General features: G+C 57.7%; 1 protein-coding gene across 3 annotated transcripts; it reads left to right on the top strand.

Moving 5' to 3' along the window:
• The first annotated feature begins 16,631 nt into the window (after nt 1-16,631).
• Nucleotides 16,632-63,225, top strand: JADE2 (jade family PHD finger 2). Of its 3 annotated transcripts, none has more exons than XM_012651342.1 (12): nt 16,632-16,974; nt 26,337-26,394; nt 28,513-28,610; nt 39,263-39,420; nt 43,679-43,839; nt 44,560-44,771; nt 45,971-46,138; nt 47,596-47,712; nt 48,858-49,322; nt 57,986-58,103; nt 60,855-60,983; nt 62,233-63,225. In XM_012651342.1, the coding sequence occupies exons 2-12, from the start codon at nt 26,337-26,339 to the stop codon at nt 63,066-63,068; spliced, it is 2,520 nt and encodes an 839-aa protein (XP_012506796.1). In that variant the 5' UTR covers nt 16,632-16,974; the 3' UTR covers nt 63,069-63,225. The 3 variants fall into 3 exon arrangements, with proteins under 3 accessions (XP_012506796.1, XP_012506799.1, XP_012506797.1); XM_012651345.1 differs by lacking the exon at nt 16,632-16,974 and adding an exon at nt 17,234-17,250; XM_012651343.1 differs by lacking the exon at nt 16,632-16,974 and adding an exon at nt 24,453-25,694.
• The last annotated feature ends 5,667 nt before the right edge of the window (nt 63,226-68,892 follow it).

Below are 68,892 nucleotides of genomic sequence, written 5' to 3'. Positions count from 1 at the left end.
AGATTACCTGCCGCAGCTCCTCAGCTCTGCCTTGTCGCGTGAAAGTAGCCAGAGACGATGTGTAAGCGAACGGGCACGGCTGTGTTCCTTTACTTACGGGCACCGAAATTTGAATTTCATGTAATTTTTACATGTCATGAAGCATTATTCTCCTTTAATTTTGTTTTCAACCATTAAAAATGAAAAAACTATTCTTAGCTCACAGGCTTCGCAAAAACGGGCAGCGAGCCAGAGCTGGCCTTCAGGCCGGAGTTGGCCGATTCTCTGTTCTAGAATGTGCCGTCCTGGGGCTCAGACTCCCCAGAGTCACTGAGGCTGTAAGTCATGTCCTACCATATGTGTGGTGACAGAGTGACCAACTGTTCTGGTTTGCCCAGAACTGGGGGTTTTCTGGGATTTAGGACTTTCGGTGCTAAAACAAGGACCGTCCCAGGCAAACCAGGATGCTCGGTCACCCTGGGCAGTAATCATTAACCCAGAGAGGGACAGTCTTCAGGGACAGCTGGCGGGGAAGGCCCCATGCACCGCCTTGTTTTTGCGGCTTGTGGTGGGGCCTTGTCCCTCGGGGCTGGCCCTCCGCAGGGAGATGCCCCCTCCTCTGAGCAAGAAAACCTCTGTGGTCTGGGCGCTCTCAAAAGGCAGGAAGTTGAATCATCAGCTCCGGTAACGTCTCGTCATCCTGCGGGTCTGCCCAGGGGCTCGGGCTCAGCCGGGGCTGGCTCCACGCTTTGTTCGCCGCTTTCTCTGAACAGGAAGGCTCCGAGCCGGGCTTCCAGTGAGGCTTCTGAGCAAATGCGGCTGTTGAGTCAGGCGGGGGAGAGCTGGATGGCAGGTTGACCTAGGCCCTCACCCAGCTGTGACCTGCACTTGCTGTGTGGCCTGCAGTGACTCCCTCACCCTGCTGTTTCTTGGCTTCTGTTTCTACCACAGAAATGCTGGTTCTTGAAATCCCCTCGGATTAAGGGAACGAATGATGACCAAAGTGAGAGCAGCCGGGTTCCAGAGGACTCGGCTTGGTTACTGGGATGCAGGATGCTCAGACCACGTCCCTGCCTTCCCCTTGCCCGGGAGCAGGACCGGACCAGCCACCCCAGTTGTGGCTACAGAGGCTTTAGGACAATGACAAGTCTGGATTTAGGGGGATGGAGGAGAAGGGCAGAAGACGAGGACCAGGCTACACAGGGATCCCACGGCCGCGATGATAATCACACAACCCGCTGTTCATTAACCGCTTGCTGCGTGCCAGCTCCAGGATGATCTCATTTGATCCTCCCACTGACTCTTTAAGATAAGGATTATCATCATTCCATTTTATAAGTAAGGCAAATGAGGCCTAGAGAGGTTAAGTTAAGTACTTTGCCCAGGGCCAGACAGCTACCAAGTGGTAGAACTGGCATTAACTCCTGGTCGACTGTAGCTTTGAGGGGTGAGGGCTCAGGAGGCCCACGGTGGCAGCGGGAGGAGGAGCGTTCCATAGGAGTCAAGGGTGGGGGGGTGAGCAAAGTGTCCTTCCTCCCTGGTGCTGCACAACGACACCCAGAGAACACTACGAAGTCTGGGGTTTGCTGGGCTTGGGGACCATGTCCCCAGACAGGGGACCATGCTCAACACATTCTCCAGGTGCCTCCAAGGGCCTGAGGAGGAAACCGGACAGAGCGCAGGATTTTGCTGCAGAGCAGGACTGAGCAACGGCAGCCAGCCCTGCTCCAAGGTGCCCCCTGGGTGTCTCTGTGCGTCCCTCCCCACCCCAGCACGGTGCCACGCTCAGGGTTCGGGCCGTGGGCCACAAGTCCCATGCTGCGCCACGCGTGGTCTCCTGTTCTCCCCTTGAGGGAGGGGACAATAAGAGCTTGGCAGGGAATGACTGCCCTTAGCAGAGGACAAGCCCATGAGGGGCCAGCAGGGCCACGGACAGGCTGTGTTTCTTGGGGTGGGGCCTCCCCGACTCGCTGTCCTCGGTAACATAGCTGCAGACAGTTCTGGGGAAAGAGGCCAACCCAGCCACCCACGCCACTGGCAGGACCCCCAGCTAGGCTCAGGCCGAGCCTAGAAGGGCCTTCTCTCGTGTGAGCAGCAGGTTCAAAGCCAGCCTTAGCCAAACTCCTGGACTTTCTTTGCCGTCTCTGGGCACCGTCCAATTCTCCAGGAAGCCCTTCATTTTAAAAGCACCTTATTCCTGTCTGCTGTGTGGCACTGACCGGGACTGGTGAGGGTGGGGGCTTCAGAGGCTTCATCAGCCTGAGGACCTGCCAGAGGCAGGCACGGACCGCTGCCTTGGGGTGAAGGTGGGGCCTGAGGCCGCCTCCTGACCCCCACCCAGGTCCGCACCGGACAGCTGGGCCGTCGGAGCCACGACACCCTTGCAGACATTTGGTTCCAGTATCTGGGTATTTGGGGCAGCCCCGGGCTAGATTTGACTATTGCGACTCCGAAATAGTTCCTTTGTAGACATGGCTGACTCACCCTCCTAAACGAGTCTTTTTGGGACCCTCAGGGTCTTGTGGTGAGCACACCTCCCATCCTACCCCCCAGGCCCTCTGGCAGGAAAGGAGGAGCAGCTCTGTGCACAGCTCCCTGGGCACAGTGGGGTCAGGCAAGTGGCCGCTCGCTCTGCCAGGTCTGGCCCTGTCCTCTTCCCTGCCCCCAGCTCCAGCCTGGCCCAGTCCCCAGCTCCTCCCCGCAGGAGAGAGGGCAGAACAGGACTGGCTGGTCAGGACACTGTGGGACTGCTCCTGCCCAGGAGTGACAGCTCTGGGCCTCTCCCTGCCCCCTATGAGTGCCCGCCTGGGTGTGGGTCCAGGAGGCCCCAGAGCTTCCCTGGTCCAAAGGTCACTAACAGCCCAGCGGCTAGGAGTGTGTGGAGAGGCCGGTTTTCCAGCCAGGGAAGCCGCAGGACTGAGGGGGGCGGGAGGGAGAGGGAGAGGCTGGGCTTAGTGCATGTTCTGGGGCAGGGCCGGGCCAGCAGGGCCCCTTCATTTTCCCCCCACCTCTCGGCCTGCTGCCTCCACACAGAGTTCTGCAGAATAGCCCTGTCTTCTTCAGCCCTGCCTGTCCTTGGGTTGCAAGTCTCCTGGAGGACTTGAGTGGGATGTCCCGAGGCTGCCAGGCTCTCAGAAGCAAGTCTGTGCCCAGCTACTGGTGGCAGAGAGTCTTCCCTTGGGGCATTTGCCCTTATCTGGGGTGGATATGGACTTGGACTTGCTAATGGTGGAATTTCTGGCATGTGGCCAGTGGGTAAGAGAGATGTCAGGTCAGCGAGCCTTTTGCCGGTCCCTCAAATGGCCTCAGGTGGGTCCTGCTCCACGGCAGCCCTAGTCACTGGTAGGGCCAAGTGGGCTCCACGGGGCTCAAAGCGGCAGGAGGGGACTCCTGAGAGATGCAATGTGGCCCGCAGCAAGAAAGCTCCTCCAGCTGTCAGGGCTGCTGTTGGATGGCCGTGCGTCTGAGCGCCCTGTCACGGGGACAGCCAAGCGCAGGGAGAAGCCTGGCAGGGGCGGTGCAGAGGGAATTCGGAAATGGCGGAGGGGGCTGGACTCAGGCCTGTCACTCCCTGATCCTGGGCTTGGCATGGGGCAGGGATGAGGCGGAAGGGGACAGCTAAAAATATGGCCACCTGGCACAGGTGTGGTTGGTGTCATCCTGAGTCTGACTGGAGCCCTCCGGAACTGTTTCTGTCACTTCACAAGCCCCGCAGAAGGAGTGCACGGCCAGGACTATGCCTCAGTGTATTCGTTATTTTGAAATAAAATAAAAATTTCAACCTGTTCCAAAAAAAAGAAAAAGCTGCCCACCTGGGCACCGTGCTGTAGACCAACTGGCCTCAGACCTCGAAAGTCTCAGAAAGCAGAAGGCGGCAGTGGGACTTCCCAATCAGAGAGGGCTTCCCGCAGCGCGCTGAGAAAACAGGCTGCTGAGACGCGGCCGTGGGAGCGCGAGTCTGGAGGGGGCAGGGTGCCAGGCAGGTGTACGGACCGGTGAGTCACCACTGGAAGCGTGTGGAGAGGGGGTGGGCGGTGACATGGCAAATGGCGGGGAGCTCTGGCCCTGAGCGCCACGCCTTTGCCCACTGTTACTGTTGAGCTGTGTCCCCGCCCCAGGCACACAAAAACATATGTCGACGTCCTAACCCCAGTACCTGAAATGTGACCTTAACTGGAAACAGGGTCTTTGCAGATTTAATGATGTTAAAATGAGGTCACTAGAGTGGGCCCTGATCCAACATGACTGGTGTCCTTACAAGAAGAGGGCAATTTGGTGATGTGGTGACTATCCCAGTTACCCTGATTCAATCGTTGCACATTGTGTACATGTAGCAAAATATTACATCCATCCCCCAAATCTGTACAACTGCTACATATCAATAAAAATATCGCTTTAAAAGAAGAAGAGGCAAATTGGACAGAGAAACAGATAGAGACACACACAGAGAGCAGGTGGCCACGTGAAGACGGTGGCAGAGCCCAGAGCTGAGCTGTCACGAGCTAAGGGCTGCCTGGAGTTACCAGGAGCTGGCAGAGGCAAAAAGGATCCTCATTCGAAGCGGTGGCGGGAGCGTGGCCTTGTGAATACCGCGGTGTCGGACGTCTGGCCTCCCCGGCGGTGAGAATAAACCCTGCTGTTGTAAGCCACCTCGTCTGTGGCACTTTGTGACAGCAGCCCTGGGAAACTAACACAGCCAGGCTGGCTCTGCTGCCCAGGACACCCTTCCCTCTGTCCCTTCAGCCAGTCATCCCCTGCCTTCAAGCTCCACCGGCCACCTCCGTGCACCCCGGACTCCGAGCCCTTATTCGATAGACCTGGAAAGTCTGCTGGCCGGCCTGTCGCCCTGCCCTGTCGCCCTGCCTGTGGGAGGGCAGCGTGATGCCTGGTGCAGAGCGGATGCTCCTTAAATGTGACGTGAATAAAGGAGGCCTCAAGGGTGACGAGCCCCCGGGAAACGGGGATGCGCCATCTACTCCCCCACAGCACGGCCTAGCTTGGGCTGGGGACATTGTAGTCCTCGGGGAGGTGACAGCACCATCCACACAGGCCATCCCAGCTCCTCATTCTCCAGTTCTCTCTTGGTCCTGTGTCAGTCTGAAGAACTTGGGGACATTTCTAACCTCTTTCAGTGGAGCCATTGGCCCTCGGAGTTGGCCACGATGTAACTGCTCAGGTCCCTCAAACAAGGGGACCATGTCTGTGGTTTGATGACTCATGCACACTGCTCCGTCCCACAACCTTGGGAGGAACCTGGGGCTGGGGACAGTGCCAGCCAGCACACTTGAAGCCAGACACCCCATTGCCTCAACCCAGTCCCCAGGGACAGGGTGTACTCTAGGCTTCGGGACAAAAACCTGGAAGCAAGGAGGCAACTCTCATCTGAACTGAGATCTGAGTGATGAAAAAAAGCAGACAGAGGAAATGGCAAGGACAAAGGCCCTGGGGTAGGAGTGAACTTGGCGTGATCAAGGACTGACAAGAACAAAGGGGAGGCTGGGGCAGAGAGAAAGAGAGGTCAGTGATAGGACACACGATTAGGTCGGGCCCAGCTGGAGGAAGCAGGATAATCTCCCCATCTCAAGGTCCTTAATTTAATCGTATCTGCAAAGTACCTTTTGCCAGGTAAGGGAACATAGTCACATGTTCCAGGGAGTACAACACAGACATCTTTGGGGATGGGCATTATGCTGCCTACACATCACCCCTCTCATCCTCTTGTCTGTCCCTCCTGCTCTAGCGCGACATTCCTGTTTACCTGTCCACCTACCTATTTGGATCTGACCAGGGATCTACTGACCACGAGTTCTCTCTTCCTACCCCCTTGTCAAGCATCACCGAGTTATTTACCAATCTAGCATTCCTCCGAGGCCTTGATCTTTCACTCTGATGATGGCACCACCCTCAGCCTCTATCTAATAAACTTTCAAACTCTGTCATTTAGTTGTCCTCTGTCCGGGATGAATTATCGATCACCTAACTCCACTTTTCCATATGTGTTATTATGTAGACATTCTTTCTCAAAGTCTACGAATAAGTTCAACAAATATTCGCTGAGTGCCAGCCATGTGCCCACTGCTATATCATGTGTGGGTAAAATGAGGGGCTAATGACGCCCCACAGTAGCCACACAGGGTCCCTTTTCATCATATCATCACCTTCAGTGCCACCACCGGCAATCCATGCACACTGTCCAATTTCGTCATCCACGTGGGGACCATGTTTATGCGGACTTCCAAGCCAAGCCCAGGCTGCTCTAGCCTGTCTGTCGCTCACCGGCCACCCTATGTATGCATAAATAATGCAGACTCGTTTTAACTCGATGTTGATCTTACATAAAGTGTGGGTAGGAAAGTATATCTGCTGGGCAAGCATCTTGTGCATCAAATAACAAATCCTAAAGTTAAATGGAAATTATTTTTAGGTTGTCTGGGCAAATAGCACAGAAAATTGGGACTCCAGAGATGCGGCCTCAGGCATGTGTGGGCACATGCAGACACACACACACACACACACACTGGCACACACAAATGCACACGTGCACTCTCTCTCTTCTGCCCCCACACTAGCAGCTCCTTCCTGGCTTCCCCCTCCCCCACTCACACAAAGGGCCAAAGCAGGCACTTCAGCACTGACTCATGTCCTACCTCATCCTGTTTCCAGCCTGGGAATCTCACCTCCCCACCTGGGCTGTGAGGTCTTCTGGGGCGAGGACGTCGCCTGCTTCTCCTTAGGCCAGAGGGCTGGACACCGGGAGCCGCTTGCCTTTCCTTGCGCCCTGAAGGCAGTGGGGAGCAGGAGGTAAGGGAGCTAAAAGGCGGCGGTGGAGGCTCTCCAGCCCGACACAGTCCTCTCTGCTCCCCGAGAATCTGCCGCTCCTGCCCAGCCTGGATGCCAGGGTAATGCAGGGCTTCCTTCTTCCGCAGAACTCTCCTGGGGGAGCTGCGTTAGGAAGATCATCTGCCTGGAGCTGGCCAGGCTGGGGGTCAGCTCGACTAGAATTCCTTGTTTCCAAGCCTCTCCCTTGCACAGGCATCCAGTGCCAATTGGTGTCCAGGCCGCCCCCAGTGCCCCGGCTGGAGTCCCAGCTCACGTGGAGGCAGCTCACCAGGACTTCTGTCCTGGATATCCAGCAGTCACAGTGCCCAGGGCCACCCTCTGAAGTCACTTTGTCCAGGGCCCCGAGGGAGGAACGGCTTGCGCACTGGGGCCTGAAGGAGGCTCCCAAGGCAGCCACCTGGCACCCTGGAGAACTTCCCAGTAGTGGGCGGCTGGTCAAGGCCAGGACACCATTAATGAAGCTTTGACGGGGGTGAGGCATCTCAGGGCCAGCTGGCCTTGCTGCTTCTGGCCCCGCATGGAGCCTTGATCCTGTTCAAATCCAGTGTCTGCCACTTCCCCATCCTGTGGTCTCCTGGGGGAGGGCCTCACCTAACACATTCCTGGAGCCTGAAGCCAGCTCGGTGCCCTGGGAAGCTCTGCAGCCACCTGCCCGGAGCACAGCTGGGCCAGCGACCAGCTTCCCCAGGGCCGGAGCCTCAGGCCGTCTCCACTCGCCTTGAGGCCAGCCCACAGCCCAACTCGGTGAGTTCTCAAGAACTGTTTAGGGTTCACCAGATAATGAGTTCTCCCCCTCTGCTGCCTCAGGAGCCAGGCTGGCTAGGTTTCTCCAGCTAAATGTGTTGGGAGGAAAGGGCGCTTCGCCTGCCGGAGGAGGGAGTGCCTCCTCCAGGCCATGCTGCTCAGAAGCAGCCCCAGGCAGCCCACCCAAATCTCAGCAGGCCAGGGCTAAGTAGGGCTTTTCCGTGCCCCTGCTGGAGCCCATCCTCCAAGAGAAGGCTCTGAAATGCACTTAGGATCTGACGCTGGTCCAGCTGGAGCAGCCCCAAAAGACCCTGATCCTGGGGCCCAGAGAGGGCCAGACAGGCCCCATGCCACACAGGGGCAGCACCGAGGCTAGCCCAGAGGGCAGGCTTCTTGCCCCTGTCTGCCAGGAGAAGCCTCTCTCCCCATGCCAAGACGTTCTGCCCCTGGGAGGATTCCAGGCACCTGCCGGGCAACCGACACTGCCCAAATGCAGAGGGCTTTGGGGGCTCCCCCAGCAACCACAGGGAGACTCCGACTCCTCTTCTCCATCTCCACAGCCCCTTCCCCCTTCCCAGTGTCACTCTGCACTCCAATGCAGGCAACAGTCCGCAATTCGGTATGTCTCTTTCCAGACCTTTCTCCCCCTACAAAAGCGTGTCTGTTTGTGTTCAGATAAAAACGTAGGTAGACTTCCACTGTGTCGGTATTTTGTTACAGTGAGTGGGGTCGCATTGTACGTATTACCCTGAACGTTGCTGGTCACTTGGCACCCCCTTAGGGCTCCTTCCACGTCAGGCACACAAACGGCACGGTGCCACCTCTTCCTTGGCTGCCTCGTTCTGTTTGCACTGTGCTTTATTTAGTTAGTCCTCTAGCGATGGACACTCAAGCCGTTTCCAGTTTTTCACTGGTACAAACAATGTTGCAATGACCGTTTTAAACAGGTCTCCTTGTGCCCACACCAGAGGCCTCCCCGAGGGATGCCCCGGAAGTGGCTCCGCACACTCTCGTCTCCTCCTTCCAACCTGGGGCGACTGCAGGTCTCCCCTTCGAGCAGTTCACTAATGCAGGGTCCTGAACAAAGGGCAGTTCCCTCCTCAGGAGGGTCCCCAGGGATGAACGTCATGCTCTATGCCCCGCTGACTGCTGTGAACCAGGCAGACACCATTCATCTTTCTGGAACATCCTTCACCCTCCCTGTGTCATCTGAATCACCCACTACCTATAGGCAGGTCCATGTCCAGCCCTTCCTCAAGAAACTCTCTTGACCATTTCAACCTTCAGGCAACCTTGACCATCCTGCATATGCTTAAGGACCTGTCTTGCTTAATGGGCCTCAGTCCCATGAAGACAGGATTTGGACCTGAGTTTCGCTGCCCGAGCACAGAGCCCTGTTTGTGTAGGCGCTCGTAAATGCGTGCCGTTTCTAATGAAGCCAGGTTACCTCCGGTGTGGCTGAGCTTACCAGTAAACACATGGGAAGGGTCTTTATAAGACTGTCAGACGGGAGGAGGTTTGCTTTGATTTATCGGAAAGCCTGGGAAAGGTGAAGGGGTTTTGCTTATACTGCTCAACTTGACTGGGAGCCAGTGCCTTTGGTCCTTGGGGGTTCTTGGCCTGGGCTGGGCCTCTCAGATCCGAGTGGGGCGTCTCACACCTTGACTCTGGTTTGGCTGGCCCCTCACTTGGCTGCAGTTACTAGCTGCTGCCAGTTTCTGGGGAGGTGTTTGGAGGCCCCAGGGATCTTCATTTCCTTCTGCCATCTGTGGCCACTGGGCTGGGTCTGAGAGCTGAGAGGGACAGGTGGCCTGGCTGGCACATTATCCAGACATCTCCTGGGACTGGTCAGTCCATCTCTGAACCGACTGGCTAAGGCTCTAGAAGGGCGCCCTTCCCAGGCCTGCATTTGTCGTACACCCCAGTAAGCACCAAGCCTGGATCTTGCCAGGCAGAGTCTTCAGCCACAGACACACCCTGGGTTGCTTTTCCCTCTGTTGCAAAGCCCAGCTGCAGTGTCTGCCTGGAGCTCAGGAGGCAGAAGCTGCTGTTTTTGTCCTCTCCTGAATGCCAAAGTGTGTGTCTTGCACAGGGCTTGGCACACAGTAGGCACTCCGGAAATATTTACTGAGTGACTAACAGAATAAATGTTCATCCTCCTTTAGTGGAAACCGCCTCATGCCACTGCCTCTATGTGGGAGGGCCAAGATTGGAGTCCAGAAACAGAGGAGACGGGAGGAAGTGTGAGCAAACCTTCTCTGCATCCTTACTCGCAATCAGCAAGTCTTCCCAGAGTCTGCTCTCCCCCTTCAGGATCCCCGGGAATTCTCCAGGAACCCTAAGGTTATAGGGCAGGTGTTGTAACCCAACGTTCCTAACCTCCAAAGCCGTGCCACTTCAAGTGTGATCCGTGCACTAGCGGCACAAGCATCATCTGCAGACTCGTTAGAAATGCAGACTCTCGGGCTGCACCCCAGGCTTGATGACCGGAATCTGCACCTGGAGAAGATCCCAGGGATGCGTGTGCACGCTGTATTCGGACAAGCCTTGCCCCAGGCAGCGAGGGAGTGAACACAGGTCTGGAACCCAGATGGAGACTTCTCACCTGGCACAGAGATGGGCTGCAGGGGAGTGTGGCTAACGACATCCGGGGCTTCTGCCCACCTCGATGACTCAGCCAAATTACGGAGCCCAGATATTTTCTGTCTCTCTGGCCATCGAATACTGCCTGGAAGACAGCAGGCACTCAATAAATATTCAATGAATGAATGTTGAACAAATCTTATGCTGTTTTCTCAATTTAGGTGCTTAGGGTATGCTAGACCTCTGCATCTAGACATTTAAACTGGAAGTTATGTAAAAGGACTTTTGTTCCCAGTAAGGACCCCCGGAAGAACAGCTATTATCTAACGAGCATTACTGAGTGCCAGGCCAGTGCTTAGAACCATGCGGACATGCTCTCGGTGTTTCACAAAGTGAAGTTCAAGGCCAAGGGCATCAAGAACGACCATATGCTTGTTAAACGTTGCCGATCCCTGGGCCTTGCCCTAGAACTGCCCATTGAGAAGCTCTAGGGGTAAGGCCTAGAAATCTGCACTGTTAGCAAACATCCCAGGCACACTAAAGCTTGGAAAAGATTGTATCCCTAGTTTACAGAAGAGGAAGCTAGGCACAGAGAGCTTAACCGACTTGTGCAAAGTCACAGAGCTGGTATTCGAATGGTGGAGACAGGACTCAAACCCAGGAATGCCTGACTCTGAAATCCACAGTTTTAACCATGTAGTCTGTTACACTGGAAAAAATGATGTCCAGGCTGACTGTGTGTGTTCAGCCACACACATTGCTTTGTGCGTATTTCACGTGTCGGCAAAGCTTGCTAGACTGGGACCTCTTGGAAAGCAGTCAGTGTGTTGGATTTCTCTCAGTGTCTGCAGCAGCCATCCCGTGCCTAACCCATAGGAGATCCTCAGCAAATGTTGTTGGAATTGAGTTCTACAGATACATGTTTACCCATCTCTACACACAATCACAGGTAAACATACACAGAGGACATCTCATTTTCAGGCAGCATCTTGGGACAAGTTGTGACAACTATAAACTTTCCCACTCGCTCCTGGCACCGCTCCATTGACATGGCTCTTGTCAAGGTCACCAATGACCTCCATGCTGCTGAACCCAGTGATCAATTCTCAGTTTTCAGCTACCTGACCCTTCAGCAGCTGTGGACACAGGGCTTTCCTCCCTGCTAAAATTCTTCCTTCCTTTGGCTTCCAGGACATTCCTTCTATATCTCCAGATGCTTCTTTTTTAAAAGAACATCTTTGTTGATTCCTATGCATCTTCCGGACCTCTTAACCTTGTAGTGCCCAAGGGTGCCATCCTTGAGCTTCTCTTTCTACACTCACTTCTTTGATCACAAACTGCTCTAGAGGTTTAAATACCATCTATCTGCTGACCACTCTCAAATGACATCTTCAGCCCAGACCTCATCCCTGAGCTGAGGCTGTCATGTCTAGCTGTCTATGGGATGGCTGAACTTGGACGTCTCATAGGCATCTCAAGCTTAACATGTCCAACACCGAGCTCCTTATCCTCCCCCAAAACCCTACTCCTTCCAGTTTCCCCCCACTCAGTTAATGGCAACTCCATCTCTCCATTGGCTCAAGGAAAATCCTTATCAACGTCCTTGACTTCTTTCTTTCTCTCACATTCCATCAACAAATTCTGTCAGAGCTACTTTGGAAATATATGCACAATTTGACCACTGCTCACCACTTCCACTGCTACCGCTCTGGGCCAATCATCTCTCGCCTGGTTTGTTCTGGTGACCTCCTAAATGGTCTTCCTGCTTCAGCCTTGTCCCCTTCAACCTGTTCCCACATAACAGCTGAGTGACCTATAAAATCCAGTGTCAGATCATGTCACTCTTCTGCTCAAAACCCTCCATATCGGCGGGGCGTGGTGGCTCACACCTGTAATCCTAGCACGCTGGGAGGCCGAGACGGGCGGATTGTTTGAGCTCAGGAGTTCGAGACCAGCCTGAGCAAGAGCGAGACCCCGTCTCTACCAAAAATAGAAAGAAATTAATTGGACAGCTAAAAATATGTAGAAAAAAAAATTAGTTGGGCATGGTGGCGCATGCCTGTAGTCCCAGCTACTTGGGAGGCTGAGGCAGTAGGATTGCTTGAGCCCAGGAGTTTGAGGTTGCTGTGAGCTAGGCTGACGCCACGGCACTCACTCTAGCCAGGGCAACAGAGTGAGACTGTCTCAAAATAAATAAATAAATAAATAAACCCTCCATATCGCTCCAGCAAAAGCCAAATTCCTAACAATGACCCGCAAGGCCCTATATAATCTCTTCCGCTGACACATTAAGCATATTCCTGCCCCAGAGACTTTCCACTCGCCGGTCTCTGTAGGGACAGTGTCCTTAACTTCTGTGTGTGTGTCCCGGACCATTCTGGCAGTGAAGCCTATGGACGCCTTCTGAGGATAGTATCTTTAAATCTATACAAAAGGTTCCATAAATTATAAAGAAAACCAATGATAGTGAAATACAACTCTAAAAATATCTAAAAAATGTATAATATAGTAATATATGTGCTTCTTTATTAATTCATTAAATTACAAGAGCTAGCAGCATAATTTTGAAGTGGTGACGAGTGTTATGATATCTGAAGATACTTGCAACGACTGCAATATGATACGAAAATATCTGTGATTTCTACTAGCAGCAATGTCATCGGTGCTGTCAATATCACTGATTCGTTGCCTGTATTCATAATTGAAGAATACGTTAAATCTTAATTAGTGAAAATAAAGTTGTAATTTTGTTCCTCATCTAAGGTCAAGATGCCCTGAATTCCACGCACAGACCTATGGAGAAGGAAGTCTGTGGACTCCGGGCCAAGAAGCTCAGGCTTAGAACGTGCCTTCGCACACGCATAGATTCCTACATGCAGTTTGCTCCTTCACCTCCTTTTCTCACAAGCTACCTTCTCAGCGAGACCCTCCCTGACCGCTCCCCACTGCACCCCACACTATGTATCACCTCTCCCTACTTATTTTTCTCCATAGCACTTAATGACTGTCAACATCAAATACGTTTTGTTTATTTTTTAATTGTGTCTCTCCTTCCATAAGAAAGTAAGTTCCGCAAGACCAGGCATTTTTTCTGCTTGGTTTGTGCTGTGTCCCCAGCGCCTAGAATGGAGCGTGGCATACAGGAGGCACTCAATAAATACTTGTTGAAAAAAATGAATGATTAACATCTCCAAGAACTCTGCTGCTTCTCATTTTCTTCCTGTAAAAAGTTAATGAATGATTTGGGAGACTTTTAATAGATTAAAGAGTTATAATTAGCTTTATCGTTATCATTCTGTTAACGCTCCCAAGGTTAACCTTAAACAGTAGCAGAGAGCCGCGAGAATCCAGCGATTCCGACCGGGCTTCCAGTCCCAAACAAGAGGTCTTTTCAAGGACTAAGTAGACGGCCTGGGTCTCACCTCAAGTTCAGGCAACCATCTCAGAGGCAAAGTGCTGCTCGCAAAATTCTCTTCCTTGGTCCCCCATCCCCAATCAAACCAGTAATACTACTACTTTCCATTTGTGGCAGTGGGGTAAAATGACAACCACACAGGTCTCAAGGTCAGCTGGACCTAGGAACCAATTCTGCCACCACTTACCAGTTGTGTAACTGTTGGTAAGTTGCTAAACCTTTCTGAACAGGTAAGACAGGGCTGCTGTGAGCAGCTCACACAGTGCACGGCCCAGAGCAGATGCTCTTTAAAACGGTCATCCCTTCCCTCTTCCACCTCTAGAGATCGCTTTGTAACTGCTTGTCAAGGCATCTCCCCATTCTGGTTCCTGGGATCCTGAGGGCTAGCAGGAGTCTGTCCTGTCCTCTCCTGCATATAAACCCTTTGTGGCCAGACCCAACCAGAGCAGTCCCCTTAGACTGTGCCACTGTACACTGGTGCCTTCACTCCCACCCCAGACATGCGGCTGACACTGCTGTCTGGACCTCGCTACCCAAGCCTACCGTCAATCACAGTTTTCTCTCCTCCTTTTGCGTACACTGGGAGACCTTGTGTATGTCCTGACAGAGGGTAAGACAGAAATTACTGTCCCCCAGTTTTGCAGTGTTAAGAGCTTTCAGAGGGCACTTTCATCCTTCCAAAAAAACTTAGGTACCAGGCAAAGTACTGACGTGCACTGTGCACTCTGAGCCAGGCCCTACTTTACACATACAGCACATACACGTACAAATATACATATATGTATGTGTGCACACATGGCCTCAGGGACCCTCCAACTACCCCATTTTACAAGAGCAGAAAGAGACCCAGAGAGATGAATCCACTTGTCCATATCACACAGTTTCTGAACTGCGAAGCCAGAATTAGAACCCAGGTATTTAACCATCTCGTTACACACTCTCAGTCTGCGACACCTGTTTCCAGACGCTGAGCTTGGCTTGGAAAAAAAATTCTACTAACTGACCACTGAGAGCCAGAGCTAGGTTTAACCGGGAGGTGATACCCAGCCCCTCTTGCCAGACGGCTCTTCTCAGACTTTGTGAATGAAGGCCAAGGAAGAGAAATGTTGCAGTGATTCCCTTTGAGCTCATATTTCTTTCTTGTTGCAGAAAGTGCTTATTTCAGCATCCATCATCTCCTTCTTTGTTGGGCAGACAATCCACCCTGTCGGAGGATTTGTGCTGTTATTATGAGTTTGTTTATTATTAGATTTATTTCTCCTATAAGCAAATGTGTTCACAACATTCCATCGGGGAATCTTCTTAATTGTCACATAAATGTCATCTTATGTAAATTGAATATTTATCTTTCCATAGAAGGGGGTGGAGAGGAAAGGAAGAAAAAACAACCTTTAGTCTTGCTGAGGGAAGGCGACTCCTGTCCCCATTCACAACTCACCCACGTGCCTTCCAAGCCAAAGGTGAGCTTAAAAAAATTATTGGATCATCTCTGAGGGATAGCCGAGAGAGGGGGAAGAAAAAGTTGGCAACGATGCTTTGGGGAGGTAGGGCCAGGCTCCCAGATCTCCCCGAACCTGCGCCCGAAGCCAGACCACCCCCTCCCCAGCTAAGGGCATTCTGAGGAGGCTGAAGCTTGACCCCCACCCCTCCCCATCCGAGGCCAGCCCTTCCCCTTCCTCGAGAGAAGGTGAGCGCGGCGGGCGCAGCGGGTTGGGTGGGTGTGGCCCGCGGCTCTGGGAACAGACCCAAGGCCCCGCCACCGCCGGCGAGCAGCCCGACAGCCCGCCCGCCTGGCGAGCGCAGGCTCTTCTTCCAGAAACTGCGAGGATCCGAGCGCACTGTTTGTGCACCACAAGGTCAAGTCGGGAAGTGGAGCCGGAGGAGGAGGGGCGAGGAGGCGAAGGGTGGGGAGAGGGGCGCCCCGCTTCCTCGCCAAGTGCCCGCCCTTGGAAGTTGCCCCTCGTTCTTTAACCCTTTAGGGGGAACGGAGGGATTAGCAAGGGGGAAGGGGATGCCCCGGGGCAAAATCCTACCGAGGCCAGGACGTGCAGCCCAGCTACCCACCCACCCATCACTGCGTTCCCCAACCCCCGGAAATGCGGGGCAGCGTTAGGCGCCAGGAGGCAGGGGGAGGGGGGAGAGGGCGACGAGCCCACTAGGGACCCTCTCTACGGACCGCCCCTATTTTCTTGAGGTCGCCCACGATTTCAAGTTTCCCCCGCCCGGGATGTTAGTTTCCATTTTGGGGGGAGGGCCGCGTCCCCTCCCCCAGGCTCGCGCGCGCCCCTCCCCTCCTCTCCTGCCAGCACTTTCTGCTCACTTCTGGCGCTGCAAAACGCCACGCGATTTATTCGATTCGCATTCTAAAGCCAGCGATTCAGAAGCAGGGCCTAGGGCGAGGGTCTTCCAGAGCTGGAGCCCCGGGGGGCGGGGTGCTCGGTGCAAACCTCGTTCCCTCCGCGAGTGTCGCCTCCAGGCTGTTATTTGCAAAGAAACGTCTTTTTGACGCAGGGAGAAATGGCAAATTTTAAGTACGTCATTAATATGGCGCCAAAAGATTTTTTTAAGTATAAGCTTTCTTTCTTTTTTTTTTTTTTTTTTAAGGTTGCGGGGGGCGCCGCCCGGGTCTGGGGCGCGAAGGGGGCGGGGTGTGAGCGGAAAGTGCGAGTGCGCGAGTGGAGGGGCGGGGTGTGTGAGTGTGTGAAGTGTGAGCAGACCTGACGGGACTCGCTCGGGCGCAGCCGCCGCTCGGGCCCGGCCCTGGGGACAGGGCGGGCTGGGGGCGCCCCGGAGTCCATGGGGAGTCCGAGCCAAGGGCGCAGGCAGGCGGGCGGCCGGGCCGGGCACCCTCCCCCCGGGGCCCGCAGCGCTACCTGGACCTGCCGCGGGAGCCAAACAACTGGGCGGCGGTGGGGGGGGCGCCGGGGGGTGTCGGGAGCGGAGATCCGAGTGAATAAGAAAAAAGTAGCTACTCCCCCTCCCTTGCTCCTCCTGCCCGCCCCCACCCCACCCCCACCCCAACACATTTTTTTTTCTAAAGAGATCACAAGGAAGTCTTGGTTTAAAAAGAAACAGAAACATACACAGGGGGTTGGTGAATGGTGCCGACCGCGGCCATCGCAGTTGGAGGCTGTATTTTGGGGGGGTGAGTAGCGTCCATGGAGTTACTTTGCGCCCACTCCTAGCAGCACCGGCTCAGGTCCGGCTGGCTGACCGTCCCCGGCAGGGGCGTGGGGCCGGGGACGCCACGGGCCCGGCCGCCTCCTTCGCCGCGACCCCGGATGGATGCGCGCCCCCCGCCCTCCCGCGCCGGCCCCGGGAGCTCCTGGTTTCGGGAGCATCCTTCCCGCGCCGGTCCCCGCCGCGGCGCGTAGCCGAGGGCAGCGCCCCCCGGGAGGGCACCGCGGAGCAAGGTAAGATCCAGCCCCCGGCGGATGAGCCCTGCGCATCTCCACGGCGTTATTTGGTGTTTTTGCAACAGATCTGCCAGCGCTCCTCGCTCCCTCGCTCTCTCGCTTGCTCGCTCGCTCCCTCTCTCTCCTGCTGGCTGCCTGTTCTAGGAAGCCAGCGCGCGGGGGGTGGGGGGATGCACGGCACCGGGGAGAGATTGCGCATGTTGGTCAGTCGTGTTTAAAGAGTACAGTGCGGGGAGGCCGAGAGGGGCGCATGCAACAACAACTTTTGGAAGGGTGAGCTTGGCGACCTTCTTTATTAATGACTGCGGCAAAGCGCCCCCGGGCCGGCGAGGGGGCGCGGGCGGGCGGGGGCGCGCCGGGGCTGCAACTTGCCCCGCGGGCTCCAGCCCGGCGGCGGGGCCGCGACTGGAGATGGGTGCCGGTAGGAGTCGGGGGGTCGAGCGGCCGGGGGCGGGGGCTCAGAGAACGCGGAGCTTTCTGCCCCCCTGTCTCCCCGAGTTTCATTTTGTTGATACGCAGCACGTCCGGGCGCCGAACCGGGCTGAGCCGGTGCACATGACCTCGCGCTGGGCTCACGTGCAGCCGGTCCGGTCCCAGACACCTTCCGGGGGCCACCGCCTCCGCCCTGTCGCCCCCTCTCCGGGCCGGCTGCACGCGGGCGCTGCACGCGGGGGCAGCATGCTCGGCTTCTGGGCTCTGAGGCTCTGCACAAATTAGACACAGTTTTCCTGGAGGGGCGGGGGACACCTTTTCCAGGTGAGTGTGGAGGGTGCGGAGCCCCGGCGCCCGGGCGCGGGCTGGGGTCGCGGGCAGCACCCCCTCCGCGGCCGCGCGGGAGTCCGGCGGGGGAGAGGCGCGGGGAGAGTGGAAATGTACCGGCGGCGGCCGGAGCGGCGGGTGCGCGCCCGCGGGGCGACGGCAGGGGGCGTGGCCCTTGTTTACCTTCTCCCAACTCGGCCGGTTCGCGTCCCGCTCTGGGGACATAGCCGCAGTCCCCCTGCCCTCCGCCTCCGCCCCTGCGCCCTGGGTGGTACCGGGAATATGCAGGCGAAGGCCAGCGTTGGACCCTGTCTGGGACTCACACACCTGATTCCCAGATGAGTGACATTGCAGCCCCCGCCCCCACCGAGCACTGCTGCAGTCCCTTCGCCGGATCCGCGGCCCCGCCCCGCCCCCGGCAGTGGCATCTTCCCGGCCTCACCTCCTTCCTCCTCACCCTCCCTTCTTCCCACCCACTCGCCTGCGCCTGCGGAGCGGCTCCCGCCCGCCTCCTCCCCGCCTGGGTGCAGACTTGTGGCTCCCGCGGCTGCTTCCCGCCCATCCCTGGGTCCCGAAACACCCTCTTCCCCCGGCCGAGGGGTGAGGGGTCAACTTGGCGATTCGTGGCTGTGCTGCGGTGATGAGGACGTCCGCGAGGCAGCGGGCAGGCTTCTCTCCAGCCTCCGGAGGCCCAGCCCCGCACCCCGTCCCTTACTACGCGCCGCGGCCGCCTCCCCCGGGGCTCGGCCGCCCTTTCCGGCGGCTCCCAAACCCCTCCCCAAGCCGGGCGTCAAGCCCACCCACCGCCCGGCGCCGCCCCCGGCCCGAACCGCCTCTTGCCCTTCCTTCGCTGGGGCCGGAGCCCCCCGCAGCCACCTCCGGCTCCTCCTCCCGGCTCCCGCGGCAGGAATCACGCCGGCGCGCCTCCGGCCTGCGCTCCCGCGGGCCGCCTCCAGGGGCGGGCTGGAGGCGCGCACCCCCAGTCCCCTCCGCCGCCGCCGCTGGCCCGGGCACTTTTTTACCAGCTTGGCCCCTGGCCTCGTGCCGGGGGCTGGGGGAGGGGGAGGGGCGCCGCGTTTCTTTGCCTTGTGCCGAGGGCGGTCTTAACTGCAGAGTTGCAGACTTCGCCCCTGCGCCTGGCACCCCAGGCTCGTCTTCTGCAGGGTTGCGAGGCACAAAGTTTTACCCTGGGTCAGTTTGCAGGGGGTCATGCGGAGATGTCGTGGTTTGCATCCAGAGCAGTTCCAAAGGAGTTAGGACAGGCCAGAAAAGGCCCTGCTGCCCTGCCTTTGTTGGAAGGAGGAGGAGCCCCGAGTTCTGAGCCCACAGAAGCTGTCAGGAGGCTTCCTTATTAACATTTATGTTTGCAGACTGAGTCTTGGGCCTGGGAGGTGGTAGGGCCGCGTGGCCCCTCCTCCCAGAGTGGCATGAACTCCCTCCCTTAACTGGTAAAATTCCCAGTAGGACATTTGGCAAAAGGGCTGGGCAGGGAGCTGCCAACCGGGCCTGGCCCTGTTTCCTGGGTTCTCAGGGTGTTGGCTTCTCCCCTACCCTGCCTTCCTGTCTCACCTTAAGGCCCCGAATGAACACACCATCCCTCCTGTCCCGTCTTCCTCAGACGGGTTGGGACTCGCAGAGCGATCTAACAAGCAGAGGAGGAAAATAACAACAGAATAACTGTAAGAAGGAAGGAATGAGTAATAAAGCTGACCCAGGCAGGGAGGAGGGCTTTCATGTTTAAGAGATGCTATTTGCTTTTTAGGTCACAGGCTGCAAAAACAGGCTTTGATCCGAAGTGGGCGAATAATTTATTGAGAAAGTTTGCATGGTAGGAGAAAAAAGGGATGTTTGTTTGATCTGGAGCCTTCTCAGTTGTCCCAAGTGCTGTTGGCTGTTGTTTTGAGTGGAAGAGCATTTGGTTCTGCAGCAAATGCCTCTCAGAGGGAAGTCCTCACCCCAGGCAGCAGGACTTACAGTGAATGTTGGTTTTGAAACTGTTTGGCCAAGGGTCTTCCCAGCACTTTGGGAGATGAAGTGTTTAAGGATAGAGTTATTTGGGCTCAGGATGCAGCAAACGTTTCCAGAACATTTTCCCATCCAAAATGCTTTTCCTTTCCCTAAATTGCCTGGCCAAACAGCCAGTACCAGTGATCCAAGAGGCTGTCAGAAATCTCCACTTAGCTTTCATTGACAGGTGAGGTGGGACTGCTGGTCCCCGGGCCCCAGACACACCGCAGTCTTGCAGTTAGGCCTTTGACACTGACTCTCACATCCTTTTGGTTGGGGGCAGGGTGTTCTGGTTGTAACCAGTGCTCCTGCTCACAAGGAGGTGGTTGTCTTATGCTCAGCCTAGGGAAGAGGCTTCCAGTCCTGATTCTTCAGAGCACTTGCAGCAGGCTCTCTGGGACCTAAAAGTTCTCTCTTTGGGTTCTCTGAGGGGGAGGACAGGTGAGAGTTGGGGGGATTAGGATACCCCTGGCTTGCCGTGTCCTCCACAAAGGACCCATACCATGTGGCTCAAAAGCCACAGGTGCCAGCTCAAAGCTCCCCTTCAGACAGCCCATAGGAATTACCCCATCCACACCCAGGAACTTACAGGCCTGTACACTTTAGCCCCCCGGGGATGGGGTACACCCTCTGGAGTCAGCTTAGGTTTGAATCCTGCCTGTGCAGTTGCCAGCTGTGATAATGGCTCTGTGCCTCAGTTTCTTTATCTGCTTAATAACAGCACCTGCCTCATGGTGGGTGTGCAGAGTGAGCGACACATTGCCTAAGAAAGACTTAGGCCCAAAGCCGGGCATGTGGTAAGTACTTGATTGGCATTAGCCATTATTACTGTTTTTATTAATGACCTGGGGAGGGCCCCAATGCAGCTTTGACCTTTGATCTCTCACCTTTAGGCTAGGCCAGAGAGCCAACTCCCTTCTTTGAAGAAGGGGTCAGAGGATCCTGCCGAGGCCAATGGGCAGCCAGATGTGGGAGCGAGCGGCCTGAGCTTCACCCTCTCTGAGGCGAAGAAGAGGGTGAGGAAGGGCTAAAGGACAAAGTAGACCAAGCCCTCATTCTCCCAGCGCCCCTTGGTGTGTCCCCAGAAATGGCCCAGAGGGCGGGCGTGGGCAGCATGTGCTAGGGGAGCCGGGTGCCCTCTGGGACACTTGGAATGGCAGGTGGGCCGTGATGGGCGTCGAAGGAGGGTTCGGCTCCCCAAGGCTTGGAGAAGCAGTTGTGAAGCCGGGGAGAGGGCTCCAGGCAGCAGGCCTCTCCCCTGTGTGTGCAGAATCATTTTTGTAACTGCAATTGCTGTCCCCGAGAAGGCATTAAAGTTAATGAGAGATAGGGAAGAGTGGGGCTCTGACCCCCACTTAAAGCGGTTTAAGAGTGTGCAGCTCTTGTTTTCTGAATGTCTGGCCTTCCCGACACAAGGAGGCTCTGAGGACAGGTTTTCCAGCCGAAATATCATTAAATTGTATTAGCATCTTATTACACACACGCCTTAGCGGTCTGCCTCAGACAGGGAGAGTTTTTGTTTCTCTTTGAAAGATTGTGTCTGGAATGGTAAATTGCCTGCTTGAAAGCCCTTTTTCCCCCCCTTTTTTAAAGGAGGAGGACGAAATCCTGCTGTGTGTGGTGGCGGGCAGGGCAGGCCTGGTGGCCCCTGGAGAGGAGAAGCTGGAGGCCAGGTTGGGGTGTTTTAACTGCCCGGGGAGCGGCTGCAGTAGCCGGCCTGAAAGGCCCACTGTTCCCAGGGTCAGCTGGAAGGGCGTTAATGGAGGCCCGGGGTGTTTATTTGAGTTTGTTTGCAGAGAGGTCTTTAAAGGGGGCTGGCATTGGGCATTGGTGTTTCAGGTCCAGACCCGAGGCCCCCACCAAGACCCATGGCTAGTGCTGCCAAGAAAACATCTGCCACCAAATTGCTGCCCTATTACTGAGTTGACATTGATCATTAGCCAGGAGCCCAACCAAATAAAGCCTCTTGGAAAATGTGTGAGGTTAAGACGGGGAAGGCGGGCTGTGAAAACAGGGTGAAATCTTGGGCTGGGGTGTTTGTTCCTGCAAGCCACAGGCAGGCCAGCTGGGCTGTGTGGTCCCAGCACTTCTGGCGGGAGGGGACAAGAGCACACTCAGCACTCCCTATTATGTGCTGGGTGCAGTGCGAGGGGGTTGCTGAGGGATCTGGACAGAAAGCTCCCTACTCCTCGTGGAACGTACATAGCCAAGGAGAAGGACGTTCAACAAGTAGCCCGACAAACAGCAGCTGTGACGGGTGCTCTGAAGACACCGGGTGGTGCATGTCCTTAGATGGGTGATCGGCATAGACTGACATAGGCCACGTTTAAGCTCAGACCTGAAGGGGGAAGAGTCAGACGTGCACAGACCACATAAAAGAGCATTACAGGCAGTGAGCGCCCCTGAGCACAGGTCTCGCAGCGTGGACTCTGGCTCGTGCGAGGGAGTGAAAGAAGGCCAGCGTGGCTAGAAGGTGGTAAGGAAGGGGTGATACGAGCTTGTCGAGGTAGGCAGGGGCCGGATTGAGTGGGGTCTTGTGGTCAGGAGCTGGAGATTTGCCCTTTGGTCAGCAGGAAGCCTTTGAAAGATTTTTGATAGGGATGCAATGTGATCTGAATTTATGCTTTAATTTTTTTTTTTTTTTAGAGATGGGGTCTTGCTGTGTTACCCAGGCTGGACTTGAACTCCTGGGCTCAAGCAATCCTTCCACCTAACCTCCCAAGTAGCTGGGGCTATGGGGACAAGCCACCACGTCCAGCTAATTTTTTCTGTTTTTTAGAGACGCGGTCTTGCTGTGTTGCCCAGGCTGGTGTCAAACTGGCCGCAAGTGATCCTCCCACCTCAGCCCCCTGGGCAGCTGGCACTGGGCACCATCGCTCGGGGCCTCTGTTTTATGCTTCTAAAGATTGGCTCTGTGTGGAGTCTGGATGATGGGGGAGCGGTGCCGCGAGCTGGGAGATGAACAAGGGCTCCAGGCGAGGGATGAGGGTGGCTTGGATCAGCGAGGTGACAGCAGAGATGGAAAACGTGGCTGCGTTCTGGAGGCAGAGCCCAGTGGACTTGCCGAGCACTGGCTGTGGGACAGAGCGGCTCAGAGAGGCTGTGGGCGTCCTTTCCATTGAGGGGACTCTAGGGCACCCTCACCCTGAAGGAAAGCTCCCTCCAGGTGTCTATGTGCTGGGGTTGACATGACAGGTGCAGATGGCAGGAAAAGAGAGCCCTTCTTTCCTAGAGTCTCCTGTGTAGGTAGGATTTCAGGAGCACTTTCTGTCCCTAAAAGCAAGTGCCTTGTGACACTGAGATACTCTTCTCCCAGAGCAGACTTTGCTTTGAGGGAGACGGGAGGGGCCAGTGGAGAGGGAGAACCAGAGGCCAAGACCGAGTCCCAGTACCTCCTCCCAGCTCCGTTTGCAGTCCTGGATTTCAGCTTTGGCAAAGCGGCCCTCCGTGCCCGCTTACTGGGTTGGGGACCAGGGTGATTCACGGGAAAGAAGGTGTCTCATGGGGGCCCAGGCCTCACTTGGAGCTTCGTCAGCCACTCTGACAGGGAGGGCTCAACTTGGGGTAGGCAGGCCTTTGGGAAAGACCTGGTTCAAAGGAAAGAAGCTTCACTTACAAAACAGTGACTTCCCTCTGAAAACTAGTTATTACTCCAATTAAGCCGCCACACAATCCGCTCGCTTAATAACAGCCTGTCGTGGGGCAGCCCTGACCCAGAAGCACGATCCCTGGGCACTCTGGGGCATTTTGGGGAGGACAGGTTGGACGGGGAACTGGCTTGGGGTGGGGTGGAGGCCTGCGTTGCTGGTAGTCACCTGTTGGTCCCTGGACAGTAGGAAACGGCATCGTGACAAGGACGTGGGCAGTCAAGGCGTCCGTTCTAGGGGACCTTCCTTACTGTGTAAGGTCACTGCCCCCTCTGTCAGAGGAGCCCCCCCAGGTGAGCACGGGTGGGGACTCTCCGACCTGGCCCAGGACTGCCGTGGGATTAGTAGCTCGCACCTGCGTGGGTCTCCAGCCACGGTGCTCGGGGCTGCACACTGCTCTCACCGACGCCCGCCGGCTGATTCTGGCCTGCACACATGTTTAGTTTGGCCCTCGCGAAGTGTTTTAAAAATTCTGACTCAGTTGCCAACATTTTAAATTCAGGAAATTTATGTAAAAAGCCAGATCCAGTCTTCTGGGAGGCATGTCTTTCCCATCGTCCTTAGTCTAGCGAGCGGTGGAGCTAGGATCTGAACTTGTCGCCCTGGACCCTCAGCCCCTACTTTCAGTGCTGTGGGAGACCCTGGCCGGGAAGTGCCCCCTTTGCTGGAAAGGAAGGGAAGTGGAATTCATGCTTGCAACTGCAGGAGAGAAACGGGTGGGTGCGTTCGTAGCACCTCTCCCCTTGGTCCTGCCCCAACAGCGACAGAGCAGAGCTGGGCTGGGTAAGAGGCAGCCTTCCCCACCCTCTTTTAATTTTTTATTTTATTATTTAGTTTTTTTAGAGATAGGGTCTTGCTTTGTTGCCAAGTATGAGGATAGTGGCATGATTATAGCTCACTGCAACCCCAAACTCCTGGCCTCGAGTGATCCTCCTCCCTCAGCCTCCAGAGTAGCTGGGACTACAGGCGCGCGCCACCGCGCCCGGCTAATTTTTTTGTATTTTTTGTAGAGACGGGGTCTCGGCTATGTTGCTCAGGCTGGTCTCCAACTCCTGACCTCAAGCGATCTCCTGCCTCGGCCTCCCAAAGTGCTGGTCCTCACACTCTGGACGCTCAGACCCTGGAGGGCAGCGAGGGTGGCAGCTGTGGGTTGTCGGGCAGGGCAGTCTGAAGGTCAAAAGCGTGGTCTCCTGAGTCATGCGCAAGCACTGTCGACTTGGGCAAGTCACTTAACCCCTGAGCTTCAGTATTCTCCTCTGCAAGAGGGAGGTGGCCGTCATACCCACCCACAAAGAAGGGCTATTCTAAGTGCTCAGTGAGGTCTGTGTGTCCCCAGGTGCCACCTGCCTCAGTGAGTGCTCAGCGGTCTTAGCCGTCCTTGATCCTGCCTCCCTGGCATCCAAGCTGCTGACACTCCCAGGTGTCCCTTGGCACCTCACCCTCTGGAGGGCACTTTACCTGCACCTTTGGAGCTGGGCAGCAACCATTGAGCCTTCCTGCCATCCTGCTCCTGCTGCTGGGGGACAAGGGTGGAGAGAAATCCCTGGCTGAGGTCGAGTCTGAGGTGGGAGGGGCGTCCTGGTCAGCTCAGAGATCTGGGTGGTCACACGGGCCTTAGAGAACAGATGCTCGCTGGTCTCTGCAGGGCCACAGTGAGATAGGGGCACCCCAGGGCTCAGCAGGAACAGCCGGGGGCTGGCGCAGCAGCTGTTAGGCAGGAGATAGGATCCTGAGCTGGGGTGGGGAACCTGCGTGACCTGCAGGTGGGTGGGCCAGGGGGCCTTCTCCCGACACAGACTCCCTCTGCGGCCTGTGCTGTGGTCAGTGAGGCCGTTTCAGGAGGAGCAGGAAGGTGGCGGGAACGCTCTGAACTTTGAGCCCCGGCTCTGTGGTCACGTTAGGGCTCAGCCGCAGGCAGGCCGTAAGACCCTGAGCAGGCGAGCAAGGTGTGCTCCCCTCTCAGGGGACCAGAGCAGGCTCTGCCACCAGGCCTCTTCCGGGAGTCACGCAGATAATGGGATAATGGGTGGGAAAACACTTCCCACCGGCAGGAGCTGATGGAGGCCACAAAGGCAGCCCAGCGTGGGCTCGGGGACCAGACCTCGCAGCAAATCCCATTTCGGCCCATGACTAGCGGGACAAGGCGCTGAGCCTCAGCTGTAAATGGAGCTGGCAGGTCACCCCTCCCCTGCTAGGAACAGGAGACAGTGTGGCTGGATGGAGGAAGCGCCCTGAGCTCTGTGTGAGCTTGTGTGAGGCCGGCATGTGAGAGTCGCCCTATTGCCTTGAAGTTAGATATTCCAGGTGAGATAAAGTGGGTTTGTGCTTCTGTCTGGGGCAGGAGGGCAGGGCAGCCCAGCCCAGGGCCAGACGCCTGGCGCGTGTGTCTCAGGGGCCTAGCTGGAACTTCCCCCGCCCCCATCCATTTCTGTACCTGCTGACCCCCACTCTCAGGACCGTGCCCTCGGTGCTGTCTGTGCTGGCTTGTCCCCAACTTTGGATAGTCTGATCCTCCTGGAAAAATCAGTCTTGTTTCTACCCTCCCCACTCCCTAGAGGGGGTGCAGCTCAGGAGGCCTTTGCAGTGGGAGGGGTAGATTTGCTGGTGGGCCTCAGTTCCTTGAGTGGAGGCTGGGGCTGGGCAGGTCCTGGTCACTGTCAAGTCTGAGCCTGCTGAGCCCCCATGCCCTCTCTCTGTGTCAGCTTTGGCCACCCTCCTGCTTGTCTGAGGGCTCTCAACTCGGGAGGGGGGAGATGCAGCCTCCTCTCTGAACCCAGGAGCTCTGTGGGTGGGTGGGAGAGGGTGGGGCTGTTCTAGACAAAGGCTGGGGCAAGAGCTTATCCTTCTGCGGTGGAGTAAGCGTGGGGTGGTAGCTCGTGGGGTGATTTTCTGAGAGGTTGAGGATTTCCCAAGGCACGAGTATAATGGGCCTGCCTTTTGTTGCAGATGGAAGAGAAGAGACGAAAATACTCCATCAGCAGCGACAACTCCGACACCACTGACAGTAAGGCCTTCCAGTCTGGGGCTCCTATGGGGGAGGCATTTGGATGACTATCAGGCCCCTGGGCCCAGGTGGGAGGAGGCTGCCCCACGCCTTAGCTTGACCAAGGGGCATGTCGATGAAAGCATAAATCGAGTCAGGTCCCTCTGCCCCAAAGCAAGTCCCTGTGCTTTACCATGGCCTTCAGGTCCTTGTTCTCTTCACTCTACTCCTTTTTACCCTCTAGGCCTCAGCTGCACTTGTTTTTCTCTGGTTGGAACAGAACAACCCCCCTGGGGGGCCTTTGTATAGGTTGAATCAGGGCCCTTATAGGAAATCTCTGTGAAACAGACACAAAACCTGTTGCTCTGTTGTAATTACTGGATGAGTATGATTTCCTAACCAGTGGTGAGCTCACTGATAAGAGGGCTCATGTCTTGCTTGCTGCCGTATTCCCTCTACGATCTGGCACATAGTAGGTGCTCAGAAAATGTTTGCTGAACAATGAACAAAGGAGGCTGTCCTTCATGGGATCTTGGCAACAGAATCTCAGAGGTAGACTCGTGTGTGGGGTGGGTGTGTCAGTTGGATGTCTGGTAGGGGGGTGCATTGTCAAGGAAAAAATGGGGTTTAGGGAGCCTCCCCTGAAATTTGGAGAAGAGAAAAGAGGTTCGCACGAGGTGAGAGCTCTGGGACGAGGTCACCGGGCAGCTCCTCTCAGATGCTCCAGGAAGCGAGGCCTGCCTGTGCCTGTCGGAGCGAGGAGTTCCGTCTGCCGTGGGCGGGAGGGGTGTGCTGCCGGGAGCATCCTGCCCGGCAGTGGTCGGCCTCAGGGATGCGCCGGCTGAGGGAGAGGCTGCACTGCCAGGGAGGCCAGGCCTGCAGCCCTGCAACTCTGACCTGTTTATTCACACATGTGGTATACGAGTGGGATTGAGGGGATCTCTGAGGCCCCTCCTAGCACCCCGAGTTCCATAGCCCCCCAGAGCCTGAGGATAGATGTACTGACACAGCTGATCAGGTCCCAGTCCCTTCCCTACCTCCAGGCCTCAATCATTGTCCTTGGGGTTCTTTTTGCTCAGTTTGGCCGTGGTGTGAACCTGGCCGGCCCTTCCTCCCTGCAGCCAGAGAGCACAGCATTCGGCCTTCTGTGGCTGCAGCGCACTCCCTGTGGTCTGGCTCGGTAGAACCAAGAACTGCGTCCTCCGCTTTGAACCTTACTGCAGGCCAAGGAGCCCTTCGAGAGGGCCGGGTACTCCGAAGGGTGTATGCCTTGGAGCTGTGTCAGGGTTGGGCCAGGCTGGGGCCAACTCCCTCCCCACCAGCCCCCACCACTGTGCACACCCGTGGCTGCTGCCCCTGTTCAGCCAAAGCCTTGGGGTCTCCCCATGGCCCTTCTTGCTGTTCCTTTACCTTGCAGGGGCAGAGGCACTGCCCTGAAGTCCAGCAAGGGCCTTAGAGCCTAATAACAGTAGCTAGTATTTGTTGAGGAATCACTGTATGCCAGGACAGTGCTGAGATTTAGCAGACACGTTATCATTTGATCCTCACGACAACCCCTTGAAGACAGTTATTCTCGTGCCGTCATTTTATGGAAGAACAAACTAGGGATTGGAGAGATAAAGTTGTTTGCCCAGGGTGACAAGCTAGTGAGTGGCAGGGTCAGGGCTCAAGCTGGTAGTCTGTGGGTCTACTTCAGAGCAACACTCTTCCCACTGCCCTGCCCTGCCTCCGTGTAGCCGCTGGGCATCTCGCCATAGTATCGTGATGGTACCTAACCCGGGGCATTGTGGAGAGTGGGCACGGAAGGCTTATTGCAGCTTTATGAGACCAGGGCAGACACAGAAGCCCAAAGAAGCCCGGCAGCTTTTCTGGAGTCGCATAGTAAACTAATCCTGAGCCCTCGTAACTGCCTTTGGTTTCCCCGGCCCCTTCTGCTTGGTGAGTGGAGGAGGCTTCGTGTGCCCATTCCTCAGTGGGCAGACTGAGGCCCAGAGCAGGCGCAGTCCACCAGGTGGTCACAGACGTCTCCTCTTCCTGAACATTCAAGCCAGGGCTCCCTACAGGCTTCCTGTCCTTGGACACGGGCGAGCGGTGTTCTTGGCCCGCCAGGACCCCTCACGGACCGTCCTCTCTCTGCAGGTCACGCTACATCCACGTCGGCGTCAAGATGCTCCAAACTGCCCAGCAGCACCAAGTCGGGCTGGCCCCGGCAGAACAACGAAAAGAAGCCCTCCGAGGTGGGTGGTGACAGGCTTCCCAGAGGCCCTGGGGAGGGAGAGCGGGTGGCTGTGAGGATGCGGCGTGGGGGGAGGTGGCGCGTTCCTGGCAGTGCCGGGAGGCCAGTGTGGCTGCGTGGATGGACAGGGTGGGGCCGACACCTGAGCTTTGTGGGCTGTCATGAAGAGGTTCCTGCTGATCCGAGAGGGGGAGCTTTGCAAGGATCGCAAACAGGGTGACGTCACAGTCCGATGTTGTAATGGAAAGTCCCACCGGCCGCTATGACAAAGGGAGACATTCGCAGTTGTCCAGCAGTGCTTAGAGCCAGTGGCTTAGAGCTGGGTGGTAGGAGAGGAGTCAGAAGCCCTAGGATTGGTGCTCAGATTAAATTGTCCAAAAAAAAATTAATTAATTAAAAAAAAAAGCAGTCAGATTTACGACATTTTGGAGGCTGAGCCAAGGGTGACAAAGATTAGCTAACGTGGGGGTAAAGGCTTGGGGCCCCAGCACCATCCAGTGAGTCACGGGCTCCTTAGTAAGCCCATTTCACTGGTGCCTGTGTTTGGAGCCTTCCTTGCTTTGCCCTGGGCTGTTTCTTAAAGCAGGGAGTGCGCGTGGCCTCTGGAGCTGTTGGGGAGAGCACTGGGGTGGGCAGACTGATGGACGTTGGGCCCTGCCTCCCGCTTTCCCTGAAAAATCACGTCCTAGGGCCCTCGTGCTCCTTCTCAGGTCTCCGGTGCTGATGCACTAGGCATTCACTGTACCGCGCACAGAGACCTTTGGCAAGATGGGCAGTAGGAGCATCGAGAGGTGGGGGTTTCAAATCTGGCCTTTTTTTGGAGACAGGGTCTCGCTCTGTTGCCCAGGCTAGAGTGCTGTGGTGTCAGCCTAGCTCACAGCAACCTCAAACTCCTGGGCTGAAGTGATCCTCCTGCCTCAGCCTCCCCAGTAGCTGGGACTACAGGCAAGCGCCACCACGCCCGCCTAATTTTTTCTATTTTTAGTAGAGACAGGGTCTCGCTATTGTTCAGACTGAGCTCAAGTGATCCTCCAGCCTTGGCCTCCCAGAGTGCTAGGATTACAGGCGTGAGCCACCTTGCCTGGCCCCAAATCTGGCCCTTAAGCGGGACAGTGTACCGCAGCCTGCAGAGTGGCCAGGCTCTGGGCTGGACGCTGCTGGAGTTGCTGAAACTAGCCCACGGTTCTCAGTCCTGTTGTAGATGAGGAAAGTCAGGATCCCAAGGTCATAAGAGCCAAGACCTTAAGTCCATGGGCTAATGGTGCCAAGGGCGGGAAGGCCCAGAGTTCCGGGGCAGAGCCCTTGGCATGGGGTGGGGGAGGGTGTCTTTGTCAAGCCAGTGCCGTCTTCTTCCCCCCCTCACCACAGGGGCAATCCTGGTGCCTAGTCTTCGGACAGCCCCTGGGTGCTTCCACCAAGCTTTGCATTTGAAAAAGCACCTCTCTTCCTCTTCGTCCCCCTCCTCCCCCTTCCTCTCCTCCTCCTCCCCTCCCCCTCGGTCTCTTTCCCCTCCCGCTGCCCTACCCTAGGATCCTCCCCTTTGGAGGTGGGAGCGGGGGGGCCTTTGAGTCCTGACGCCCCATCTTCCCTGCCCCCGCCAAGTCTGAGGTCCTTCCCTGAGCCCGTGGGGGTGGGGTGGAGATGGCTGGGACGTCTCTAGGAGTGCAGTTAAGGGCGGGGAATGCGGATGGGGGAGGCGGAGGATGTTGGCTCTCTGGAGTCGCCCTGCTGGGTGGGGGATGGGACGTGCATAAGTGCAGCCTGGGAGGCTAAAGGCAGGTGGGGCCTTGGGGGGCCCTGCCCCCTCTTAGCTGGGACCTCCTCTCAGGGACTCCCCAGTTGCAGTGGTTGAATTAGTAAAACAGTAGCCACGTTTTTGTGCCTTCCTGGTCCTGGGAAGCATGCTGTCAGGGGCGGTTTGGTTGAAGTGGGGGGGAGTTCTGACTCCCCGGAGAGCTCAAGCCAGTCTCCTGCCCCCGCCCCACTCTCTGCAGGCACCGTGGGAGGAGGAGCTGCCTCCCCCATGCACAGGCGGCAGGGCTGCCCTCCATACCTAGGATCAGGCTGCCTGGGAGGAAACAGGTGTCCGCAGAGGCTGAGAAAAAAGGTTAATTTGCATGGGGCCAGGGCAGGATGGGGCAGGGCCTGCACACGCCTGTAATCCTAGCACTTTGGGAAGCTGAGGTGGGAGCATGGCTTGAGGCCAGGAGTCTGAGGCTGCAGTGAGCTATGATGAGGCCACGGCCCTCCAGCCTGGGTGACAGAGGGAGACTCTGTCTGAAGAAACAAAACAAAACAAAATTTGCATGGGGCAGAAAATTCCCTCTTGGGTTTTCCAGCCCAGAGCCTTTGTACCTTTCCCCACCTGGAAATAGTGAAACCATGAGAAGAGTCCCCTGCTGGGGACTGGCTATGCACGGGGTCTGTCCGGGAGACACCTGCCCTCTGAAGTCTGGGATTCCAGGAGGGCTGAGGAAGCCTCCCCACCTTGAAGCCTTAAACTGCCAAGGACAAGCTTTTCCTCCCACAGGGGGCTGGCGAGCAGCGTGGGAGGTTTCCCTTGTCCCCTGAGTGAGAAGGTTGAGCCATGACCGGCACAAGTTCCGAGTCACCGTGGGGAGAGAGGAAGCGGTTAGTGGAAGCTTCCACATTACTTGGCTCCTGAGCAGGTGGAGACAAGCGAGGTTGCGGCGGCAGAGAATGTCTGCGCTGAGTCTCCTGGCTGGGCTGTGAATGGGTTGGAGGTGAGGGGCCCTTTATAGTCTTCTGGGCTTGGGGGCCAAGGGCCTTGGACACCCCGGGGAAGGGGCTCTGGGAACCCCATCTGCCCAGTCCTCTGGAGCATGAAGCCTGCGGAGTGGCTGCCGGGCTGCTCGCGTGGTCTGCTCTTGGTCTGGCACAGGTCCCCAGCGGGGACGCTTGCAGAACCATGCGTGCGGCGCAGAAACCGCCCCCTCCGCGGCTGCAGAGCCCTGGAACCTGTGGTTCACTCGGCTCCTCATCTCGGAACGGGGATGGTGAGGGCGCTCAGCAGAGCACAGGCAGGGGCCTGGCGACCCCACAGCCGTGAGAGGCTGGGGTTGGGTTTGGGTGAGACACACAGGGAGCCCTGTGATGACGAGTCGGGGGTCCCCCGGCAGTGCAAATCATGGGGCAGCCTACGCTAAGTGAGGTGCCCCAGGGCCGAAGAAATTGCTCAGGACCCTGTCCGGGCCTGAGTCAGGACCCTGGACAGGGCTAAGGGCCTCCAGGCCCATCTGGCCCTTTCCCAGCAAGTGACCCCCCCTCAGCCGGAGTGCAGGAGGAGTGCCGGCTCAGTACTGAGGCCAGGAGGACGGGCCGGGACTCCCCAGAGGTCAGGCACACAGTCTGAAGTCTGCCCCGGATGCCCTTGGGCAGTGGAAGGAACAGGCAGGGCAGCCCCTGGGCACCCAGGCCGCTGCCTTCCTCTACCTGTGGGATCCCAGCAAACCCGAAATCTGTGCCTTGGCCCTTAAGTCCTAAAGGGAGGGAGGGGATTGGCCTGGCCTGGATTGCTGAGGTCTTGGGTTTCTGGCCTGGCCTCTTTCACCCAATGGCGCAGCGACTGTTAGCGCTTAACCCTCTGTGGGACACAGCTCACCCCGCCCCCAGGGATTCTGACTTAAATGGTCTGTTGTAGTGCCCCAGGCACCTGTGTTATCTTTGGTATAGAGGTCTGGGGTACAGGTGTCATTTTGCTACGTGGTTATATTGCGTGGGGGCACAGTGAAGGCCTCAGTGTGCCCATCGCTGGAATAGCGCGCCTTGTACCCGCTAAGGAATTTCCTACCACCCAGCCCCCTCCAACCCCCCAACCTGTACTTTTTAAAACACCTCCTGTTGGGAGCCAGGGTTGGGAATTACTCCATAGACTTCTGCCTCTTTTTGCCTAAGACAAGAGTTTCTGGCTTGGTTGCTGCCTGAAAGCTTGGGGGTTTTTAGGGGCGAGATTAGAAGCTGTGGCTGGGTCGAAGGAGGAAGGAGAGGCTGCTCAAAGACCTAAGCCAAGGCAGGGAGTGTGGGTGGGGGTGGTCCCCCCAGCCCATCCCCTTCCTACAGGGGATAGGGGACTGACAAGTTTCTGCCCAGCCCTAGACCTGCGGGGTGGTGAACCGGGGGTGTGAAAGGCGCTTCTGGCAGAGCCTGGGAGGCCAGCCCTGCAGCCTGGAAGCCGCTGTTCGAGGCTGTCGTCTGCAGGCCCGGGGCAGAGAGGCAGTGGGTTTCCCCAGGCAGCCTGGCTTGAGGTAGAAAGCCGTGTTTTCAGGAAGTCAGAGTCGTCAGAAGTCAGCCAGTAGGCAGAGAAGAGACGTGGGTCTTTGGACGGGAACCGCAGGCGCTGATTAAAATCAGCAAGCAGCCAAGAGCACCTATGGGCCTGGCTCAGTGCTGGGGGACAGAACGCGCAGGCCCTGTCCCCGGGGAGCTTGCCCTCCGTCGGCAGGATGCAGGTGCGGCACAGGAAGGTGTCCGTTACGGGCGGGGCAGCAGCCGGCTCTGCCAAAGGCCCAGGCCTTGCCACCAAGGAGGTCTGTGACCCTTGGCACATGAGCCTCAGGGTCATTATTGGTAGAACCTGCCCAGGTGCTGTGATGCGGTTTATGTCCTGTAGGTGTGACTGTCCTGTGCTGAGACTCCTGGAACTCTGGGGTGGGGGGGCCAGAGGCGAGTGGGGCAGGGGGTGGGGAATGTCCATTGAAGCTGGCCATCCCGAGATGGAAGCCTGGGCGGTCCCAGAACGGGGTGGCTGGGAGCTGGGATCCAACTGCAGGCTCCTCTGTAGGCCCTGGTGACAAATTAGCATATCCCTAGATGAGGGAATGGGGGTAATTTGCGTGTGCCACTGGGCCCTTTTGCTGGTGCCCAGCCCCTTGTCCCAGGGGACAGGGCCTGGAGGAAAGAGGGGAGCAGCCTCTACCAGCAAAGGGGTGTCCCCCAGACCCAGAGTCCCCGAAGTTCCTATATAAGGACTGCTTTCCCCCACCCCCACCCTAAGAAAGGTAGTGAGCGAAGATGGGATCCTTCTGCCCCTGGCAAAGGGTGACGGTGGGGTGGCCAGGTTGTGGTGGGAGTCAAAACCGCAGGATAAATAAGATGCTCTCCTAAGGAGCAGAGGTGTCAGCCAGATGTTTGAAATAACTTATTTTGTATTAAGACAGCGATTAGCGTATGTTGTAGTAAATGCTAAATGCTCACAAACTTGAGAGATAAAACAACAGGAGAATCCAAAAACGGGTTGTGTGTTTGCCCCCGTGGTTTCCAGCCAAGTGTCCAGCCCCCCTACAGCTCATCCGATACCCAGGGAGGCGGGCGGGGCGGGGGGAGCCCGCACGCTGCCGTCCTCTGGGGCGCGGGGCGGAATCCACTTCTAGTATAGTCGGAAACATTGCTGCTCCCGCCAGCTGGAAAGGCCTCCTGGCCTCTGGGACTTGTCTTGCAAAAGAAATGTGTGTAATAAATTTTCTTTAAGAGCAGGAAGTGCTGTTATCCTCATGAAAGTAAAAGAAAGAGATGTAGAGTGGTTTTTTTTTTTTTAAGTATCTTACCAACTTAGCCTAGTGGTAGCTTGAAAGACGTCTGGGCAGAGGGGGCTATTCCCAGAGCACTTCTCTGTTGTTTTACGCTTAATTTTAACTAAGTTTGCTCTTGGCTGAGACGCTCTTTAACAGGTTCCAGCCCAGGAAAGACGTTTTAAGAGAACTACCTGGCTAGTTTGCAGGCAGTAAGCGCAGACCTCAAACAAGTGGTTTAACCTCTCTGCAGCTCAGCGTCCACATCTGTGAAATGGGGCAGTGTGAATTAGGTGAAGAAATGTACGTAAAGTATTGAACACACAATACCTAGAATGCCTTAGCAGGGGAGTTACTTTTCTTTATTTGCTGTTGTTTCCGATGAGACGAGGTGCTCAGAAATGAATCTGATGAGGTTGACTCTTGCAGTAAAGACCTTAAAACATTCCTTGAGGGTTGGAGGGGAAAAGGCCACTTTGAGCTCTACACTGGGACTCTCAGTGTGGACAGAGGTCGAGGAGAGACAGTCCTGGCCAAAGCGGTTTTCACTGGCTTTGGGTCAGTGCCCAAGACCAGGTTTTCAATTCCACCTGGAAGAATCCTTTGGGCCAGCCTCCTGCCTCCACCCTCCTGCTGAGACAGGACAGGAAGTTTTAGAGTTTAGTCCTTCAGACAAATCCTGGGGTCCATTCATTCATTCCTGCATTCACTCATTCTACGAGCATTTCTTGAGCACCCGCTGCGTGCCAAGCACTATGCCAAAAACGGGCACAGTGACAAGCAGGACACGTGCAGTCTGTTGTCTCGCAGCTTGACCATTAGAGGAGATAGACATTAAACAAGTAATTACACAAATAATTCTATTCTGTAATTGTGTGATAACTGCTGGAGCTTTTCCTTAAGTAACTAAACTTCCTCTTGGTGCCTCTTAGTCTGAACTCTTCTGCGATATAGTAATCCACCCCTTGAGAAAAGAAAGCAGACATGCAGGGTCCCAGGATGAAATGTTCAAGTAACATCTACAAATCCTGCGATCAGGTACTAAACTCTTAGCGTGGTGCTGTGTGGTCGGTGCACAGCGGAAGTTGCCTGTTGTCATTACCTTTATTTGCTTTCGGAGGTCGCTCAGCCTCCACGGACACTTTCTTGCAGAGCCTGTTTTTAGTTATTCCTGGGAATTAGGTGCAGAAGGTTAGACTTCTGAAAGGCTGTGATCCTCAGTCTCAGGAAAGGAACGGGAGGGCAAAGCCATGTTTTGTGTTCCTGGAGCAGCGTCCTCACATCTGGGCAGAGCGGGCTCTTCAACGCCCTCCAGGGCTACATTGGCACCCCTGGCACTCAGATTGGTTATTAGAGTTTCAGGCCTCTAAACATTCCTCATACTCTTTGAAGAAGCTACAATTAACATCTCCAAGCAGCTCAGAAGAACTTGGTTGCTAGGCAGCAGACCTTTAAAGACAATTTGTCAATTTCTGCCAAAAGAGAGAAAAATAGTAAACATTCACATTCTAAGAAAATTGATTATTTTTCAGCTTCCAACTTTCTTGCCACAGCAAGGTTTCTTGTTCATCGGTGTCCATTTAATTTTTTATTTAATTTTCATAAGTCATTCTAAGACATTATTTAAGAAAATAATTGGGCCATTTCCAAGCCTAAACCTCTGACAATTCCAAACAAGAAGATGTTCAGGTTACAGCTGGGCTGCTGTATTTATGGACAGTTTTATATAAATGTACAGAGGCTCCTTTGGAAGGCTCAGAGTACCCAGCTGCCCAGCTGTTGGTTTGGACAGCAACCAAGGAAGGTGGTGGTTGATCCATGGAAGGATCTTGAGTCATTCAACATTTGTTAGCACCTAGCATGTGCCAGGCCCTGCTTGCGCTGCTGGGCTCCAACCCTGTGGCCCAGCCAGATGTCACTGAGCTCACCTTCTAGTGGAGAAGATGACAAGAAACCAAGAGATTCTGATACAGGGGCTGTGGACGTTCAGACAAAGCCCAATCCCAGCCTGGGACTGGGGAAGGCTTCCCAGAACAGCTGTGGGATGGACCAAGACCTCAAGGATGCAGTAGGCCAGCCCCACTTTGGCGAGGGAGGAGTGTCCCAGGCAGGGTCCTCCCGTGGGCGGATGGTAAAAAGTGCTTGGGGACCGGAAGTGCATCCGTGTGGCCGCAGGGCCTCATCAGCTCTGCAGCTCAGTCTGAGCGTGGTGGGAGGACAGTGGAGAGCCATTGGAGGGCTTGGAACTTGCAAAGGCCACAGTCAGATTTGCATATTCTAGCCCTTGGGGAAACCATCTGATTTGCCTTCTAGGGAACTCCAGGGCACTGGGCAGGGAGCATATGTCGAAAGGGGCTGCGGAGAGTGCTGGGTGGCTCAGGAGGTGTCTCGGCCTGGGTTCCTTTGTCACTTCCAACATGCAGACCTTGGGTAGGTTATTTAACTAACCGGAATCCCAGGCTTCTCTAAAACAGGGATGAGGGCAGTACCTACCTCGCAGCGTTTGCACAGGGGCTAATGACAGACTAACTCAGGAATAGCCCTGAGACTGTCACTCTGCACACGGTGTGCTCTACATGTCGGCTGATGCCCTCTGACAGTGCTGCCCTCCTGTGTTTCCGGGCGTACTGCCTGGAAGGGCCACGAGGGTCCAGTGTGCCACCTGCTCCCTGAGCGACCTAACCCTAACCCAGGATGAAACGTGGACCTCTCGTGGAACCAGACTCTTCTGTCTTTCCCGTGTCTCCCTGACTGCAGTGGGAAGGGACTCTCAAGTAGAGCCCGGGACCCTTTCCTGCTCTGAGTTCTCCATGCCAAGCCTGGTCCTGGGTCAGGGCCACCTCTCCCCAGCTGGTGTGGCACTCCAACTCTGGATTGGACTGAGTGCTGGTCCTTGGGCTTCAAGCCTGGCAGAGCAGAGGCTGCCTGCTGCTCAGGGCCCCTCATTCGGGTCCATGTGGTTGGGGATTTCAGCCTGTGGGTGTATCCAAGAGGTATCTCACTCCATTCATGGGGGTTCAGAAAACTCTGCCAGGAGCCAGCCAGGGGCCTCAGACCCATCAGATCATTCCCCAGGGAGGCCCTTTTGTTCAGTGCCAGGCACTGAGAATATAGCCGGCAGCAGGACAGGTGTGGCCGCGGAGAGATAAAAACACAAGCGCTGTGAGTCAACCAGATACTTTCCAGGAGTTTAAGTGCTGGGAAGAAAGGCTGGGATGAGAAGTGGCTCAGTCGGGCAGTTGGCACTCCCCGAGCTGGTGAGTAGGAAGGAATCCCTGAGGGGGTGACAGTTAAGTTACAGCCCCAGATAAGGGAAGAGCAAGAGGTTTCCAGCCCGCTTGTGCCTTCAGAGGGCACACGGTGACACTGGTCTCTCGTAGGTTTGATTTCTGGGGCAGGATGATGGGGTGTCCCACATGTCTGATTCCCCGAGGCATCAGCACAACAGGGCTTTGGGATGTCGTGACACTCGGCTTGCTTGGGTTGGGAGCACTTTGGGGGCAGTTCACCCTGCTGGGGCCCATAATGATGTCATCCAGCCCTGCTGGGCTTGGCAGAGTCTCCAGAGGCCTCCGTGGGGAAAGGCTCCAGCCAACAAAGGGGGGCTACTGAAGAGCCCCCCGAAAGCACCCAGGGCCGGAATGTATGCTCTTGCATTAGCTTTCTTACTCCTTGCTAATAAGATATGCAAATGATCAGGGCTGTGAAATCTTAGCCACATTCCATCTTCTGTTTAATTAGCATTTAATTGTAATCTGATTTTAATTTTTTTACACCGGCACCCTAATTAAATGTTAGGGTGTTAGTCCTAACAATTAAATTATATTGGCAAATAGAGTCTTCAAGAAACTTGACCTTTTTCAAGCCAGGGCTGTCTCCAGCTAGACGCAGACGTTAATTAGACTCTGCAAGATGCTGCTTCTGGGCCCCTCGGCGCCCATCTCGGCGTGTTCCTCGTGGTTGTGGACCTGGATTCACACGAGGCACACACAGCCAGTGACTGGGCCCCTGGCCGCGGAGGTGACCGTGAGCCGGTCTGTAGTGAGCTGACGCAGGCCCGGGCACAGCTGTGCGTGCTGACTTCTGGGGGAGGGTTAGGTTCCGAGTTTGGTCGGAGGCCTCAAGTCCTCCTTGAAGTGGTTTCTTTCGTCTCAGCGACGCGAGTTCTTCAACTTGTGACTCTCAAGTGATGATCGCTGGGAAGGTTGGGACCCGAGCAAGTCACATGGTGTCCAGAGGTGCCACCACATCCCACAGCAGCACTTGCGGGGGTCACGGTGAGATCAGGCGACCGGGGCAGGAGGCGTTGTCAGTGCTGGCCAGGACGGGGTTCACAGAGCGTTCTGGGCAGAGGTGGGGGCAGGAGACAGAACCTGGGGAAGCAGTTGGCCCCGAGCGAGCGGGTCCTCGGAAGGAAAACAAAAGCATCGCGGTGTGACCACTCACGGCCTGGCTCTGAGACGTGGATGGGCTCGACTAAGAAGGAGGACAACCCTGTCCTCCTGCGCCATCGCACTCGGAGTGTGGTCACGTAGAGCCCCTGCCCAGGTAGAAGACAGAGTGTCCTTGTTCTTGAGGGACCTTGCAGGTCCTGACTCAGGCCAAGCCACTCTCTAGGCTGCCCCAAGCCCAGCCATCCCTCGGCTGTTGGCGGAAGGTCCTGGCCTCTCGTTTTCCTTGCGTTGGTGCCCTGTGCTGTTTCGTGCCTTTGCTTGTGCCTGTGGGTGCGAACAGGTAACGCGACTGCAACCCCCAGCGGAGACTCCCTGAACGGTCACGTAATGGCAGTGTTGCTTAAGCAGAAGAAGCCGTGCTGCCCTATGAGTTTTTGCTGTTTTTTTTGTTTTGTTCTTTCCTCTACACGTCTTTCTCCTTGTCTCTTAGGTCCACTCCATCTGTCACTCAAACTCTGTCCTTCAGTAAGTCAGAGCAATGTGAATCCAGTTCCTCACATGTATGAAACATCTGCTTGTGCGAAGCACGTGCTGGTTCCGGGAAGATGTGTTGCTAATTACCGTCGTGGCCTCTATGTTGTCTCCTCAAGTGCGCAGGCCAGAGCCTGCCGCGGTGCATGCATTCGCCCTGGGCCAGTCTGAAGCCGTTTCTCCCCTCTCGCTCCTGCCAGGTTTTCCGGACAGACTTGATCACTGCCATGAAGATCCCAGACTCGTACCAGCTCAGCCCAGATGACTACTACATCCTGGCGGACCCATGGCGACAGGAGTGGGAGAAAGGTGTGCAGGTGCCCGCCGGGGCCGAGGCCATCCCGGAGCCCGTGGTGAGGTGAGCCAGGCGGCCCGGGCGAGGGGCCGTCGGGGCCGGGGAGGAAGGGGAGGCTGCCTTCCAGGTGAGGGACCTACCAGTCCTGGGATTCCTTTCTGCCCATCTCTATTCTGCATTCGATTCTCTCGTCTGATAAACTGTTGAAAAGTTCCAGAAATACTGGCAGTTCACCCAGGAGGCTGAGGGCTTGGGTTTTGCTCTAGAGCCAGAATGCTTGGGTTCAGATTGCCACTTGCTTTCAGTGTGACCGTGGACCAGAAGTGTCATGTCTCTGGGCCTCGGTTTTCTTGTCTGTGAAATGGGAATGATGATAATAACTAATGCGCCTCATGCAGTGGTGGCGTTGGGTGGTGTAGTGAAGTGACGCGTGGAAGGCTCCCAGCCCGGGGCCTGGCGCGCAGCGAGCAGCGAGCACTCCACAAAGACTGGCCGTGGTTATGTGGATGTCGATCTGATCAGGGAGATCTCGAGAGTTTTAACTAGTCTTTAAGACAGGGGTAAGCCATGCTCCTGAGTTCCTGAACCTTAAAAAGAGTCCTTTGCGGGGGAGTCCAGTGCCTGGCACACAGGAGATGCTCCGGAAGCAGCTGCCGCCCCCAGCCTGCGAGGGGGCTCTCCTGCCAGGGCTGGGTCGGAGACGCGTCCTCTCCGGGCTCCACAGCCTTCTGATCTCACGGGGCAGAGAGACCCCGGCTGCTCTCGTTCGGAGGCAGCCACATGGCCGAGGGTCTTGCCTCCAGCTACAGAGTTCAGCCAAGTGCTTCTTTACACACTCTGGGAAACCCTCCAAGTCACGTCTCAGGACAGAGGGGTCCCATGTCCTGGCTTCCCCCACTGACCAGCCCTCCTCGTCTGGACAGCTCGGGTCATTGGCGGTCCACGCCCAGACTTGGCAGCCTCGTGGCTCATGCTTGGGCCCGTGTAGATCAGGCCTGGGGCAAAGCGCACAGCTGTCCCCTGCCTTGACGTCGGCACTGGCGCTTCCTGGCAGCTGCACCCGTGACTGGTGCTCTTTGGGGATTGGGGAGGGCCAGTCCTCCAGTGACTCCAGAGGGCCGAGTGCCTACCAACACTTGCTGGCACTCTGGGCCTTCCAAGAATGAGGGGTGCCCCAGGCTCCCCAGAAGGCTTGGGCACATTATTGGGAGTATATGCAGGATTTAGAACATGATTCATTCTCCACATCCCCTGTCCAGGGCCAGAAACCGGTCAGGCTCCTAGCAAGTTTTACACCCTCGCCTCTGCAAACTAAAAGAACTGTTACTTGACCTCTGTTTGCCTGTTTGCGCCTCTGTAAAATGGGGATAACACCGTAACCGCCTGACCGTGTGTGGTGAGGTTAAGGATTAAGAGAGAATATGTGTGCCAGGTCACCGCCGCGGGTGCCAGGGCCCAGGGTGACGGGGGAAGGGCAGGCCCCCAGCTGAGCAGAGCGAGGTGAGTCCTGATGAGGCTTGGCCCAGCAGTCTGTCCTCTCTACTTGCTGTCAGTGTCAGGTGGTTCCGGAAACGTCCACTGGCCTGGGTAATTAATTGCAGATGTTCCAACACCAGTAGCTTGGCTTCAGTCTGCCCGTAGGGCGCTTTATCTGTTGACATCAAGGGGGAAGCACGTGTTCAGGCTGCTTTGGCTTCGTAGGTGCATTCCCAGCATAGCGTGGCTGCGCTGAGCTGACGTGAGCCAGGCGCCCCCGGCCTGCCCGTGCTCTTTGGAGAGGACAGACCGGGGGCTGGGAAGGGGCTCTCAGAGATCTCTGAGCCTCTTCTTCCCCGGTGCACGGCCCGGGCCCTCCCACCGGGCAGCCGGCTCCGGAAGCCTGCACAGCCTCCACCAGGTCGGGACTATTCGAGGCACCTGCTCCTGAGCACTCGCTGTGTCCAGCCTATTATGCTCGTCTCTCACTTAATGATCGTGTTAGCCTTATAAAGTACACGTTACTGTCCCCGTTTTATAGATGAGGAAGTCGGGAAATTCTGGGGAATTCCCTGCGTAGCCACAGGGCTGAGGGGGCTGGGCCAGGAAATCACAGGCCACAGGAACAAGCTCTGGGTTGCCCCTGTGAGGCCCCAAGAGAGAGCCTCGCGCCCCGTCACCCTGGCATGCCGGCTCTGACTGTCCTTCCCCAACGCTGCCTGGTTCCCCTCTGTCCCCCCGTCCGTGGCCTTTGGGCAGGTCTCCCCTCCTGCTGCTCTGAAATCTCGCTGAGCAATGAGAACCTGTCTCCCCCTCCAGACTGGGAATTGAATGAGGACCCTCCGTGCCCCCTCAGTGCGGCCAGAAGTCTCAGCCCAGGGCAAAACCAGCCTCTGGTGTCTGCTCTTCCCGGATGGAGCCCTTCCCCTCCCATAGATCTCAGCCCAGCTGCCCTCCTCCTCCCAGCTGACCTCGGTCCTGCTGGCTGCGGCTACGCCTGAGGCCTTGGCCTGGGGTCAGGTCAGCCCATGCCTGGTGGGAAAACTTCACTCCCTAGCCGGAGCCAGAGGGAGCAAACAGGTGAAGATGAGAGACCCAGGAAGCACAGAAAACGCCTTTCCCGTGAGTCCCTAAACCCCGGCTCCCCAGAAAGGGGACAGTGATCTTGGCCTCAAGGGGCCGGCCAGGTGGCAGCTGACGAGGCAAGCAGGTGTGGGTAGTTATGCCATGCTGGTAGGGGTGGGCATTCAAACAAAGGTTGCCCAAAACCCCCACTCAGCACATGCTTAGGGCACAAACAAAGCCAGGTCACAGCCAAATTACAGGCTGCATTTTTTTTAAAGAATGCTTTAATTCAAGTAACAGTTTCATGGGGAAAGGCAGAATTTTGTTGGACTGAAGAGTATCGGTATTGCCTCTATTTGGAATCGTCTCCTGGTGCGGGAGGCAGACATTATCCTTCCCCGGGACCTTCCTTAACCTGGGCCTCTGTGTGAGATAAGGCGGTCGCAAACGCTTCCCTTTCTCCTGCCTCCTCCGCTGTAGCCAGGCCTGGAGGCCATTTTCTCTCCCTCCTTCACCCCCTGCCTCCCGTCTCCTTCATCCTTCCTGCCCCTGTTGCTCACACACCTGGGGAGCCCAGGAGCCCCCCCTGCAGCTCAGCCACGTCTCTGTGCCACCTAGGGCGCTGTCCTTCCCTTCCTGGTCACCGCTGAGTCACAGCCCCGGCAGCTCTGCCTCTGACCCCAGGAGGCCTCTGGGGCAGGTGAGGGGCCTCAGCCCTGCAGTGCTGGCTGGAGGAGGCCAGGCTCCGAAGCAATAACCATGGCAACCAGTGGGGGGTGGGAAGAGCTGGCACTTTTAACTGGTATCAGGAGCTGAGGGGCAGCACAGCTGAGCCAAGGCAGAATGCCCCCTGGGTTCCATTTTGGGAGAAAGGTGATCTCCGGCAGTCTCAAAATACACGTATGCAAGTGCACACACATACACACACGCACACACGCGTGCACACACGCACGCACAGTGGTTCCCGTGTGCCGGGCACTTTTCTAAGAGCTTTACAGGCATCAGTGAGAGGATTAAATCCCTCTCACCAGCCACACGAGGTAGGATTTTAACTACTAGCCCGTTTTGGAGGAGAGGACGCCAGGGCACAGAGGTGAAGTGGGACACCCAGAGTGTCACAGTCGGTGGTGGAACTGGGCTTGGGGTCCACGCCCCGCAGCCAGGGCCCTTCCAAGCTGCCTCAGGGGCAGAGCTGAGGTGGCCCTGGGACTGTGGCAGGCGCGTCTTTGTGTCCAGGGGGTTTGGCCTGCATCTCGGTTTGGGAGGTAAGGGTGTAGCCCTGCCCAGGTGACAGTATCTGGGAGAAGGACAGGGTCTGTGGGCAGCACTGTGTCCCTGCGGCAGTGGACCTTTTGTCTGCAAAGGGTCACCCTGGGCCATAGCAGTGTAACCTGGCAGGGCTCCTGCTGACCCCAGAGGAGACGTGGTCTTAGCTCCCCTCAAGGCCGAGGGGTTTTCAAGGCTGCTGGTGAGGAGGGGCCAGGGCTTGGGAAGGTGTGTGGACCGTCCCCGGCCCCTCCCCAGCCTGGAGTTTGACCACTTGTCCTTCCCTTCACAGGGGTCTTCTGTGCGCAGACTTTTTACCCACCGTCATCTGTGTCTCGCAGGGTGGGCAATGGTGGAGGAGGAAGGGAAGGAGGGTGGCAGGAGGGGGCCGTGCTTGGAATCAAAGTCTCACACCTGCCCACCAGCTCCTCCGCTGGGCTGGCCAACTCCCTGGGGCCCCTACGGTGGCAGGCTGAGGGCCCTCTCTTCACGACACCCCCTCTTGATCCCCTAGGATCCTCCCGCCGCTGGAAGGCCCCCCTACCCAGGTGTCCCCGAGTGGCTCTGTGCTTGGCGAGGGCTCCCAGCCTGACTGGCCAGGGGGCAGCCGCTATGACCTGGACGAGATCGACGCCTACTGGCTGGAGCTCATCAACTCGGAGCTCAAGGAGATGGGTAGGTGACCCCCCTGTGCTAACAGTGGGATCAGGCAGGGCAAGGGGCGCTTCTTCCCACCCCCGGCTTCGTCACCCGCGGAAGGGCAGTGGCCGAGACCGGGCTCGGGTGCTGCATGGCCCTGGGAGGAGCGTCCCCACTGCACTACTGACTGGTGAAGTCACTCGTTAGTGTCTCTGCCTCCTGAAGTGTCTCCAGCTGTCAGGTGGGGGCAGCCATAGCGCGTGATTTACAGGGATCTTCGGCCTGTCGTAGTCAGCGCGAGTGTTACGTGGAGAATGAGTGAGCACACAGGTGCGTCTAGGGTGACAAATGGGGCCGGGGTCAGCAGATATGGGCCTGCCGGAGCTCACTCACACGTCCCGGGACGGCCGGCTTTGCCATATTCAGCCACCCTCGGAGGCGCCCCAACCCAGCACAAGCAGTCGATGCCCCACGGAGCCGACGCATCCCAGAGACATTTCCGGGTTATCTGCACACACAGGTGTCCCTGTGGTCACAGGCAGGCCGTCTGAAGTCAGAACCCCACAACAGGTCAGGGCCTTTGAGGCTGAATGACCCAGTTTTCAGAGGCTGGAGCTGAGGCCCAGGCAGTGGGTGCCTCTCCCCAGGCCACGCAGTGGGTGGACAGAAACTCTCCCACACCCCTGCCCTGAGTTCCCGCAGCCCAGGGGCCGCGTCCTCGTCCGAGCTCCTACCATCCCTCTGTCTCCCCCGCAGAGAGGCCGGAGCTGGACGAGCTGACGCTGGAGCGTGTGCTGGAGGAGCTGGAGACTCTGTGCCACCAGAACATGGCCCGGGCCATCGAGACGCAGGAGGGGCTGGGCATCGAGTATGACGAGGACGTTGTCTGTGACGTGTGCCGCTCTCCCGAGGGCGAGGATGGCAACGAGATGGTCTTCTGTGACAAGTGCAACGTCTGTGTGCACCAGGTGGGCAGCCCCCGGTCACCCTCACCCACGCTGCGCGCTTGCTGCCTGCAGACCCTGCGCGAGGCAGGTCATCCCGGCTGTGGGAGCACGGGCGCCGTGGGCAGAGGCCCAAAGGAGGGAGACGGGGAGGAAGGGAACGGCGTGAGTGCCCTGTGGTGCCAGGGACGCCCAGGGCCCCGTGGCTCAGCCCTGCCAGCCAGACGTGAGCAAATGCCCATTGGGTGGTCTTTCTGTCCTCTCGTCAGACTCCCACCACGAGCACCCGCCCCCCTGCGCTGCCTCCTCTCCTCGCGTCCAGAACGGACGAAGAGGCAGCACAGGGCAGTGACCGAGAGCAAAGCCCGGAGCCAGGCTGCCTGGGCTTGAATCGTGGCTCTGCCCCGCATGGGCTGTGTGACTTTGGGCTGTTTAACTTCTTTGGGCCTCTGTTTCTTCACTATAAATAAAAGTGAATCGTCGTGAGGATTAAGTTGTTTACTATGAGTTCTCTGCTTAACACAGTACGATAAGGGCTGGAAGCGTTTGTTACCATTACTGGGATGGTTTGTAGACCAGCGGCAGCCCGGCCAGGCCCCCTCTGGATTAAGGCTCTAGGTCTTGGGTGTCTCTGGGCCTTGCTTGCAGAAGACCTGACCCTGAGGCTGTCCTCACCGCCGTTGCTGGGCTAGCCCCTCGGGAGCTCGGTGGCAGAGGCTCCCCTAGCCTGGCATTGCAGCCTCCTGGGTGGGCCGTGCACCCCGCATACACGTGCGTCCCTCGTATCCAGCCGCTCGTAGGTCCCTGTGCCTTTCCCGAGCTGGAGGCGTGACCGGGAGGAGCCCTCTTCACGGATGCCTGTGCGACAAAGGTGACTGCTCTGGGCCTTGTTCCCAGGAAGTGTGTACCCGATTTTGCATCCGTTTTGAGGGGCCTCTGGAGCCTCTGGAGTTCCATGGCTGGCAGGAACCTCTGGCTAAAGTGACTCTCCTCCCAGTAGAGGGCAGACCTGAGCCCTGTCACAGAGGACTGGGAAATGGTGACATTTCGCTCACACAAGCAGGCGAGGCCTTTCCCTTCCCTGCCTGACGACTCCTTAGGAGGCCTTCTGGCCGGAGACGGTGGTGCACAGCGGTGTGGCCGGGGCTGGGGCCCCTGGCAGCTGACCGCTGACCAGACACAGTGGCCAGTGCCCCGACTCACACCACCCTGTGTCCCCCCAGGCATGCTACGGGATCCTCAAGGTGCCCATGGGCAGCTGGCTGTGCCGGACGTGTGCCCTGGGTGTCCAGCCAAAGTGCCTGCTCTGCCCCAAGCGAGGAGGAGCCTTGAAGCCCACCAGAAGCGGGACCAAGTGGGTGCACGTCAGCTGCGCCCTGTGGATCCCGGAGGTGGGTAGGCACTGGGGGTGTGGCGGCCCCGGGGTTGGCCTATGGGGAAGCGGGTCTGCATGGGACTCGGTGTCTGAGCACTGGGGAAAGAGGGCGACGGGCCCACATTGACACGCTGGGATCTCAGGTGACAGGGCAGGGAAGAAGGTAGCAGCCCGCAGAGAACTTTGCCTTGGACCTTGGGCAGAGCTCAGGCAGTGGCTTCTGTGGGCAAAGGGGGTTACGGGCCAGTGGGTACGGAGGAGGTAGGTCTGGATGGAAGTCCGGCGGCCGGCTGCAGGGTCGTGGGGTCCATCTAAACCTAGGCAGTGGTTCCAACCAAAGTCAAGCTGCATGTTGAGAACAAAGAAACCAACTGACCTGAAAGAAAATCAGGCGGTAAGCCTACTTCAAAGGTGGGCAGTGGGCCTGCTGCTATGGCCGTGGCTGGGGTGGAGGGGAGGGCCATGGGCGGCAGGCTGAGTCCACAGCGAGTGAGTCAGCAGAAGCCCTGTTCTCCCAGGGGGCCGTCCGTTTTATTTGAAATGTGAAATGCTGGAATTCACTGCAGTTTCGGCCCCAGCCGTGCTGGGTGCCCTGACCCAGATGGAGGCCCCACTGCAGTGCTGCCTGTGCCCAGAAGGAACAGGGCCCTCTCCTTCCTGGGCACACAGTGCGAAGGTCCCTGCTGGGGCCACATCGCAGGCTTTGGTGACGGTAGTCGTTTATGTCAGCAGTGGTCACATGCTCCCAGATCAGCATCTCAAGGGCTGGGACTACCTCTGAGTGTGCCCTGGGTTGGTCACAGCAGAGACAGAACCAACCAGGACCCCATCACGAGGATCTTTGGCTCAGGACCTGTGGAGCGGGGGGACCCGTTTCCCTTCTCAGGCATGGGCGGTAGGAGGCAAATGTGCCCTGTCTCTGGGCCCGAGGGTGGGCTGTGCCAGGTAGACGTGGGCACAGTTGCAGGCCTGTGCCCATAGAAGGAGCTGAGCAGTGGCACATCCCTTTGACCAGGAGAGCCCTAACGACCCCCGAGAGGAGATGCTGCCATGAGGCTTTGTCCTGGTGCCCAGAAAAATAAATAAAATGAATACAAGTTAAAACAAGAACTCTGAAGATGTTATTAACAAAGGCCTGAGGTGCAGAAAGGAGGGAGACCTTGCACACACCCATGTACGTGTGTGCACACTGGGCACGCACTCATCTCTACACACTGACACGCGCTCTCACGTTCACAGATAGTCTGAGTCGTGGATGAGCACACGTTCAACCACTGGTCGGCTTGGGAGAGTCAGGAGGGATGTGGACCTTTGAGCCATGCTTGCGTGGCGTCAGGGAGGACTTGGGATTCGAGGGCTCAGCCACCGCCCTGTCTGCCCACCACCCGGGTTCAACAGACAGCCCCCCATTTGGGGCGTCTCTGGGGGCAGGCTGGGGACGAGAGGCCTGATGCAGCTCCGTGTCCTGCCCAGGTCAGCATTGGCTGCCCGGAGAAGATGGAGCCCATCACCAAGATCTCGCATATCCCAGCCAGCCGCTGGGCTCTGTCCTGCAGCCTCTGCAAGGAGTGCACAGGCACCTGCATCCAGGTACGCGACCTACTTCACCCCTCTGCTGCCCAGGAGCCAGCCGCAGAGAGGTGTGCCGCCGGCACCCTCCGCCTGCCCACCTGGTGGGGGTGTGGGGGCTTCGCTCCATCCCCAGGTCCTCTAGGCAGTGGGGACAGGCCCTGGGAGCTGGGCTCACCACCCCATCAGAGTGCTGAGAACTCTGGCTATCTCTGAGAGCAGGTGTCTTTGGGCTCGATAAATACATCGGCCTTACTTCTGACGTTAAATTTGACTTCTTGTGGGGAGTAGGTAGGAATCAAACTTCTCCTCCAACTGAGCTAATCAGCTCTCCTGACGCGGGACAGGGCTGCGCTAATGTGTCTATAGCAGTGGTTCCCAGGGTCCCGTGTGCCTCTGGAGTACCTGGAGGGCGTGTGAAGCAGTTTGCTGGGCCCGCTCCCAGAGGTTCTGACTCAGTAGGTCTGGAGTGGAGCTGAGCATTTGTATTTCTAACAAGCTCCCAGGCGATGATGGCTCTGGTCTGTGTTTTGGAGGCGGGGGTTGAGGTCATCCTTTGTCCTGCTCACCTCTCCAGGAAGAGCTGTCATTGCAAACATAAGATGTGCCTCCACCCGTTTTTCAGGCTTCAGAAGGGTTTGTGAGTGCGGCACAAATGGTCACTGATAGCTAGGTGCGTGGTTGCTGAGAAGTTACCCGCTGCCCACAGCCATCATCCGAGGCTGCCTGGGTAACAGGAGAAGGAAGGGGTCCCAGCCCAGCCCCTTCTCCCAGAGGACAAAAGGGACGCAGTCCCCATCTTAGGTAACGCTACAGAAGTACACAAGTTGGTGACCCCGTCTTCAGCCTTTCTTTCGATGCCTTTTGATCCCAAAGTTGTTTTGCCCTTGCAGAAATGCGTCTTGTCCCCAGAGGGGCGGCCCAGCCGTCTTCTGATTGTTGGCTCCCCCAGGGCACAGGCGTTGAATCTGTTCCACTCCAGGTGCCCGGAGCCCCTCCTTCCCACCTGCCGTAACCCTCCCCATCAGCGCAGGGTGCTGGGAGTCGGTGCCGTGTGGTTTAGGGTCTCACCAGCATTCTGCATTCTCAGTGGAGCCCTGGGAGAAGCCCCTCTTGCTCCCCCCCTCCCACCAGGGCTTCTTCCTGACGCCTTCCTCTCCCTACAGTGCTCCATGCCTTCCTGCGTCACGGCGTTCCACGTCACATGCGCCTTTGACCACGGCCTGGAAATGCGGACTATATTAGCAGACAACGACGAGGTCAAGTTCAAGTCCTTCTGCCAGGAGCACAGTGACGGGGGCCCGAGGGGTGAGCCCACGTCAGATCCTGCGGAGCCCAGCCAGGCTGGCGAGGACCTGGAAAAGGTGACGCTGCGCAAGCAGCGGCTGCAGCAGCTGGAGGAGGACTTCTACGAGCTGGTGGAGCCGGCCGAGGTGGCCGAGCGGCTGGACCTGGCCGAGGCACTGGTGGACTTCGTCTACCAGTACTGGAAGCTGAAGAGGAAAGCCAACGCCAACCAGCCGCTGCTGACCCCCAAGACCGACGAGGTGGACAACCTGGCCCAGCAGGAGCAGGACGTCCTGTACCGCCGCCTGCGGCTCTTCACGCACCTGCGGCAGGACTTGGAAAGGGTGAGTGTGCTGCCGCCTGGCCCCCCGCCCGCCCGGCAGGCCGTCCCAAGAGGCCTTCCCGTGCCACGCTTACTGCCCTGAGCAGCCAGGACTGACTGCGAGCTCTGCTTCGGGGGCTAGCCAAGGGACGGGGCCTCCAGGCCTCAGCAGCATGGGGGTGACGGATACTTTACAGAACAGAGAAACGTCCAGCTCTCGAGTCTCTGCGTCACTCTTGTCCCATCCTTATCACCGGCCTGGTGAAGAGGGGGTCCTGCCCAGGTGGCGAGGCTGGGAGCGCCGCAGCTGGGGTGAGGACCCAGGCTCTCAACACCTGTTGCCTCTGGGCTGTGCCCAGTCCTAACACGTGAGCTTCTGTTTAGAATCCAGGCGAGGGAGGAACTGGTGCTTCCCAAGCTGCCCCGCTCACCTGTGCCGAGAGCCTGGAGCATTAAGAGCAAGGATCAGGCCGGGCGCGGTGGCTCACGCCTGTAATCCTAGCACTCTGGGAGGCCGAGGTGGGCGGATTGTTTGAACTCAGGCATTTGAGACCAGCCTGAGCAAGAGCGAGACCCCATCTCTACTAAAAATAGAAAAATTAACCAGGCGTGGTGGCATGCGCCTATAGTCCCAGCTACTGGGGAGGCTGAGGCAGGAGGATCGCTTGAGGCATGGAATTTGAGGTTGGGGTGAACTATGATGACACCACCGCATTCTAGCCAGGGTGACAGGCCCACAGCCACCATCCCGGACTAAGCCACTATCATCTGTTTCCCAGCACGCAGCGGGGGGGCAGTTCCTGCCAATGCGCCCATTCTAGACCCTGTGACTCCTCTCGGGTCCGTGGGGTGCTTAGCAGGAACAGAGGCACATGAGGGTGGGCGTGGGGAACAGCAGCGGCCTGTGTGGAGTGGAAGGGCGAGGCCGGAGGGGCCAGGAGATCGCACAAGGTGGGCCACAGTGTCTGGAGGCTGCAGGAGTGTTTCAAGGAGGGACTGTCCCACTGTGGCGGGGACTTCCACCAAACACTTCCCTGGAGGACGAGTCACAGGGTCTAGAGTGGGTGGGTTGGCAGGAACTGTCCCCCAGTTATGTGCTGGGAAACGTGATAGTGGCTTAGTCCGGGATGGCGGCTGTGGGGGCTGAGTGAGACGAAACAGGACATCGGGGTCCTTGGTCCAGTCCTCTGAACGCCAGGGGCTGTTGTGGCCTCTCCTCTCTGGCACAGTAAGTTCTAGGGTTTCGAGCGTGTGGCATCATGTCGGTGTCCTCCGCGGGTACAGACACACGGTCTCAGCCTCTCCCCGGGCCCCATCAGGAAACAGCCCTGAGCGGCCTGAGGCTTCTCCGATCTCCGTCTCTGCGGTCGAGTCTGAACAGCAGGGGTCCTGCTGGTGGGCGGTGGGGACTGGACCCAGCTCAGCTGCCCTGGGGCCCGGCCTGCTCCCAGCTCAGAAGGAGCTGGGTGGGAGGGAACAGATGTCACTGGCTCCAGCCAGGGTAGAGGACAAGGCACCTACATTGCAGCCGCCACCTCCTGGGCAGCCCAGCCTCCTGTCACGTGTCAGGGGCATCAGGTACAAGCCCTTCTGAGACCAGAGCTGCTTCCAGAGTTGTCCTCGGGCTGCCTGATCTCCACCTCCAGGTCCCCAGAGCACACCCTGCTTCCCTCCTGCTGTTGCCCGGACCAGCCGTCAGCACTGATCTCCCTGGGATGCGCTGGTCGGCCCACGGGTCTGGCTGGGTCGTCCGGGGCAGTCGGGGGCTGACTCACTTCTGTAGTCGTCACTCTGGAAAAAGAGACTTGAGGAAGAGCGTCCCAGCCCTCCTGACCAGATGGGGAAGCCGTGGCTCGGAGAGAGAGGGTGACAGGAAGCCTTAGAGGAGCTTCATTCCCAGGGTGCGAGCTTGAATTTGGACCTGAAGCGGGGGCAGGGTCAGCGTTAGCAGGAGAAGAGATGCTGGCTTGTTCGCTACCCTGTAAATTTCCTGGGCAACAGCAGCCCTGTGTCAGCCTCCAACCCTTTCACCCCAGTGTCAGCTGGTACAGGTGGGGCCTGGGACTGCACTTGGCAGGCTCTGGGGTTCCAGGGCAACCAGAACTGCCACCCAGACCCCTTGAGGGGAGGGGCGCAGAGCCCTCCCAAGCCCAGTGTAACCCATCCCACTCTAAGAAGAGGGAGCAGGGCCGACTTTGAAGACCGTGCAGCCCCCTGAGGCTCGGGGGGGTCCTGTCTCATGCTTCCCGATAGGGGAGGGAACGCACAGCCCCGGCAGGGCCAGGAGAGCCACGAGCCAGGTTGCCCCCCTTGGCACCACGGCCTGCGGGCCTTTCGCAGCCAGGCGTTGGTGACTTGAGTAAATGAATGGGCAGCGCTGAGAACTGTGTCGTGGGGGCGGCTTCCTGCAAAGACCCATGGCTGTCGGTGGCCCAGTTTCTAGCCACAGCCCGGTGCCAACGGCGAGAGCATCCAGCCCATGACTGGGCACGAAGCCAGCGTGGGCCGGATTCATCGGAAATCGGGGTAGGGCCCGAGGCTGATCTCGGGCAGCTTGGCCTTGCATCCAGCTCCGGCACTCCCGGCTCTGCGCCCTCTGGGTTCAGTTTCCATTTCTCTGAGTTTCAGTTTCCTTGTCTGTAGAATGGGAACAAGGATCTCACTGCCGTGAGAGTGGGAGACAGAGCTTAGCACAGCGCCCTCCGCTGCCGGCTGTGACTGTCACCGCCCTGGCCCCACGAGCAGTGTGGCTCTTAGAGGAAGGGAGGCCAAGGCTTGCGCTCTGAGGGTGGCTCCACGGAGGACCGAAAGGGCAGGCCCGGGCTAGGGCCTGGGAAGCATAGCATCCTCCCAGACCGATCCCCGGCCCTGCCCTCGGCCCTGGGCCAAGCGGGGATTTTGCTGAGAAAAGCAGGAGCCACCAGCATGAAATCCCATTTTCTGTTCAGCCCCCATGTGCTTTTCTAAAATTTCAGCCGTAGGCCTTGGCCTCAGCGGACAGCTTGGGGAGGCGTGGCCACCGCAGCCTCCGGAGTTATTCACAGCTGACAAAAAATCGCAGCGCTGACATCAGCCGACATGCACCGGCTGGTGTCCCCTAGCAACCGCGCTGGCGGGCGGGCTGTGCAGGGACGCGCTGCCTGTGGCCCTGGATCTTGTCACCAGGAGTTTGAGAGCCTGACCTGGCCTGAGGCGGAGGCCGAGGGGGTGGAGGCAGCTCTGAGACACACACCTGCCGGGGATGAAGCCCGCAAGGAGAGAGGCTTGGGCGAGAAGTGGGTCCTGCCCTCTTCTGACGCCCACTGCCTGCCTCCTGGTCACTTGGTCGCACCCTGCTCACTCTGTCCAGATTGGACACCCCGTGCCCCACACAGCCTGCCTTGTCCTGGGCAGCTGCGGCCTGCAGACCGCTGGCTCTTCAGCCCCACACCTCCCGTCTCTAGGACTTCACAGCCCATCAGTGCCCCTGCCCACCCGGGCCTGCTCACCACCGCGATGGTCACCCAGCGATCCCCACACCCTCCCTGGGGACTGCAGGCTCCTGTTCTGCTCAGGTGTCTGCCAGGCATTCCGCCCTTCTCTGTCCTGCGTCCCCACACTCCCCCCCGCTGCCCCCTCCCTTGCCCCGGCAGAGCCTCGTGCAGTGGGAACCACTCTCTGCCTGGGGCCGCCCAGCCCCCCAGGAGAGCTCCCACAGCCAGCAGGTGTCAGGACGCAGCCCCAAGGAATGCCGGGGGCCTCCATCCCTGCCCCGCCCCCTCTCAGCAGACAGCCCAACCTCCTGCCTGCTAACTTCCCAACAGCACAGGCCTCTGGAGCTACCCTCTGTCCTTCCCTCCCGTCTCCTCCCTCTTCCCCCAGGGATCTCTTTCCAGTCCATTCCCTGCAGCACTGGACTCTGTCTCTTCCTCCTCTCCCACCAGTATCGTCATCTAGTTCAGCCTCTCCTGTCTTCAGAAGCAAATCCTCCCTGCCTGTGTCCCTCTAGTCGTGGGTCCCTCCGCTCCCATCCCGGTCTCACCTTTCCTGTTGTCCCTCACGGTGTTTGCTTGGTGGCTTCCCACTCTGGCCAGGCTTCCCCCTCCTGCCTGACACATCCAGAGCCACACCTGGGCCACCAGCAGCCTCCCCTCCCGCTTCTCCAGCCCTGTCCCCCAGCCCTCGGCGGTGGCTGCCACAGTCACACCTGCCCTTGGTCTTGAGATCCTTTCCCTGTGGTGCTCTGACCAGGTCCCTGTAATGTCTTGGTCCCCTGCTCCCTGCGTGCCTGCTTCTCCCACGCCTTCCCCGTCGCGGTCTCTTAGTCGCCCCTGCTCCCCTTCTCTGCCCCACGCCAGCCGCTCCCTGCAAAATTTGTTGATATCAAAACAATTTCATCGAAATGTAAAACCTGTGTGTATTACCACTCCCTGACCTAGTGATTGAAGACTTTTCTACTTTTCTACCTGATCCATTTTTATACTCTTAGGTTTTTTTATTTTATTTATTTTTTCTTTTGAGGCAGAGTCTCACTGTGTTGCCCGGGCTAGAGTGCCGTGGCGTCAGCCTAGCTCACAGCAACCTCAGACTCCTGGGCTCAAGCGATCCTCCTGCCTCAGGCTCCCGAGTAGCTGGGACTACAGGCATGCGCCACCATGCCCGGCTAATTTTTTCTATATATTTTTAGTTGTCCAGTTAATTTCTTTCTATTTTTAGTAGAGACGGGGTCTCACTCTTGCTCAGGCTGGTCTCGAACTCCTGAGCTCAAACAGTCCGCCTGCCTCGGCCTCCCAGAGAGCTAGGATTACAGGCGTGAGCCACCGCGCCCGGTTGTTAGGTTTTTTTAAATGAGACTGTTTTCTCCTTATAATCAGAAAATCAAATGACGATGGAAGGGGCCTGTTAGCCTTGGCGAGAGTCTACAGTGCGGTCGTTACTTTGACCCCAAAAGCCATCATGGTGAAGGAATTGTACAGCATCCCGTAAAATGTGTTAATATTAAGACTTAATGTTACCAAGTGTCTCTGGAGAAACTAGAAAAGTACTTGATGATTCCAGGGTGAGGCTTTTAAAAAAGGGACCGGGGGTCGCAGTGTGACCAGTGTACCCACCTGAGATTGTCGTATTCTCACAGGGAAGCGTTATTCTCACCTGCACGGCAGGAACCCCCAGACAGGACCGACTGTGCCGTGTGCTGCTGTCAGTTAAGAGGATGTGTTGCATTTTTAACATCTCACTCGTACCTACCGCTGCATGTTATAAAACAGACATAAGCAGAATTTCTGATAGGGTCAGGAAAAAGTATGTCAATATTAATTCTAATATTTTTTTCTTATACCATCACGAATCGTCTGACTCATTTGCCCCTCACCTTCGAGGGCCCTGCCCAGGGCAGAAGCGCTCAGAGTGCACAGTGCTGTGTAAAGTGTAGATTTGAGGGTCCCCCCACCTCAGAGTTTGATGTCCCTCAGGCCTGGGACTCTGTGGTTTTAACCAGCCAGCCCAGTGACCGCGGTACGGGGCACTCACCTGGGCGCCTTGAGGAACCTTGCTCTGTGGCGTCAGGTGGGAGACAAACCACCGCCGTCTGCGTTCTGACGGGCAGTGATCGGGCGCGGCTGTGCTTCAGCTCACGCTCGTTCATGTCCCAGCTCTGAGCCGCGACTCGCCTGACTCCTCACCTTATAGCGGGTAGATGTGAGGGTGGAGTAAACTCCAGGATGGCGTGTTTCAGGAAATTTTTAAAAAGCTGTACCTCGACTGAATTGCTTTTAGGTTAGGCATGACTGGTTTGTTTATTGACCTCCAAATAGCCGTGACTCCATCCCCCTCTCTGATCCCCACTACGCCCACAGGACTGCTCGGAAGGAAACAGTTCAAGGTGAGGGGAGGAGGATACTGGGCTGCTTAGATGCGCTGGTCGGGGAAGGGCTTCTGGAGGTGACATCTGAGCCAAGACCTGAAGGACGAGGTCCAGCCCCGGGAAGGCGGGAGAGAAACATTCCAGGCCAAGAGCTGACCCTGTACCAACACCCCGGGGTAGACGTGGCTGGACGCAGAAAGAAGAGGCCGGGGGCTGTGCGACGTGAGCTGTGCAGGGACGGTGGGTGGTCAGATTGGGCGAGGCTTGGGGCTGGGCTGTGACTTTGAAAAGTGTGGTAAGAAGGAAGCTGTGTTAGTTTCCTAGGGCTGCTCTGACAAAGTGCCACCAACTAGGTGGCCTTAACAAGAACGCATTCTTGCAGTTCTGGAGGCTCAGTGGCCGGAATCCAGGTGTCGGCAGCGTTGATTCCTTCTGGAGGCTCCAAGGGGGAGTCTCCTCCCTGCCCCTCGCCCGGCTTCTGTCTCTTGTCAGAAATCCTCGGTGTTCCTTGGCTTGTGGACATCAGTCCGGTCTCCGCCGCTGCTGTGACGTGGCGTTCTCCCTGCGCGTTGGTCCCTGTGTCTTCACGTGGCCTTTTATAAGAACACCAGTCATATTGGATTGAGGGCCACCCTAATCCAGCGTCACCCCATCTTAACTAATCACATCAGCAGAGACCCTATTTCCAAATAAGATCACATTCCGAGGCTCTCAACAAAAATGGATTTTGAGGGATTGTTATTCAACCTAGCACAGAAGCCACTGGAGGAGAGTCTGAGAGCAGGAGGGAAGGGGTCTGATCTGCATCTCAAGGAGGTTGCTCTGGGACAGCAGAGGGTCAGCATGGCCCCCTGTCCATGTGAGAGGTGGAGGGAGCGATGGGAAGGGGTCGTTCTCGAGGACAGGCCGGTGGCCGTGATGGTGGGCTGGCTGTGGGCGCACAGGAAGAGGAGATGCGTCACCAAGGATGAGTCCCATGTCTCGGCACTTGCCACTCTGCCAAAACCCTCTGCAACTGCCCCTGGCCTGGCTTGGTCAGGCCTCAAAGCCTGCCCCCTCTCCCTCGCCAGCCTAGCCTGTCCTCACTGCTCCCTGTCCCCTGTCTCTCAAACCACGAGGCCTGGCTCTGTGTCTCACCCACTTGGCCTTGTCCTGGCTTCCCCTCTGTGTGATCCGCTCCCACTCCCACGCTGCCTCTTCGTCCAGGAAGCCGTGCTCACCGCCCCAGGTCTAGGTTGGGGTTGCCTGGTCCTGTAAGGGGGTCAGCATCCACCTGCCTGCTGGGCAGCAGTCCCCAAGAAGAAAGGGACCCTGGCAGCGCTGCTAACTGCCAGGGCCAGGGCCTGGGCCTCGAGCCAGGGCCTCGCACAGCACGAGTTCACAGAGCTACAACTGGTGCTTAGGGCTGTGTGGGGAGTGGGCCGGTTGAACGGGGGTCCTGAGGAGGCCATGCCAGTGGGCTAGAGCTGGGCTCTCTGCAGGATGGGTGGAGCCGTGGCCTGGTGCTCTCTGGGTAGGCCGGGCGCGCCAGCCCGGCGTGGACTGCCACAGAGAGCCCGTCCTGCAGAGGCTTAAGACCAGGGTGCACCTTCTTCACAACCAGGCTCCGGAAGGAAAGGAATGTCCCACGCCCAGGAGAGAGGTCCAGTTATGGTATCTCCAGGCCAGGAGAAATGGTGGTCGTGTCAGCAGGTTCTGGAACCAGAGGTCACCCCGGGAAGCTTAAGCACATGAATACTGAACTCGGCTTCGAAGATGGAAGCCACCAGAGACAGAGCCCCAGCTGGGAAGCCCCTGGTGGGACCTGGGATCCAGCTCTGCAGCTTCGGCCTGCTTCCCTGACACTGGCGGCTCCACCCTGAGCTGAAGATGATGCCAGAGCAAGGAAGTGTCTCAGGGAGGGGGCCCAGTCTTGGCCCCCGAAGTGTGAGAAGTGTGACCTGCCCTGAGAGGAGCTGGCGAATGCTGGCGCAGTGGGGCAGGGTGCCCGGTGGACAGCGGCATGGTCTGTCCTTCAGTGCTTCCAGACCACCTGGAGGTTGGGACCTCGTCCTGTGGGCTAAGTGAGCTGGTCTCCAAAGCCCTAGGGGCTCTTTCCAGCTGGCCTAAGGTAGTCAGAGAGACCTCTGCCCTTCCTGCTGGGTTCTGTCACTGCGGCCGAGTGCATGTGGCCACATGGATGTGGGAGCCCTGGCAGCAGAGGCCTGGCTCGGGTCCCAAACGCGCAGTAGACGTGGATCCGCCGCGGGCTGGGTGCAGGTGGGTCAGGACTGCCTGTCTGCTCAAAGCTTTCCTGCTGGAGCTTTCTTGGGCTCCCAGTACCGACGCCATTCGTAGCTCAGGACGCGTGTTAGATCTTGCCATGGTGCTGGTGTCTGAAGTTTCTTTGCTGGGAAAGACAGCCTTGGACGGAAGGCAGAGGGATGAGCTTGGTGACCTGGGGAGACCCTGACAAGCCTTGGGCACTGTGGATTTAGAGAACAACCACGTTGGGCCTCAGGAGGCAGCATGGCTGACCTGGCCCGAAGTTAAGGCCCAGAGGAAGGAAGGTGGAGTCGCTGGCTGAGCTACCAGACACTCTCCCCGGCTACGCCGGCCCAGCCAGCAACTGTGAGGCCGAGACAGTGCTTGGCCCTGTGTTTTGTGTTCTGGATCGGACGTGGGGCGTGGGCTGAGGACGCGCTCGGGTCAGGAACTGACTCCCGGATGTTCTGGGCAGGATAAGCGGCGGCAGCGGCCTGTGCCCCGGGCACTGCCCTCACCAGTGGCGAGGCCCCCGGGGCTGGGAGGTGTGGGGTGGCTGCCCGCAAGTAAGGTGGAAAATCTCTCTTGTGTTTCCTCAGGTTAGAAACCTGTGCTACATGGTGACAAGGCGCGAGAGAACGAAGCACGCCCTCTGCAAACTCCAGGAGCAGATATTCCACCTGCAGATGAAACTGATTGAGCAGGACCTGTGTCGAGGTAGGCGCCCTCCCCGCCACGCGGCCGCTCTGCGCTCTCCTGCCGGGCTGGGGCCCAAGGAACGTGTGTCTTCGGAGCCTGGTGGGACGCATGCGCAGGGCCAGCGGCCACTGGCCCCCCCCTGCCCTCTAGTTAGTTAGGCCCCGGTGGGGGCTGCCAGGTCCTGGCTGCGTGTCGGTCGGGAGGAGCCAGAGGTCGGAACGTGGCATCGGGGCTGCCCGCAGGGAGCTCTCCGCGTCAGTGGGGCACGGCGTCGGGACAGACCGCGGGGAACGGGTGCAGGCCTGAAGTCCCCGCGGCTCTGCGCGGGTGCTGACGCAGGAAGGGCCGAGGCTGGCGAGTGTGGGCGTCGTTGCTGAAGAAGGCGGCTGCCCCAGAGATGGGACGGGCCTGTGTGTTCTCCCTCTGGCCCCGTCTGATGGGACTCAGGCCCCGCGTCAGCGGCGTTCTCCTCTCTTTTTTCCTACTCTCTTGCCGCTACGTGTGTTTAACGAGTCTGGAAATCAAAGACCAAAGAAACTCTGATGTTGATCTTGTCTGCTAGTTGTAGATACTGCCAGACATGGGGCCCTTCCTGGAGTGTTAAGAAGGGCAATGCTTAACCCCCGAAACTGTGTCCTAATGTTGGATTTACGTGCGGCAGAAATAGCTGGCTGGAGAGTGTTTCTGAGCCAGGGCCTGCTGCTGCCAGCTCAACCTCTGGGTCAGGCTGGGCCTGGAGCGAGAGGAGGGAGAAGAGCTGCCGGCACCCTTGGAGCAGATGTGGGGCCTCTGCTGCCCCCTAGCCTCGGCGCTGAGCTGCCTGCATTGCCCTTGGGATCGCCACCCACTCTGGCCTAGGAGACCAGCTGTGCCAAGCTCAAGGGCTGGGTCAGGGCAGGTGACAGCCACGCAGAGCTTGCCATGCACCAAAGACTATGGCAGCTTCCTGGCTTCTGCCGGAGCCTTCCAGGCTCTCTGTCTTCTGTTTATTCATCTGGCCAGCACTAGCTGAGCTCCACTCCTGCCCTCGTGGAGCTCACCCCTTGCAAAACAAAGGAAAGCAGTATCCCGGGTCTGCAGGCCCTGCCAGTGCGATGACAGAGGTATCAGGGATGACTTCCTGGAAGCAGTGATGCTGGAACAACAGCTCAGGCTTCCTAGCGCTTGGCTGTGGCCACACATCCACCTGCAGAAGCAGAAGCCTGCGTAAGGTGCCCGGAGTCAAGGAAGCAGAGAGTGGCACGCCGCAAGCAGTGCCCTCAGGCACAGGGTTCCAGAAGCATGGCCCAGAGCCTAGAGAGTCCTCCCCACATTGGGTCTGGGGACATTTGCACTGCTTGTCTCGAGTGTCGACAACAGCCAGCCCTTTGTTCGGGACAGGGCATTTGGAGAGAAGACCGGTTTGCCCAAAGCTGGTGCCCACGCGGCCGGGGCGTGGCTGTGAGCACACCGCCGAGGCTGTCTGGCCTGGGGGCTGGAGGAGGCCTTCGGTGCAGGTGACACTTGGCCTGTGAGCTGAACCAGCTGAAGGACAGGACAGGAAACAGCGTACTTGAAGACCTAGAGGCCAGAGCGTGTCTCGGTAGAGAAAGTGCAAGGAGGCTGGAATGGCTGCGGCTGGGCAGAAGGTGTACGCCTAAAGGGAGGCTGGGAGGAAACTAGGGTCACCTGTGTTCTGTGCGCAGTGGGGGCCTCAGGAGCCTGCTTCCAAGGAACTAGGCTTTGGGGCCGGGCACGGCGGCTCACACCTATGATCCTAGCACTTTGGGAGGCCGAGGTAGGAGGATCACTTGAAGCCAGGAGTTCAAGACCAGCCTGAGCAACAGAGCGAGACCTCGTCTCTACAAAAAAACGGAAAATTAGCGAGGGTGTGGTGACATGCACCTATAGTCCCAGCTACTTGGGTGTCTGAGACAGGAGGATCACTTGAGCCCAGGAGTTTGAGGTTGCTGTGAGCTAGGCTGACGCCACTGCACTCTATCCCGGGCAACAGAGTGAGACCCTGTCTCAAAAAAAAAGAAAAAAGAATCAGAGTTACTAGGCTGTGGGCCCAGGTTACAGATGAGGAGACTGAGGCCCGGCCTGAGGTTGCACAGGGAACTGACGGCAGAGCTGGGAAGATTCCCCAGCAGGGGCCACATGCTTGACCTTCTCTTAAACTCTTGTTGGGAAAGTCCCCCCACCTCAGGCTGAGAAGCTGGGAGGATTCACAGCAGCCGGGCCCCCCACATGTCCCTCCCGCGCTCCCTCGCCTTACATGGTCATGGACTGAAAGGGCGCGAGGGCCGGGTGGGGCCCCTGAGCCTCCATCCACCGCCTGACCGCGAAAGCCAGCAGGCAGACCGAGGCAGGAGACTGTTGAAGGAAGCAGACTGGTGTCGGGAATGGAACCCAGGCCTCTCGACTCCGCAGACTGCGTGCTTTCCGCCTTCGGCCCAGCTCCTCGGCCTGGCAGTCCAGGCCCTGCCTGTCCCCGCTCAGCTCCGCCGTCCTTCCCACCCACCAGGGCTCTCTCCCAAGGCCTGTCGGTCGTGTGGGTCAGACTGAGTCCCCGTCCTGCAAGGGCCTCTCCCTGTGACCCTGTGCCCACCCCAAGAGCCCCAAAGGCAGCAGTGGGCGGTTCCTCCCCACCGCACCAGCTGTCCCCCGGCTCCGACTGGCTTCCCTGCAGGGTGAGCACCGGCTGATCGAGTTCTCCTGGGCTGGGATCTGGTTCTGCCTGAGGCCCTCTGGGTAACCATTTCCCTCCCCTCACTTTCCCTGATGCAGAGAGGTCTGGGAGGAGATCGAAGGGCAAGAAGAGTGACTCGAAGAGAAAAGGCCGCGAGGGCCCCAAGGACAGCCCCGAGAAGAAAGAGAAAGTGAAGCCGGGGCCCGACTCAGTGCTGGGGCAGCTGGGTGAGTAAGCGCCAGGCGGGCCGTGGGCTCAGGCTCCCACCTGCACCTGACCCCACGCAAGGCCCCCTGCGCAGAGTGGGAGACTGAGGCTCAAGGGGGAACCAGGCCCTCCCTTGCCCAGATGCTCGTACCTTCCACCCCGCGAGGAGACGGGTCTCGGGGCCCCGTCTGACATCCTGGGAGATGCCCCTTCTGTAGACCTGGATGGCAGCTGGACCCAGGCTGCTGGGGAACTGCCCGCTCATCCCCCTGACCGGGGTCCTGGGTGTTGGGTGCATTTCCCAGAGGGCCCCAGGCCAGCCCCACACTGGGAGGAGAGGATCCATCGGAAATCCTCATCCCTGCCCCACTCTGCCAGAATCCTCCAAATGGCCCTTCCCTCAACACCAGCAGCCTTCCTGGAGCCACCCAGGGAGACCCAGAGCGGTGGCCTGGCCCTGCCCGCCCTCTTCACTGTCCCAGGTCTCCTTCCTGCAGAGCCGCTCCCAGAAAGCCGCACGCTTCCCCCAGAGCACTTCTCAGGGAGCGGGTGGAAGTCCCCTTCCAGACCTCACATCTGGCACAGAACCCGCAGGTCATCCTATAGGTCCTTCAGTCTCAAGAAGGGGAAAACTTGAGCCTCACAGCTGCGTCCCCCTCCCCTGCAAGCCTTCAGTAAAGGCAAAAGGGCCCTGATATCCAAGAGGGACCTTCCACCCAGGCACCTTGCTTCGCCTGTTCATGCCTGACCTGTTTATCCAAGCTCTTTGCTGGCCACCGTGGGAGAAAACGCTCATAAAATCCCAGGAGGGCCTTTTCCACCTTCCCTGTCCCCTCCAGCAGGGGGGTGGTGGCATGCCAGCTCTATGGGTGTGCAACCTGTGCGGCTGCACAGGCCCCTGCACTTGGTTTAATCCTCTGCTGCCGCCACCTTGAATTTTTCCCCCATGTGAGCATTCTGGTAAAAACCAGAAAACCTGCTAGACACATTCTCGAATTGCTTTAGCAGTCCACCCTGGAATTCTTAGTAGTATTTGATCAAGGAGCCTACATGTACTTTACCCCCCAAATTAGGAAGCCAGTCCTGGGGGTAGAACGTTCTTCTCGGGGGGAAGGGTAGATGCTGCGGCCCCTCCTTTCTGGTGGTGCTGGCAGGAGGGACGGACAGGGGAAGGCAGCTGGCCCGCGTCCAGCACAGTGTCGTGGAGGTCAGAGGGCTCCTGAAAGAGGGTGCCAGCGACTCACCTGCCTCCTCTCTCCCCTCGGCCAGGCCTGTCCACTCCATTCCCCATCGACGGGACCTTCTTCAACAGCTGGCTGGCGCAGTCGGTGCAGATCACAGCGGAGAACATGGCCATGAGCGAGTGGTCGCTGAACAACGGGCACCGCGAGGACCCCGCCCCGGGGCTGCTGTCGGAGGAGCTGCTACAGGATGAGGAGACGCTGCTCAGCTTTATGCGGGACCCCTCGCTGCGACCGGGAGACCCCGCCAGGAAGGCCCGCGGCCGCACCCGCCTGCCTGCCAAGAAGAAGCCGCCACCGCCACCGCCACAGGACGGGCCCGGTTCCCGGACGACTCCAGACAGACCGACTCCCGACAAACCCCCCAAGAAGCCCTGGGGCCAGGACGCAGGCAGCGGCAGGGGGGGCCAGGGGCCTCCCACCCGGAAGCCACCACGGCGGACGTCTTCTCACTTGCCGTCCAGCCCTGCAGCTGGGGACTGTCCCATCCTAGCAGCCCCTGAAAGCCCCCCACTGCTGGCCCCTGAGACCCCGGACGAGGCAGCCGCAGCGGCTGCTGACTCAAACGTCCAAGTGCCTGGCCCCACAGCGAGCCCCAAGCCCTTGGGCCGGCTCCGGCCACCTCGAGAGAGCAAGGTAACCCGGAGATCGCCGGGTGCCAGGCCTGACGCCGGGACTGGGCCGCCTTCTGCTGCAGCCGAGAGGCCAAAGGTCAGCTTACATTTTGACACCGAGACTGATGGGTACTTCTCTGACGGGGAGATGAGCGACTCAGACGTAGAGGCTGAGGACAGCGGGGTGCAGCGAGGTCCCCGGGAGGCAGGGGCTGAGGAAGTGGTCCGCATGGGGGTCCTAGCCTCCTAACTCACCCCATCCTTGCCCTGGGCCCTGCCCTGGTCCCCCCACAAGGCCTCAGCCCAGTCACAACTGCCATTTCCAATCTCTGCCGAGTGTCCCAGACCCTCGAGGCTGCCACTCTGTCGTGGTTTTATTTTTAATATAGAGAGAGTTTTGAATTCTACACTGTTGTCTTTCCTCTGTGCTGGCCCAGGACATTAGGATTCCTTCCACGGCTCTGGCCGCGAGGACCACGCCGGGTCCCGTGCACCATCCCTGCCCCTGCCCGTGTGGCACTGCCGGGCTCCTGGCTGATACAGGCAAGGGGGAGAAGAGCTCAGGACTCCAGCCCGCTGCCACCGGCTGACACAGACTGTCGTTTGGGCATTATTTCATGGCAGATGGGCCAGTGCAGGGCCCACCCCGCCTTGCCCCCAAATCCCACTGGGGCCCATTTGGGGGGTCCTGCTGCACTCCACTGATCCCCAAGGAAGCATAATAAGCGATACCCGGCCAGAGTCTACTCACTGTCACAAGCACAATGAGCTTCTATGAGAAAGCACTGAGGGGCACAGGGGGCCTGCTGGTTCCAGCGGAACCGGAGCTGGTCCCGATCGACCCACTCTTCTGAGGCCCGCCCGCCCCCTCCCTCCTCCGCTGCTCCGCCCCTGCCAGCGCCCAGCCCGTGGCTCCGGGAAGGGGTTCCCGGAATCCTTCCTGAGCTGCGCCGTTTACTCAGGGGACTCCCGAACAGCCAGCTGCCACCGCAGGTGGGGGCTGCCAGGGAGGGCCAGTGCCCAGACGGGGTCGTGGGGCTCAGACCAGCCCACCGCAGAGAATCACTCTGAGGCTCCAACTTCCTTCCTTCCTTCCTTCCTTCGGGGCCAGTGTCGGCTGAAGTCTGGTCACTCCCAGACAGAGCTGATGAGACGAGACCGTTTGCCTTTTCAAGTTTCCTAGTCCTGCTAAGAGATGAGCTTCTTCCTTGGTTTCCTTTTGGAAACGCCTCCTTCCAACAAGCAGTGGGATCCCGGGGCCCAGGGCGGGCCAGTGTTGGCCCGCTGGGACCGCTGTAAGTCTTGCTGGACGTTCCTGTGATCCTCCCTTCCTCCGAGCCTTACCCCCTTTCCCCGCCGTGCCCTCCCCACCGCCAGGGTCCTGCCTTCCCCGCCCCGCCCTTAGTCCCAGGTAGTTGTCTGAAGAGTTGCAGTGGAGTGGCCCCAGGGTGATAGCTCAGGGAACATATGAAAGGAATTCAGTGAAAGCATTTTTTTTTCTTTTACGAATTACTCCTGGGTCACTTCCGCCACTGGTAAAGCCAGAACTTCTCCAACAAGAACCTTGCAAAAGCCCAGTGAACCAGTCGAATCATTCTGTGGATGCCAAAGAATATTTTGACCATAATACAGCACAGCCTGGACCTGACAACTTGTCACTTGGACTTTTTTAAAAATGGAGTTCTTTAGCAACAAGGTATAGAAACACGTCCGTTGCACACACTTAAGGAGAAGAGCCCGAGCTCTTGCAAGAGGATGCTTTTCTGCCGCTGGACTGTACCTGGGTGTCGGATTCAGATCCTGGGCTAGGCCCCCTGCGAGCTTCCCCGCACTCTGAGAGTCACAGAGGGGGTCCTGACGGTGAAACCAGCATGGAAAAGTCTTTACCACGTGGTCCCCCGTCCCACCCCCCCCAACACACAAAGCAAATAAGCAGGACGGGAACGGCCTGACCTTCACCCACCCCTGACTCCAGAACTGTCAAGGTACGCCGTGGCATTGTCATCAACGCTCGATTTCATGTGAATTTCAGCAAAACAGGAAACAAAGATAACGACTGAGTTCAGAGGATCAGAGGAAGCTGTCTAGTCCAAGTGGACTCGAGGGAGTGGGGCGGGCTTCGAGGATTCTGGGTGTCGGGATGGCACGAGCTCCCACGTAGAGCTTAGTCCCCTGCCCGCCTCGGTAGTCGTGACCAGTGCAGCGTCAGTGTCGGCGTCCCCGCCCCGGTCTCCGTTTACTGCCTTTGAACAGACCTTCCTTCCCTGTGCTTTGGGTCCACTCGGGCCACAGCCTCGTCTAGGCTGCATTGCCTGGTCTGACCCCGCAGGAAGCAAAGGGGTGAGCTTAAAGAACAACCAAACCCTGCCAGGGTCCAGGGTGCCGGGAAGCTCAGGATCAAGCAGTGCCAGCACTCGCCCCCTCCCCCCTCACACCGTCCCGGGGCAGGTGGAGAATTAGGGAGAGGACGCAGCGAGTCTGGCTTCTTTCCAGGAGGCAGCCCCGCTCTGCAGCCAGGGCCAGGCCTGGCCTGGGCAGGCAGAGAGGGCAGCCGGCATTCTTCAGAGAGTCTCTGCTCAAGTTTGCGTCTAGACTCTGGTCCCTCTTCTCCACTGGCTGTTGCTTTGGACTGGACTACACCCAGGGCCTGCGTCCTCAGAGCCCAGGATCTGTTAGGCCGGCTGGCTGGGGGCACCTTCACTCCTAGGCCAGGCCCCACAGCAGTCTCTCCCAGGCAGCTGTCTCCACCTCCAGGCTGTCCACCAGGCTGCAAGGAGGACAAAGATGGCCTCCCGGCCCCCAGCCTGCCCCCCGTTAGGCACGGCCGCTTCACTCTTTCTCCAGCCCACTGTCCACTGTGTAGAGGGCTCTGCTGCCCCTGAGACCAAGGCTGGTTCCTTTTCCAGGCCAGAGGCCGAGGCAGGTCTTGACCCATCTGTGCACACTCAACTCCTCCTCCTCGGAGGGGGGCTGCTCTGCAACTCACCCGGCCGTCGTCCCCCGTGCGTGCCGCCGCCATCCCCCTCATCACATGACCAAGGAAAATGTGCAAGGAAAGTATTTTTATGTATCATAAATGTATTTTGAGACAAATGAGGAGAAGAAAGGTAAAGGGTTTATTTTATTAGTTGGGCTCTGCCTCGGTGACGGTGTGTGAGCGTTGGCAATGAGAGGGCCCCCACTTCCTCAGAGAAGCTGCCCGGGTTTCCAGACGCGGGTGTCGGACTGTTGGGGGTGCGTCCGTGTGAGTGCGTGTCCGTGTGCGGGGGAGGGGCACACGGGGGCCTTGGCTGGGGCGATTCCGAGAGATCCGGCTGCCCGACTCCAACAGACATTGGCAGCAGCTGGACTTGGCATTTCCTTGCTCACTGCCAGATGTGGCCAAGCTCTGCCCACGGCCAAAGCTCTGGAGAATGATCTGGATCCCTGTAGCAAGGCCCTTGGGGAGGCCACTCTCCCGTGCCCCTGGCCCAGCTGGCCACATTGGCCAAAGAGCCAGGGCTGGAGTCTGGGACCTTTGGTTGTTCTTTAAGGTACTTCCTGCCACCGCCTCCCTCAGACGCACAGATACTTCGTGCCCCGCATCGGTTCGCTGGGGTGGTGGGGGGTGATATGAATGTCACAGGAGGAGACTCCTTCTGTCTTTGTTTCAAAGAAAGTGATGTGCCATTTGTTAATATACAAGAGAAATATTGAAAATATATTGAAAAGAGCAATTTTAAATTATTTTTGGCTTATGTTGCAATATTTATTTTCTTGTATTAGAAAAGATTCCTTTGTAGAGAAAAAATGTATTTTTCATTAACGCAAAGACCTATTTCTCCTTTTTGTACATTGTCCATGTTCGCGACCCTCAACGAGCAATAGAATGTGTGGTCACCTCGGCGTGGCCAGAGCCCGCCGTGCCCTGCATGATTCTGTGTTGCCGCCGCTGCATAGCTCCCGGCCCCATCCTGTCCCGCTCACTCCTGGGGGCTTCCGGACCCCGGCCCCACCAGGGCTCGTGTCTTAAGGCGCCCCGTGCACTCCTCGTGTGTTGGCAGACGCAGTAATAAAGCAACGTTTTCTGTGCTGGCTGGTGTGAGGCTCCGTTGCGTGGGATGAGGCGGGGAACCGGAGGGGCCGTGCGCACACCCACACCTGGGCTCAGCGAGACAGCGCGAGTCCCCCGAGTCGCCCAAGGAATTACAATAGATGGTCTTAGTGGGCTCAGTACACGCCCGGGGCTCTGCGTTACGGGCGGAATCTCATCTGATCCTCACAACATTGTCCCTCGGCGTTCAGGGAGCACGAGGGCTGTACCTAGCCACGCGGCTGCTAAGCGGGGAGCGTCCGCATCAAAGGCAGGACGCTGCTCTCTTTCCACCCCTAGAGCCGCCCGCCTGGGGCCGTGGGAAAGTTTGGGAGGACCCTCTGGGGTATGCATGTAGATCAGTGAAGATTTTTGCCTGGGTTTGTTTTTCATTCATTATTTACTGAGCACCTACTCCAAGCCAGGCTCTGGAAAGAGTGGGTAATATAGCTGCTGTCCCTGCCCCGGGAGCTGACAGTCCAGTGGGGACGCAGACGACGGGAGAACTGAGGGAGTTGGGGAGGCCGGGGCTGGTCTGGGGTGGGGGGTTCAGGGTTTCTCTGCAGCAGCGACGCCACACGCTCACTTACTCAGGAACAGCTCAGTCTGTTGCTCAGGCGCCTCGCTCTGCCCGTGCACCGAGTCGTGCGCTGCGCGCCACCAGGCCCGGCCCCCTGGAGATTCCAGAGAGAGGGAGGGGGGAGGAAATGTGTGTATGCATACAGTGGAATATTATTCAGCATTAAAAAGGAAGGGAATCCCGGCATACGCTACAACATGATGAGCCTGGAGGACATTAAGCTAAGTGAAATAAGCCAGTCACAAAAAGACAAAAACTGCATGATTCCACTTACAAGAGGTACTTAGAGTGGTCAAAATGCTAGAGAAAGGAAGTACAATGGGGGTTGCTGGGGGAAGGAGGAAGTGAGGATTGCGGCGGGTGCAGAGGCAGGGCAGGAACCACTGCCGGGATCTGCCGCACGGCAGTGTGTACGTGGTGGGCAACGTTGCACCGTATGCTTGGAAACGGTTGGGAGGGTGATTTGTATGTGCTTTTTTGCTACAATTAAAAAAAGAAGAGTGCTATGCTCTACAGGAAAAAACCCTGCTTCGTGCAATACCATACAATTGCTTTGTTGCAACAACAAATACAATGTTAAGCAAAAGAAGCGATTTTAAAACATTAGGGGAAAAAAGAGTTCATGTTGGGCCTCTGCTTTTCTTGGGGCCCCCATGTCCCCCAACTCGAACTCGAGGCTCTTTTTAGATTATTAACTCCCCTCCCTTCAAGGCTGTTTGCAGTGCTGTGGGAAAATGCAGCTGACCCAGGACGGAGGAGTCTCCATCTGCCACTGACCTGATGTACCTCGGTTTCCTCATCTGTACAATGGGAAGAAAGTTTGCAGGTATCTGTGACCTCTGGAGTCCAGCTCCTGGGGGGAGTGTCCATGGTCAGAGAGGGTCAAAGTGTTCATGAACCCAAAAGTGGGGTTCTCTCTGTTGCTCACCCCACAGAAAGCCAATCCCTGAGACAATGAAGATTGTCAAGGAAGAAAGGATTTGCTGCAGAGATTGCATCAAGCGGAAGGTGGAGGAATGGACTGTCTTAAATCTGCCTCCTGGACCAACGGGGTCAGGGGTTTTTCTGGAGGAGAAATGAATAATGCATGAGGACAGTGAGCATCGTTACATGTTTGGGGTAGAGTGCCGGGCATGCAAACACAGTGAGAAATCATGCTGGTTTGTATATCCCATGATCAAAAATGGTGGATAAGCCCCTCCCAGGGCAGGGATTTTAGTAGGAAAATGAGCTAGGGTTAATATTGGTCGTTCTTTCAGCCTCGTGTGCAGGTGGGATGTGGGGAGTAGGCTGCTCGGGTCCTTGGGCATGACCTGTGGCAGAGTGTTGCGTGTCTTTTCTGGACAGACAGGCGGCATCAGTGCAACAGAAGTTTATGGTATCGCTCATTCAAGGGTGCTTAGAGTCGCCAGTTCCAGCTAC

This window comes from Propithecus coquereli, unplaced genomic scaffold (assembly GCF_000956105.1).
Source record: "Propithecus coquereli isolate 6110/MARCELLA unplaced genomic scaffold, Pcoq_1.0 Scaffold353, whole genome shotgun sequence".
Taxonomy (NCBI): Eukaryota; Metazoa; Chordata; class Mammalia; order Primates; family Indriidae; genus Propithecus; species Propithecus coquereli.
This window is presented reverse-complemented; position numbering and strand designations above follow the sequence as displayed.

Excerpts from the sequence above, each read along its gene's own strand:
- JADE2 (XM_012651342.1), top strand. The coding sequence starts at position 26,337 with ATGGAAGAGAAGAGACGAAAATACTCCATCAGCAGCGACAACTCCGAC. Across the intron at positions 28,611-39,262 it reads ACGAAAAGAAGCCCTCCGAG|GTTTTCCGGACAGACTTGAT; the intron begins GTGGGTGGTGAC and ends CGCTCCTGCCAG. Across the intron at positions 49,323-57,985 it reads TGCGGCAGGACTTGGAAAGG|GTTAGAAACCTGTGCTACAT; the intron begins GTGAGTGTGCTG and ends GTGTTTCCTCAG.